Source organism: Lontra canadensis, unplaced genomic scaffold, assembly GCF_010015895.1.
Source record: "Lontra canadensis isolate GAN:19392208 unplaced genomic scaffold, GSC_riverotter_1.0 scaffold98, whole genome shotgun sequence".
NCBI classification, from domain to species: domain Eukaryota; kingdom Metazoa; phylum Chordata; class Mammalia; order Carnivora; family Mustelidae; genus Lontra; species Lontra canadensis.
The window spans coordinates 2,027,976-2,098,182 of record NW_022631092.1 but is presented as its reverse complement, the minus strand read 5'-3'; the positions used below and the strand labels follow the sequence as shown (position 1 = coordinate 2,098,182).

At 47.4% G+C, this 70,207-nt stretch overlaps 4 protein-coding genes across 4 annotated transcripts in view; all 4 read right to left on the bottom strand.

Moving 5' to 3' along the window:
- Nucleotides 1-9,873: 9,873 nt before the first annotated feature.
- On the bottom strand, nt 9,874-26,432 carry LOC116855080 (serpin A11-like). Its single transcript, XM_032837453.1, has 5 exons — nt 26,322-26,432; nt 22,459-23,107; nt 15,959-16,232; nt 12,307-12,454; nt 9,874-10,222 (listed from the first exon to the last, which is right to left on the bottom strand). The coding sequence occupies exons 2-5, from the start codon at nt 23,102-23,104 to the stop codon at nt 10,019-10,021; spliced, it is 1,272 nt and encodes a 423-aa protein (XP_032693344.1). The 5' UTR covers nt 23,105-23,107; nt 26,322-26,432; the 3' UTR covers nt 9,874-10,018.
- A 2,521-nt stretch (nt 26,433-28,953) lies between these two features.
- LOC116855060 (uteroferrin-associated basic protein 2-like) lies at nt 28,954-36,550 on the bottom strand. The gene is made up of 5 exons (XM_032837415.1): nt 36,536-36,550; nt 33,715-34,386; nt 32,590-32,857; nt 30,908-31,055; nt 28,954-29,191 (listed from the first exon to the last, which is right to left on the bottom strand). Exons 2-5 carry the CDS (start codon nt 34,358-34,360, stop codon nt 28,994-28,996), a joined length of 1,260 nt encoding a protein of 419 aa, XP_032693306.1. The 5' UTR covers nt 34,361-34,386; nt 36,536-36,550; the 3' UTR covers nt 28,954-28,993.
- Nucleotides 36,551-43,629: 7,079 nt separating this feature from the next.
- Nucleotides 43,630-56,808, bottom strand: SERPINA9 (serpin family A member 9). Its single transcript, XM_032837365.1, has 5 exons — nt 56,696-56,808; nt 52,789-53,436; nt 47,302-47,575; nt 45,254-45,401; nt 43,630-43,895 (listed from the first exon to the last, which is right to left on the bottom strand). Exons 2-5 carry the CDS (start codon nt 53,417-53,419, stop codon nt 43,692-43,694), a joined length of 1,257 nt encoding a protein of 418 aa, XP_032693256.1. The 5' UTR covers nt 53,420-53,436; nt 56,696-56,808; the 3' UTR covers nt 43,630-43,691.
- A 9,600-nt stretch (nt 56,809-66,408) lies between these two features.
- The window catches only part of SERPINA12 (serpin family A member 12), a 13,276-nt gene continuing 9,477 nt past the window's right edge, over nt 66,409-70,207 (bottom strand). Inside the window, exons 4-5 of the mRNA XM_032837343.1 lie at nt 68,149-68,296; nt 66,409-66,674 (exon numbers count right to left, since the gene is read on the bottom strand). Coding sequence (XP_032693234.1) covers nt 66,483-66,674; nt 68,149-68,296 — 340 coding nt within the window. The 3' untranslated portion in view covers nt 66,409-66,482. The remainder of the gene's footprint in view (nt 66,675-68,148; nt 68,297-70,207) is intronic.

Sequence of the window (70,207 nt, the reverse complement as noted above, 5' to 3'; positions counted from 1 at the left end):
CTCCTTGGGATTTATTAGGTGTCTTAAATTTTACAAGAGATATTTTTCATCATTTCTGGAAAATCCTTAGCCATTATTAGAAAGTGCTTCTGTCAATTCTCTCTTTCCTGGCTTTCTTACTTTAGTTATGTGTATCTTAGGTTTTCTCATGACATGTTTATATCCATTGACTCCTCCTTGTATTTTTAGCCTTATCTCTCCATCCTGTACCTGGGAGACTTTCTTCTGACTTATTTTCCAGTTCACTTAATTTCCTCTCCTCTTTTTTTTTCAGTGCTGTAAATTTATTTTAGTATCATCCGCCCGAGATTGAACACATAGTAAAAAAAGGTATAACATATCATCCCTTAAAATCTCAAGTGAAAAACATCAAAATATACCAATTATACTTTGTTTAAATAACCATCACAAGCAACAGGCTGAAGAACAGAGGATGAACTGCTTTTACAAGAACACTTTTGTGGAAGGACCTAGGATGAATTAGATGAATTTGTGCTTAAGTGCCATGTCATAGAACTTATTCCTCATATTCTAAAACTGGTTCTTCCACAGGAAATTTGTTTGTGAAATATCACACAACCTCCAAATATCCAGAGGAAAATGCCTTCCTCCTGTCATGAGGACAGTGAGTTGCTCTCCAGCAGGTGGCAATGCTTTCTGATTTTACAACATGATTGTCTATGTGATCTGCAAGATGGTCTTTGGTACCCATTTCCTCCTTCATGCGGATTATTCCCGGGAGAATTCCTCAATAAGCTTCCTGCATCTAAATCTCTGAATCGAGTCTCAGAATGTTTGCTAAGACCCCCAACTGCAAGGGTAAGTTATGAACTGCTCTGAGCTTCTATTCTTTCACCAGAGATGATCATTGCAACTATGTCAGAAATTCTTGCAGGGGTTAAATGAGATAATACATGCAAAGTGCCTAGGAAAGTGCTTGACACACTTAGCACTCAAAGGAGCTCATTAGTAAGATTATTAATAAAATGGAGACATCATTATCTCCATTTTATACATGAGGAAACTAAGGCTCAGAAAGTTCAAGTAACTTGCCGAAGTCACATAGTCAAGAGTGGAGGTGAGATTTAAGTTTATGTATGTGTGTGTGCAGTTATATAAATGTAAGTACATATATATATATATAATATTTATATTTATATGTGTATATATGTGTGTGTATGTGTGTGTGTGTATATTTTTTTTCCATGTGGGTTTTTTCCTTTTTTAAAAAAGATATTATGTATTTATTTATTTTGGAGAGAGAGAACATGAGCAGCAGAGGGAGAGAGAGAATCTCAAGCAGATACTGTCCTGACTGTGGAGCCCGACGCAGGGCTCGATCTCATGACCCTGAGATCATGACCTGAGCCGAAATCAAGAGTTGGATGCTTAGCTAACTGAGCCACCTGGACGCCCCTGGGTTTATTTGTTTGTTTGTATTTTTCTCCTGATACTGCCTTATGTTGACTGCCATTCTTTGAAGACAACATAGAAGTTTGGGCAGAAGTTTGATTAGAATAAACAGTTTGTGGAGGAAGTTGACAAGGGCAGAGAGAAGTTTGTCTCTTGAGGTTTATGGAAAACGATGTGACAATCAGCTTCAAAGAGGTGGAAAGAAGAGCCAGGTGTACAATAGATCTGTGATAAAGGGATGGAACTAAAAGGATGATTGAGCAAGGGAGTGAAAGGAAACGATTCTTTGTGACCACCATTTATATTATAGAAATTGAAAAGCTGAAGCAGTGTGCTTCTCAGAAATTTTGGTGGTTTTCAGAGTTATTTTTAACTAATTGCCAGTTCGTGGAACTGGGGGGAAAAGCTATTAGAGTTCGTGTTCTCTAGACAATTTGCACAATCCACATGCAGTTTTTCTTTTTCTTTGTCCACTCCAGAATAATGGAAATAATAACTTCTTTTTGTAAAAGATTCTCTTGAATACCGGCAGTTGAGAACATAGGAACATAAAATGAAAAGAAAAATGATTAAGAAGCCCTTTCTATTAGGGCTGGGAATCAACAGAAAGAAGCAGATGAGGAGACAGTATTTAAAACATCAGTCATGCCGGTTCTCAATATCCACCCCTCCCAGCGTTATTCTCCCAAGACGCCTACTGTGGCCTGAAATCTCGCCATTGGTTTAGGATAGAGCAAAATCCAAGAGAAAATCAGTGAAAGCCTCCTGGTCTTTTAACTCTTCCTGCTCTGTCAGAGACCCCACAGACCTCTTTTAAGGAAAGCAAAGCTCACATTGGCAGAGTACATGCTGGAAACACAATTAACTGTCCTGAGACACGCCCTAGGGACAGGAGAGGCTGGGCAGCACAGTGGAGCACCGATGGGCCGCCTCCACTGGAAGAGAGGGGTGGCTCTCTCAGGCTGAGGCAAGGGGGCTCAGAGGCTATCAGAGTTCATGCAAGGGAGGAGTAAAGAGGAACTTTTGATCAGGAGCTGTTTTGTGCACAAAAATCACACATGTCTACAGGTGCAGATGAATCATTACCTCTACAGCTAAGGAACTGAAGGTTTTGTACCAGGAGAGTAAAAATCCAATTTTAGAGCTTTCCACCCAAGGCCACCTTTTGCTGAGATAATGGCTCAACTCATCCCCTGCCCTGCTTACAAATCCAAATTTCAAGATTCTTCCTTCTGTCTCTGGTCTGAGTGGAACAAATCATCTGAACAAAAAAATAATCATTATATGCAGATGATCTGCATGACAGCAATGGAGAAGGCAAGAAAACCTGAAAAGTTGTTGGGCCCAATCATGATGTTCAAAATGTTCATGGAGGTGGTCAGTTAAGATGTGAGCCCACAGTTTTCCTGTATGTGGTGTAAAAGGCAGCCAGCCAATGGAAGAAAAGATTTTTATGCACAAGAGCAACAAAACACAGGGTATGCCCTGAACGATATTAACAAGAAATGTGCAAGAGCTTTAGAAAAAAAAAGAAACAGCAAAAAAGAAAACCTGGTGAGGGCCACATAAAGATGAGGGTAGGAAGAGATTCCTCTCATCCTTAGTGGGAAGACTCCATGTTATAGGGTCTAAATTTCCTTGCAATTGACTTATGAATTCAGGATAATTCCTATCAACATTCCAGCAGAACTTTTCTTGGGATCTGACAAAAAGATTCTAAACTTCATCTAGAGGGGCGCCTGGGTGGCTCAGTTGGTGAAGCATTTGCCTTCGGCTCAGGTCATCATCCCAGCATCCCGGAGTGGAGTCCCGCACTGGGCTCCTTGTTTAGCAGGGAGTCAGCTTCTCCTTCTGCCTGCTGCTCCCCCTGCTTGTGCTCAAGACCGCTCTTCCCCTCTCTGTAAATAAATAAAATCCTAAAAAAAAATAAAATTCATCTAGAAGGCTCATTTTATTGTTTTAAAAATTCTAGAAAAATCTCTTCAAATATAAGAATCACATGGGACACTTATTCCATGGAGTCAAACCACAGTATTAACATGTAAGGTACCAGAACACAAAGATACAGATACTTCGCTCTAGCCAAGAGAATCGAGACACAGATTGTGTGATATGAGAATTTGACTTCCAAAAGATCACAGTTCAAATGAACTATGGCTTTCCAGTTGATCTGATACAATTTTCTGGGAAGGAAATCAGTAAGAAAATCTTCGATATCCTGTAATCTGCATATCCTTTGAGTGAGCAATTTGACTCCCACCTATAGAGTCAAAGGCTATGCATCTCAGTATTTTATAAAATTTGAAAACAACTGAGAAGCCCATTCAAAGAGAATTTTAAAACTAAAAACTTAGGGCCCATCTCAAATATGGTATATGATACAGTCATAAAACAATACATCGTGTCCAAAAGGTGTTTAAAAAGCAGTGTGTTGAGAAGGATTCTATTTCGGTAAGTGTTTGTGGTTGTGTGTGTGTGTGTGTGTGTGCGCGCGTGCTCGAGCATGCATCTATTTTAGTATGAGTGTATTTACATAAGAAAAATATACAATAAAAGGCTAACAGGACTCACTCTGGGTGGTGGGTTTTTGCATGACATCATTTTATTTTTCGTATGGCTTTTATGGAATGTGTATAATGATCGTGTATGACTCCTGTAACTAAACATTAATAAAGGCAGCTTTCGTAGAGAGGATTGAAAAGCCCTCTACCAAAACCTGGTAGAATAGTTCTGTCTCCTTTGCTAGACCTTATGATCGATGACATCAAGTGTCTTACTCATCTCGCCATGGAGCGCGTTTGTCCAGAGGAAGAGCTCTCTCCGGGAGCAGAAGCGTCTTCGCATTCAAGTGAAAAATCCACATCCTGATTTAGCTTCCTTAATTGTCTCGCTTTCCTGAAACCTGAACTTAAAATTCAAAGCCCGGTTGTTCAGACAGTCTTATCTCGTTCAGCAAAGCCAGACGTCTATGGCGTAGCCTTGACCTTTTTAGAGCCATTGTAGGTGCCACTCATTTGGACAATACTTCAGTGTCTTTTACAATCAGAGCAGAAAGAATTGCGCTAATATAAAGCCCAAGTGGAGCCGGTGTCCACAGACATCCATGCGTCACTAAAAGCTCAGTACATTACAGATTCCGCCTTGCTTCAAAAGCCAAGATCTTATAACTGAATTCTGTGCAGTGTGGACAATAGAAATGATTGGCAACATCGATTTCTGCATTTTTTAATATTCTTTAAAATGGCTTTTCTTGTAATTATTTTTTTAAAACAGTTTTATTGAGATATAATTTACATGCTATATAATTTGGTCAAACCTCTCTTTGCAATTAATAGTAAGCAGTACTGAATGTCAAGATTTATGTCTTAATCCTATTTTGTATTATATAATCAAATGTCTTCCTCATTCACCTTTCATGTGGTTAATAAATATTTTTACATTCCTTTGATTTTAAAATTTTGAAAATATTTTACCTTAAATATATTTATTATATTCTGTATATGACACCTATATATATTCTGTATATAGGTGATTTTAATATGCTTATACTTTGTACTTTTCTATGAAAATTTCTTTTATAGTTATTTTTCAATTTAAACTATAAATATCTCTTCCCAATTCCAAACTCTTCACTTATTTTCCCATCCTTTGAACATAACCAGTAAATTAGCATGTTTTTTTTCCTTTCCAGATAGATTTTTTTAAAAATTTCTTTTCAGCCCAACAGTATTCATTGTTTTTGCACCACACCCAGTGCTCCATGCAACCCGTGCCCTCTCCAATACCCACCAACTGGTTCCCCCAACCTCCCACCCCCCGCCCCTTCAAAACCCTCAGATTGTTTTTCAGAGCCCATAGTCTCTCATGGTTCACCTCCCCTTCCAATTTCCCTCAACTCCCTTCTCCTCTCCATCTCCCCTTGTCTTGTAATTATTTTTAATCTTGAGATACATTCTTTCATATGGCTTCATTTTGTAAATAGCCTCAGGCCTTTTTGGAAGAAGCTTCGATTTGGAATCCCTTCCCAAGGCCAAGATGAGCAGGAAACTGTGACCTTCAGAGACAAGTATAGCCAGTCTGCCTCGTAGGAGGCCCTGTGCCTCAGATCCAGACTCAGCCCCTAGGACTAGTGGGGGCCTGAGGTGGGGGTCCTCCTAGCAGAGATGTCCTGTGCAGCGGTTTCTCTCACTCTCTGGTTTTTCTCACTCATGAGTCTTGGAGGGAGCTTCCTTGAGTGCTCCCAGGCTCTGAGACTCAGGCCCCATCCTGGGGGGGTGGTTTGACCCCAGAGAGGGGACTCTGTTGGGGGGGGGTAGAGGCCTCTGAGCTAAGGACGGTGTCTCCTGAGGCATGTGGAGGGTGGTGGTGGCTGCCCAGATAGGGGAGCTCACTCCATCACTCAGAGACAGCGGACCTGTGACTATGGTCCTGCTCTTTGATCCCAGTCCTCTGCCTCCAGGGGCTCTGATTCTTACTTCTTATTGCAGGACTTTTCCATGCCTTTGTCATGATTATGCATTGAAAATCTCTGAGGGAAGTAGTGCTGTGCCCCCCAAGTTATTTAATTCTAAGCTTTTCATGGAGCCCCCTGAGGGACTTGTGCGTCACACTATCCCTTTCAGGAAGCTGACAACAGTGGCTCTATCTTGTTCTTTCTTCGAGCACCACCTGGCATCAATGAATGAATGAACGTTCAATGAGTGAATGAACGTTCAATGAATGAATGTACATTTAACCACACTAGGAACTCAAAACATATTTTTAAGTTGAGTTTAATTGATTTCACTGACATCCTTCTAAATATTTGATTCTGCTATTAAGGGTTTGGCATGGCCTCTCTTCAACTATATTCAATCCATAAACCTGAATTCTTTATGAAGCAGGATTTTGGAGTTGGGGACCTAGTCTTGGTCAGGCAGGTGTCCCCATGCTAATGAGGTTACTGCAGAGGAAGTAAGTCAATCAATGCAGCGAAAACAACCAGAAGGATTTCTGGCATTGAGACATCCCACGAAGGAGAGAAGGTTCTGAGGTGAGCGCCTGCAGCTCTCTAGATCCAGAGATCACCAGCAAATTCCTGGTGCCAGTGCCAAGTACGAGAAGGGACCTTCTCTCTTGGGCCACTCCGAGTCTTTGTGCATGTGTCCTTCTAAATGTTCTCTGCTTCTCCATTTCTCAGTGACAGGCCCATGACCTTTCAGCTCTAACCCCCAGTGCTCTGACAAATTGCCAGAAAGGCCTTGACTGGTCCAGGCCACACAACTCATGGGCGGTCAGCCAATGGAGCATTGTCTGAGCTCGGTTGGCCCTTGAGGGCTGGCAGGTCCCAGAGATGGGGACATGAACAGGTACTTGCTGCATCAGTCCTTAAGGAAAAGGTTGGGAAGGACTCAGAAGCCTTGGGTGTTCTATCATATTGTCCTCTCTGGAATTCCCACCCACACCCTCCCCTTTTCATTGGTCACCTACGTGGTATTACAAGCCCTCCAGGAGTTAGCTCATGAACCTGCAGGTCAGCTGAGCAGTTCTGGCCTGGGTCAAGCTGGGCTGACCTTGACATGGCTCAGCACCTGTGGTCAGCTGGGCTACTGGTCTAGGATGGCCTCCCTCATGGTTTTGCCATCAGCTAGATGTCAGCGAAGGTGTTGGCAGCACTGAGCCAGGAGTGTCTCATCCATCAGCAGACTAGTCCAGATTTGCTTACACAGCAGACACAGCATGCTCAGCTGGCTTCATCTCATAGCAGTCTCTCCTCTGAATCCTCTTTTAATGAAACTCACTGCTCCTTCCACCCTGATGCCCAAGCTAACTTGCCTTCAGCTTGATGAACTTTCTTTCCTTCTGACCCTGTCACAAGTGTTGAATCTAGACACCCTTCTCCGGCTGGCCAGATTTCACAAGCAAAAATATAGGACTACTTGGTCAAGTAATTTGAATACTACATACACAACAACAACACATCTTTTTTAGTGTAAGTATATCCCAAATATTGCCTGGGATATACTTATACTAAAAGGTTATTAAGGTTTGTTAAAATTCAAGTTTAGCTAGACATCCTGTATTTTATCTGGCAACTCTCCCCTCCCATAACTCTTGAGCCCAGCCTCAAGAGAGAAGAGGGGGCATGGACCTGTTTCTAGAGTGCATCGAGGACCCTCTGTAACCAGTAGGGCATGGGGCCAGCCTTTGGTGTTGGGGCAGTGGGTGGGGGATCAACATCTTTTTCTCTCACTGCCTCTTTCCACGTGACTAGTGGGTGATAAAATGGAGGCTGAGGGTAACCATTATTTGAGGGATCCCAATTAATTTGAGAAACATTGGGGCATCCCTTTCAAACATGGAACTGATGGAAGGTATTAGCAGGAATGCATGACAACGTCCATGTTGCCCTGCTCATCTTACTCTGTTTGGGACTGAGGTGGACTCACTGGACTTCTCAGCCCAGGCTACCCTGGTATTATTTAAACAGTTAGTAGCTTAAATGTTTTCTAATATTTCAAACTGGTGGCCTACAAGCTGAATTTGGGACTTGGACTGGGAGCTTTGCCCAAGCGTACAGATGTCATGGGTTAAAATGTCAGTCAAGGGACGTGTTCTCATCTTTGGCTCTCTGCCCACACAGGAGAAGGCTGGGCTATCACACCTACTTTCTAATATTTCTGTGTAGGTCCAGTAGTGAGGAGGTCCAGGGTGGAGCCCTTCAAGCAGGCTTTGGGCATCCCTTCCTCTAACTTGGGGGGAGGGCTTTCTTTCTTACGTGGACAGCCAGAGCAAGATGGCTCCCTGGTCACACATTCAGCATGAGGCATTGGGGCAAACATTTGGCTGTTTTCCCCCACTAGAATGTAAGCCCTATGACCTGGGCATGCTGTTTGCTTAGTTCGCTGCTCCATTTCCACTGCCTAGACAACAGTGCCCAGCACATAGTAGGTGTTCAGCAAATCTGGGTTGAAGCAGTGAAGGCACGTGTCCCAAGAGCAATGGCTCTCCACACTTCAATATAAGTTATTGTTCCATGTCCATCTCCTCTACAAGTCTACAAGTCTGTGAACCCCATGGCATGGGACCCAGGTTGTCAGGTTCCTACCTCTCTCAGAATCTTCCAGAATGCCTGACCCAATTTTTTTAAAAAGTGCTTGATTCAGGAACCTCTTCCTTTAATATCTCTGACGTGCGTGCCCCCAGGAAAATCCATCACTTGCTTCTGCAGGAGCCAGTTCCACGACTGGAGAGAGTGTTGGCAGCTCTTCAAGTGTTTGAACATACTTATTACTCAATCTCTAGTCCAAAGCAACAGAAAAATATTGCGTGTGTCAAGTTGGCCAGGGCATGGGGTGGGCTTTCTGGGGTTCCTTTCATTCAAATAAGAGAAGTGATGTCCATAGGACCAATAGGCAGGGCAGGTAGGATGAGGGTTGCTAGGGCCACAGGGGGCGGGCTGGGACAAGGGGTTGTGGGGTGGTCTGACAGAGGAGGGATGTGGGATGGGCCAGGACAGGGCATGGTGGCACCTTCCTAGCTCCCCCTCACCCTGGCCTCACCACACTGTCTTATCTATGCTTGGCTGTCAGTTAATTTTCCCATCACACTTTGTCCACATCCACATGTGCTTGTGGGCATACAGCTACTAACCCCGGTCTCCAGGGCAATGTTCACACTGCTTATCTGGCCTCCAAAGCCTTTGACCTCCAAATGCCTCTTGAGCATTATCTTCCACTGTGATCCTACATAAACTTTCTATTACTGCAAAACTGGGTTTCTCTATCTCTCTCTCTCTCTCTCTCTTTTTTTTTTTTTTATCAGAACATAACTTTTCCTTTCTTTCCTCACTGCCCTCGCCCACAGAGGGTCTCCTCCACCCTCCCCCAAACTGTCTTACCCTCTTATCTTTTGTATAAAACATACTGGTTTTGAGGATCCAACTCAGGTCTGACCTCCTTAGGGTGTGTGTAAGTGTTTCTTCCAGAGGCACCTTTCAGGATGACTCCTTCCTAGACGCATACCACCCACAGCCACCCTCTAGTCTTGGCACTGACGTCATTGTAGGGGTGTGGGGATGGGTATTTCCACAAGCATGACACACACATGCAGCAAAGTTGGCATCCCACTGTGTTTCCCCATTAGATTTGGACAGATGCCTCCTTGAGACCAGAGGGGCACATTTGTGGTTCACAGACTCCAATAGCTAAAGATGCCCCATTGCAACCGAACACTGTCTCCAAATTCATTGTCCAAATACTGTCCCCAAATCCACTGACCAAGTTTGTGCCCACCTGGCCATGTGGACCCTCTCATGTTCTTTGATCTTGGGGTTACCCTTGGCCAGTTGACCTCCCATGCTACATCAGTCCGTTATCACACCCCCTTCTTAGAGCATGATTTGGAGCCCTGACCCTGGTCCCAGTCTCCTCTGAAGGTGATCTATTCTCGACCTTCCCTTGTAAACACTGCACCTCAATGTTCACACAACCCAAGGTCAAATTTATTAGGATCTTGGCACATGTATTAGCTGGTCCTCACTGCAGCCCATGGTACAGGCTGGTGCTGGCCTTTCTGATTGTTCAGGGGAGGGGGAGACAAGCCTCCACCTGGCCTCCCACTGTGGTCACCCTGCAGCAGGGTTGACGACTTTGCCCAGGAAGAGTAAGCTCTGCGTGGTCACCTCCCACAGGAGCACCAGGAAAGGCCGGTTGAAACGGGTCTGGGGGGCCGACGTTGCATTCAGAGCCTGGGGCTGGGAGAGGAGGCCGGAGGCAGCCCCTGCCCGGGTTCCCCACACATTCAGGTCCATAGTCGCCTTGTGTGACACCTGGAGGATGAGATGGGGACAGAGCCAGTGTCAGCTCAGGGTGCTCTCAGGGGACAGATCCCACATGTGTGGTTCTAGAGAGCTGCAGGGAGTCTCCCCCTCAGGCCCCAGGGCCCTGTCTTCCCAGGAGGCAATGCCAGCCTTCACTGCTTCTGCCTCTTCCTGGCATTTTCTCCCCGCCACCACTGCATCCTTGGGGATGGCCTTAACAGTGCTTTTTGCTCTCTGGCAAAACACAGATGAGCCTGAGCAGGGCATGCAGAAATCAGGTTGTAAACTCCCAACAGCAAGTTTTAGGAGTGTGCCGGAAACACCTGGGCACTGGGATCCTGCTCTGAGCCTCACCAGGCTGAGCACCAGGCCCTGCTCTGAGCTGCATGCACATCTCTAACCCTTGCTGGCCTCTTCTTTAAGATGACCTGCTTAGCCTAAATCAGTCGATTTTAACATGAATTCAGGGAACAGGGTTGTCTGATATGCCAAACCCTCCACCAGCTTCTGTAAGAATTCCTTTTTTAATTTTAACTTTAAAATTTAAATTCAATTAATTAACATAAAGTGTATTATTAGTTCCAGCTGTAAAGTTCAGGGACTCATCAGTTGCATACAGCACTCAGGGCTCACTGCATCACGTGCCCTCCAAAATACCTGTTACCCAGTTACCCAAACCCCCTCAACCCCCCTCCAGAATTCCTTTTTTTAAACTCTCACCTTCAAATACCTTTTTAGGAAGAAAGGATTCTGAAGCTTTAAAAAAGAAGTTGAAACATTTTGGCTTGAGAAGCCTTTTCATTTCTAAAAAGTTCTATGAAGAGACACACCTAGCATTTAAGGTCACTGTGAAAGGAATTCTTTAAAAGGTGACGTTATTTCTTCTCCTTCTTGTTCACCCTGTCCACCACGGGTGTGCACGCACACGCACACACACACACATGCATTCATGTGCATACACAAGACCCCATCCCTATTGCCTTGGTTCATGTTCCTAATCTCAGCTGGCCTTTCACAAGCAAAAGACAGAAAACCTTCCTTATGAAATTCTTAACAAAGGGGAACCTGGGTGGTGCAGTTGTTTTACCAACCAGCTCTTGGTTTTGGGTCAGGTCGTGATCTCAGGGTCATGAGATGGAGCCCCACAGAGCCTGATGCGGGGTTCAATCCCAAATCTGCTTGGGATTCTCTCTCCCTCTCCCTCTGTGCTCTCTCTCTCAAATAAATAAATAACTACGTTTTTTTAAAGAAATTCCTGGCAAAGCCTCAAACAACAATTAATGACTCTATCCTAAAACAGAAAAGATAGAGCAGGGAAGGAAAATTACATTGTTATACCCAGCTATTAGCTCTCCTTTCCTAGTAGAGTTATAGATTCCCAGCCATGCCCTATAACTGGCAATGCCTCCTACAGGAGGAGACCAGAAACTGCCCCTCTCCCAAAATGATGGCCGTCTTGACTATGGGACTTGCTTTAGCCAGGGACATGTGACTGGCCTTGGCATAACCCAGAGTGAAAAGAAATGTGAAAAGCCATCCTACAGTTTCTCTTGCTTTTTACCCATTGCCTTGCGAATGACATGTCCCAGACAGGGACTCCTCCTTTCACCTGCATCCTGGAAGAGAGAAGCAATGTGAAGTAGGTCTATAGCCCCATGGTCATGACACACTTCTGACATGTAACAAATAAGAAGTAAGCCTGTTCGGGCTCTGAGATTTGGGGGATGTTTGTCTCTGTAGCAAGGCTGATGGATACATCTTATCTTCATGCCCCACTACTCTCTATAACTATGACAAAGAAAGAGTTTCACTACCTGCCCTGGAGGACGTATAAGGAAGGAAGACAAAGCTAATCCCCACTGCAAAAATTTTGGGTCCATGGATGACCTCAAATGCATGTCTACTTTATACAGGACTCAGTGTCCCTGCTCTGAAGAATCCAGAGGAGAGACAGAAAAGGAACTTCTTATGAAAAGAAGCCTCATAGATTGGAATCAAGACCCAGAATGGGAAAAAGAAAGAGAAACTTGACTTTCAAATGCACACTTCAGAGGAGAAAAGACCCTCTCCTCCGTCCATGTTCACCACCTTACCCGAGAGACGGTTTGGTTGAGCTGTTCAGTGATTCCTGATAAGTCAGCTTCTAAGTTGAAGATGTTGGTGAGACCGATGTGGGGAAGTATTTCTTCAAGGTTATATGTCCCAGAAATGGAAAACCTTGGCAGATGTAAATCCAGGAGGCTGCAGAGAGAACCAGCCAGAGAGCCCATGCTTTCAGGTTACATGGGCTGCTCCCACCCTGTCTGTGGGCAGCCTGAGCTTTGGGAAGAAGTGTTTCCCAGAAGGAGGGAGATCCAGTCCTACCACAACACTCCCCACTGTACCAGAACATTCCAAACCCGGACCCCCCCTTCTCTTCACACCTTGCAGGCCTCTTGTGTCTGGATCTGAGAAGACTCCTGGCATGGCCATGTGTCTTCATCTCTGGTACGTTTATGGAGGACTTCTTCCATGCCAGACATCGGGCAACGGATTTTACAAGGTGTAACCAATCAGATCCAAAGAATAACCATGCATGAGAAATACTGCCCATGTTTTCCCACCTCCATTCTGATTCATCAGTAGGTTCTACTGGCTCCCCTTCTCAACTGTATCCTAAATCCAGCTGCTGGCAACACCCCCGGAAACTGTCCGCTCTTACTGTCTGGGTTTTGGGCCGTTGTGAGGATCTGAAGGGAGATGGTGTGTGTAGACTGTGGGCCACTCTCTGTCCTGAGACTGCCCTTGCCATCGGATCACCGCACTGCCTGCAGTAAATTCACAAGTTTTATTTGACACTGAGCAAATCTGTCCTTTTCTTCTTGGGATTGTTCTTCTTGATTATTGTTTCACAGTTGTCAGGACAGTGGGCCCTGCGAGTCTGGCCAGGTAATAATCTGCTTGGAAACTTCTGCCTCTGATGAGTTCAGATTAGATAGCCTAAATCAGCTTAGAGATTCATTGCCAGCTAACTTCTGGGATAATGTGAGTGTCCAGATGTCTAATCAAAGGGATCAAGGGGAGGTCAGGGGTCAATCACTGAAGAGGAGGGAAAGGATATGGAGAACAGAAAACAAAGCTACCTTGGCCCACTTGGCAAATTTTTCACAGGCAGCCCTTGTGGGCAGGCCCAAGCCATGGAGGGGTCAGGGCGGAGTCTAGCATAGGAGGCTGCTAGAGAGCCCTGCACATAGCAGGTATTCAACCCACGTAAATGAAAAATGAACAGTTAGTTGGGATAGTGATTCCACTGGACAAGTGAACCTTCCTCACAGCTCAACAGAGGGAAGCCTGGCAGTCTGAAGTTTTCATGTTGGAAATCCCATTAACATGCTGCTGTGATATTACAACTCTCTGGCATGAGACACAGTAACAGCGTGCCCTGTTAAATCATCTGAGATTTCGAAAAATAACTTGGGTTGGTTTTGTTTTTTGAAGGTCAAAGTGAGAGGCCAAAACAGACCTTCCTGGGTTTCCTGGGTGGTTCAGCCCATTAAATGTCTGTCTGACTCTTGATCTCAGCTCTGATCTTGATCTCAGGGTCATGAGTTCAAGTGCTGCATTGGCTCCATGCTGAACATGAAGCCTACTTAAAAACAAAAACAAAAACAAAATAAAAACAAAAAACAAAAACAAAAAACAAAAAACCCCAGACCTTTCTGAGGGAAAAATCTAGAAGATTCTGTGGTAGTTCCTCCTCTACTGGGGGAAGGGACAGGCTCCCCCCAAAGGACCTTGAGAATATGGAGCTGGAATCAGAAACTGATCATTGCCATATAAGTTCATAGACAACAGGAATAGTCTCTTATCCTGATCTCTGTCCTTGACTTGTATCTCTTTTATTTGGTATTTGAATCTCTGCCCAAACACGAGCACCTTTTCCTATCCCTCAGTGTGGTTGGGGAGCTGAGGGAAGGCTTCTGTGGGCACTTAGGGTGATTGGTGTCTACCAACTGCTGGTGGGTTCAAGATGAAAGTGGTCAAGAGGTTTGGTCTGTACACCCTCCCTCTGAACTGGGGGTCGGGGGAGAGGTCCTGTGACTACTCTGACCCAAAGCATATAGCAGAAAAGACACTTTGGAGCCCAGAACTTAAGAGAGCAGGAGCTTTCACTTCCTATCTTTTGGAACACTCCTTCCTGGAGCCCTGAGCTGCTATATAACAATGATGTGCAGGAGCCCAAGCTAGCCTCATGGAGATGCTACAGTGAGAGAGAGAGAGAGAGAGAGAGAGAGAGACCTACTCAGCCCTTATCTGAGCAGCCAGCTAAATCAGGCACGAGACAGCCCATAGAAAAGCCTTCAATGCTCCAGCCCTAGCCAGTATCCAACTCCAGTGCAGGAAAGCCTCACATGAGAACCACAAGGCTGAGCCCAGTCCACCCACTGCACGGAGAGAGATAATAGATATTTTTTTCATGCCATTCCATTTTGGGGTGGCTTATTATGCAGCAAGAGGCAATTAGAACTCAAGGCCAAATGTTGTATCAGAGCTCTCATGAAACAAGATAGATCCCCTGAAAGGGTTATCTAGAAAATGGGGTCTCATACCAGAAAAGGTTGAAACCATTGTAAGGAAAACCACAAACTGAAAAGTGAGATAAAAGGTGGTAGGGGGTTGAGATCCCATAAAACTAGCACTTTAATTCTTACAGTACTCTTCTTGGTATTTAATTTCATTAAGAAATATTTTAATAAAAATAAGGGTATTTTTTTTCAAAGAGGACCTATCAAAAAGACTGCTAGCCATCAATAATTGAGCAATGTTAGCCAAACATTGGGCAGGGTGGGGGGTGCTCTCTGACAGCAAGTCAGAGATAAAGTAATTGGCCTAGCTTTATCTCTCCTCCATACTTCAAGAAATGCCAAATTGAAGATTTACCTAACCGGGTCTCTAAGTCCTTCTTCATGACCAAGTTAATAAATGACCAAGAAACTCCTGATTAAATTGGATATGGACTATTTTGTCAACAAGGCTACACATTTTGGTGCTGTTCTATTTCTGCCTTCCTGGCCAACATCTTGGAGCTGAAACAGTCCCCACTCCCTAGCACTGTGGGGACCAACTCAAGTTTACAGTTCTACAAACCTGCTTCCAGCTTATCCAAATCCTTTACCTCTCGCTCTTATTTATTAAGCATCATACAACCCTGGAGGTACACTAGCAAATTGTGCAATTGAATAAAACCTACACTTTTCATTTAGATTCTTCCAACTGTAATACATGTAATAGTATCACCTTTTCTACATTTTGGTCAAACAATTTTTTACATAAAGTAAAAAAAGGAGGGGCTCTTTTAAGAAATAAATACTGTTGCGTGGGAGTCATAATTATTCTTAATAATTGTCCTTAATCTGATTTTTTTGGTTATACTTCTCTACCTCCTGGTAGTAAATTATTCTGGAAAAAGGGAGAAACAAGAGGAAAGAAGGTCGGCCAGAAAAACACTCAGGAAGGGATAAGAATTATTAACACCTGGTGAGCACTTATCATGACCAATCTCAAAGGTTTATATGTGAGAACTTGGTCAATCCTTTGACCAACCCAATGTAGCAGGGATTATGGCCTCATCTTACCCACATACTTAGTTAAAGGGCAAGATGATGAGCCAGACCTACGGGTTAGGCTTTTACAGTTGGTGTTGATCAAGGCCTTGTCTGGATTCTTGAACCAAGTCTGCTGGAGTCCTTCTACTCTGACACTTACCTGGGCAGAAGCCACTGATCCCATTTCCTCAGGGTCTCTGGCTGCAAAGCTGCCTCCACCTGCTCCATTTTCCCTGGGTCAGGTAGGATGAGCAGAACCAGGGCGTTTCCACTGTATTCTATCTGGAGGACAGTGCAAGCCATTTCTTGATCATAGAAGAACCTGTGCATTTCCTTTTGGTGCATCATGGGAATGCGGAGGGAGGTCCTCTCATCCACAAAGAAGCTCTCTTGCTTCTGGGTCTGGTAGCGATTGAAAGGATGCTTCCACTTGGCTTAGGACACAAAATCCATAAAACTATGAGAACATACCACAGGAGAGCAACTCTGGGTAGACATACACTAAGCCACACTGGCTCCATGACTTCCTCTTTGATATACATAAATATGAGGTGGATACAGAATCAGGGGCCAGAACTTAGGGCTGGCTCAGCCACTAGAGTGAGTCCCCAGAGTTAGGCTCTAATGGTCTATGATTTTGTTCCATTCTAGTGCAACTTAGCTTTCAAGAAGCTAAAAGGTATTTCCACTTACTATCTTCCATGTGCAAGGCATTATCTCTTTACTTTTTCATGAACATTAATATTAAACAAGTATTATGACCTCCATGTCAACAATGAGAAACTTATTCCCTGTGAATTTATAGAAACATACCCAATATGCAGAGCCATTAGATGGTAGAGCAGGGACTGGGGCTTGACTGGCTCCACACGTCATGTTCTCTGCAAACATTGACTTGACCCCTCTCTGCCCTGCCTTGAAACAGCAACCCTCTACAGAGAAGGTCAAGAGCCACCCCCTCCCTCTGAACTTCCCAATATTCAAACTGAAAAAGGAGAAAGAATTCAGTTAATAAAATGTTAAATATAACACAAAAGGTCTTTATGACACAGAACTGTAGAATCTGTTGGTCACAGCCTTGTTCATGTGTGTAATAGTTTCTCTCTTTCTACTTAAGAATCTCCACGCACAACAGCCTCCAGTCTTGACCTCCTGAAAGCACTGGTCTTGCTGATGGAAAGCTGGCTCATCTTGTCCCTCTTGCCCACATCCTCTCACTGACCAAGCATTGCTGTTTCTACCTCCAAAGCAGCACCTTCATCCACAGCCACCATCTTACTTACTTTGAAATGCTTCAAGAACCTCCTGACTTTTCTCTGCTCTCCCACCCTTTCTCCCCTCCAAACCATTTTCCAAATTGTAGCCAGACTGATTTTTTTCAAACAAATGTAATCATGTCACTCTACTGCTTCCAACTTCTTGGTCATCCTGGGGTCCTACAGATAAAGTCTTGGATTCTCAACACAGTTCCTCCTTAGCTTTTTATTGCAACTCTTGGCACTGTCCCGTAGGCATTATGCTATTGTGTTCTATGTTCTAGTCCAACTAAATTCATTTCAGTTCCTTGAAAATGCAAAGGTTTCTCTTTTCCTTGGACGTTGGCACATGCTGGTTTTCAACCTGAACCCTCTTCTCTGCAACCTCTTTGCCTGAGTAAATCCAGCTCATTCTTCATGTCTCAGCTTAGATGTCTCCTCTTTCAGGAAACCTTTTCTCACTCCCCAAATCTGGAAAGGTGTACCTTTTGAGAGCTCCATGGCACCCATATCTACTCAAGCAAGCATCACTTTCCCATTGAATTACAATTGCCTTTTTACTTATTTGCCTATTTTGCTTTTACTGTGAACTACACAACTGTAAGAAAATTATCTTATTCATAAATTTTTCTAAGATGCTAGCTAAGGCCCTGAAATGTAGTCAGTCTTGTTGTATGTTTTTGACCATTAATGAATGCCATTCCTAGACACCTCAAACACAAGATCTAAGTTTAACTTGAAATCATTCAAGCAGCAAACATTCAAAACATACTCGACCCCTCTTCTTCTTCAACAAGGTGTCTAAGTGGTTTGGTGGTGGTGGCCCGGTGGCAGATATAGAGAAGCAGATCTTTGCAAAGACCCTGATGGGGAAGACCATCACCCTCGAGGTCAAGCCCAGTGATACCATTGAGAATGTGAAAGCCAAAATCTAAGGAGGACATCTCGCCTCACCTGCACTGTCTAATTTTTGTTGGAGGACGGCCTCACTCTCGCAGACTCCAATATCTAGGAAGAGGCTGCCCTGTACTTGGCGCTTTGCCTGTGGGGTGGTATCATGGAGCCTCCCTTCTGTCAACTGGCCCAGAAATACAATTGCAGCTATGATCTGCCACAAGGATTTTGCTCACCTGCACCTCCACATCATCAACTGACCCAAGAAGAATTATGGCCATACCAACAAACTATGCCCCCAAAAGAAAGTCAGATAAGGCCACTCTACTGGCTTTTCCTTTGTCCAAAGGGAAGTCTTCAGCCTGAGCCCCAAGGCCCCAGAGCCTTACTATAAGTTTCCTATTCATTGATTAGAAAAAAATTAAAAAAAAATAAAACATACTTGACCCTGTGTCAGACTCTGGAGAATCAAAAATGATTAAGCTTAAGACCTTGACGTGAGGCAGGAATCTATCAAAATCCTAGAGGAGAACATAGGCAGTAACCTCTTTGACATCGGACACAGCAATTTCTTTCAAGATATGTCTCCAAAGGCAAAGGAAACAAAAGCAAAAATGAACTTTTGGGACTTCATCAAGATCAAAAGCTTCTGCACAACAAAGGAAACAGTCAACAAAACAAAAAGGCAACCCATGGAATGGAAGAAGATATTAGCCAAGGACACTACAGACAAAGGGCTGATATCCAAGATCTATAAAGAACTCCTCAAACGCAACACACACAAAACAGATAATCACATTAAAAAATGGGCAGAAGACATGAACAGACACTTCTCCAAAGAAGACATACAATGCCTAACAGACATGAAAAAATGTTCATCATCATTAGCCATCAGGGAGATTCAAATCAAAACCACATTGAGATACCACCTTACACCAGTTAGAATGGCTAAAACTAACAAGACAGTAAACAGCATGTGTTGGAGAGGATGTGGAGAAAGGGGAACCCTCTTACACTGTTGGTAGGAATGCAAGTTGGTGCAGCCACTTTAGAAAACAGTGTGGAGATTCCTTAAGAAATTAAAAATAGAGCTTCCCTATGACCTGCAATTGCACTACTGGGTATTTACCCCAAATATACAAATGTAATGAAAAGAAGGGCCATCTGTACCCCAATGTTCATAGCAGCAAGTTGCTATGTTCATAGCAGCCACAGTTGCCAAACTGGGAAAGAACCAAGATACCCTTCAATGGACAAATGAATAAGGAAGATATGATCCATATATACAATGGAGTATTATGCCTCCATCAGAAAGGATGAATACCCAACTTTTGCATCAACATGGACGGGACTGGAGGAGATTGTGCTGATGGAAATAAGTCAAGCAGAGAGAGTCAATTATCATATGGTTTCACTTACTCATAGAGTGTGAGGAATAACACAGAGGACATTGGGAGATGGAGAGGAGGAGTGAGTTGGGGAAAATCAGAGGGGAAAACAAACCATGAGAGATTGGGGACTCTGAGAAACAAACAGGGTTTTGGAGGGGAGGGGGGTGGGGGTTGGGTGAGTCTGGTAGTGGGTATTATGGAGGGCATGTATTACATGGAGCAGTGAGTGTGGTGCATAAACAATGAATTCTGGAACACTAAAAAGAAATAAAATAAAATAAAATGAAAAAATAAGAATAAAAAAAAAAGCTTAAGACCTTGAGACTTCTGATCAGTGTCATAGACTAAGTTAAAGCAGAAAACCTGTTTTTTCCTGCATAAACACCCAGAGAAGCTGGACAAAATAATGACTAAACAAACAAACAAATAAACAAATAATAGCTGAGATAAAAAATAAGAATCAAAGCTTCCAGGTGCAAAGCAGGAGTATGTAACTCTGATTTAGAAACAAAGTCATCTGGCTCTCAGGTTATCAGAATCAGATACAGCACCAGGGGTGGTATTTAATGTCTTCTCAGGGGACATAAATAAAACCCAGGCCCACACTTAGAACTGATCTCTCTGCAGAGTCAAAAGCTATGAAAAGCAATCCCTTCCCCATCTGGGAAGCCTGGATTAAAAAACTTTGCCCAGCAGCCCAGGTTGAGTTAGGACAGGTCACTCCATTTCCAGGTAGGGGTAGAGGGGAAGAGTCACTTGCTCTGGGTGTTTTGTTTTTACTACTCATGCAGTGTAGGAACTCTCCAATCTAAGACTGGTCTATGTTCTCATTAATTCTTCAGTGCAGGGACTCCCCAACTTAGAAATTAAAATAGAACCAGGAAACAATAGGACTATACCAGAGGCAAATGCGAAATTTTCTCCTAGAGGCCCTTCCACAACAGGTCATCAGAAACTCATGAAAAGATGATTTCCCATGAAAATCATCCCAAAGGTAAACATTTCAATCTCCCACCGAAAGGGAATAATTTGGGGCAACAAAACCAAGAATTCAAAGTTGAAGTTCTCCAGGTAGTAGAATACTCCAAAAGATGTTTTTTCTTTAACGTGTTAAAAAAAAAGGAAGGCATAAATTTAATAACAGTGGGTCATTATGACAAAAATGATAGGTAGATTTGAGAAAAATAGGATGTCAAAGTGAAAATATAGTCAGCGAAGTTGAAAATTCAGTGGATGGGTGAAACAGTAGATACTAATTCTGTTGAGAGAATTAGTAAAAGGGAAGTGGAGCTGAAGAAATCAGCCAGATGTCAGCACAGAGAGACAAAGAGATGTTTTCCAGGGGGCAGGAGATATAAAAGATGAACCTGGAGTGTCTTGTAGTTCCAGAAATAAGGAAGTGCTCTAAAAAGAAAAAAAGAAAAGATGTCGGCAATGATGGGGGCATGTCACGGGATGCAGGAACCAGTGGAAGGATCTTATCATGGTCAATGTTAGAAAATTTTAAGCCACAAAGCTAAGTAGCAGTGGATTACTACCTCAAAAATAAAATAAATATCCTTGAGTCCATAATGATGTAAGTCAGTGATTGAATAAATAAATGCAAGCGAAAAGAAAAATCTCCCATACAGAAGAATTCCAAATAATTTAGGTAGATACCCCCTTCTCATGGATATGGAGCATAACACCCCAGTCTCTGAGTATGGGATATACATAGTGACCTCCATCAACGGGGAAAGGGTAACTTTGCAACAGAGATATCTGACAAGCATGACCTCAGCCAGATGGTCAAAGTCAACATCAACGGTGATAAGTCATGCTGATAGTATGCCTCCTTGGCTTGATGTGATAAAAATGGCACTTCCTCTCTGTGGCCCTCCTCCCCATGTCCCCTCACCCCAGTCATCCTCATGAGGAAAAAACAGGCAAACAATCCCAACTGAGAGACATGCTACGGAGTGTCTAGCCGGTATTCTTCAAAATCGGTTAGGTCATTGAGAGCAAGGAAAGTCTGAGAAACTGTCCGAGTGCAGAGGAGTGTACTCTGACATGATGACTAAATGTAATGTGGATCCTGGAGCAGACAAAAACACCAGGTGAAAACGAAGGACATCGGAACAGACCTGTGTTTAAAAAGTGGAAGAATTCATTTTCCTAGGATCATCACAGAGATACATGCTACTAAATCAAGAAATAAAATGAGTAGAAGAAAGGAGCCCCACAAGTATGACATGCTCAGTGCCACAGTCAAAATAAGCTAACAAGCTACTTATATGAATTAAGATACGGGGAGCCTGGGTGGCTCCACTGGTTAATGGTCCGACTTTGGTTTCAGCTCAGGTCATGGTCCTAGGGTTGTGGGACGGAGCCCCGTGTCAGGCTTCACACTCAGCAGAAAGTCTGCTTGAGAGTCTCTCCCTCCCCCTCTGCCCCTCTCCTTCCCACCCCCAACTCTCTCTTTCTAAAATAAATAAGTAAATCTAAAAAAAAAAAAAAAGATGTGGTGAGGACAGTAACACCTAAGTGCGAGATCATTTGTACAGATGATACCATTCTCATAAAATTTAGAACACATGCAGTGCATTAAACAGGGTCATGGATACTTAATGTGTTCATGGTGGGAGCACATGGAGGAGAGGGTTGCATGTCACCCCTAGGATACTGGTTGCCTCTGGGGAGGGATGGAAGGAGGCAAATGGGACCAGGGAAAGGTTAAAAAGGAACTAAAATCCCTGCAATATTATAGTCCTGAAAAAAATAAAAATCTGAAGCAAATTTTAAAATGTTAATATTTCTCCCTTCTTGGTGGGGATTTTGTATTATCCTCTGTATATTTTTCTGTGTTCAGGATAGATAATATAAAATGTAAAATTTTTCTTAAAAAAGGGGTTATTTCTAAAAGTGTATGATGGAATGTCTAACAAAAGAAAATCAGGATAAAAACTGAACAGAAGAAACATGGCAAGAGAAAACAAGTATTGATAAATCAGGAAGTAGTCTGATAGGAAGGTTGTGTCAGCACGTAGAGAGGAGCAGCTACAAGCCTTGAGGACTGGTGGCTTCCAGGGGCATGACTGGAGGTGGTGGAGGTGACTGCTGCCGCCCAAGCCAGCCCTCACCTTTGAAGAAGATGTAATTCAAGAGAATCATGAGCGTGTCTTGCGTGAACTCCTGGAGGCTGTCCGCCACCTGCCCGTACGTCTGCTTTCTCACGTACTCATTGATCTGCCTCCTGGTCGTGGCCGAGTCTGTGAAGTTGGCAGAAAACGCAAATGCTCCGTACAGCTCCCTGATCGTGTCCAAAAAGGACTGCCGAGGTTTCCATTGCTTGTCCAGGAACAAGGAGTTGCCTACTTTCAGCTCCAGTTTGGGGCTAGGCAGGTCAAGGGTGTGGATGAGGCTTTGGAAGCCCCGGTGGATGTCAGCTTCTGGGATCTCTGTGAGGTTGAAGCCGAGGCCCTCCAGGATCTGAGCTGGGGTGTCAGCCTGGGCCCCAAGAGAGAGCAGGGCCAAGGAAGTAGAGATGCTCACGGGGGAAAAGAAGATGTTTCCTGAGGTTTTTGCGGCCAGCTGCTTATACAAACGCAAGGCAAAGTTGGTGATGGTGGGTGTGATCTTGTGGTAGGCGGGGGTCCCTGGCATGGAGAGCTGGTCACTGGGGGCCTGAGGCACCCCCAGACTCTTATCTCCATGGGCAGGAAAGGGCTGACAGTGGACAGAGGGCAGGATCCCTGCTCCCAGCAGCCACAGCCAAGCTGGACCCATCCTCTGAAAAGAAGATGTTGAACAAGTTATTTCTGCTTCATAAATAACTTTGGTGCCCCCCATTGCTCGCACAGTGAACCTCACATCCAAACTGTACCCCACACAGCTGTCATGAGGGGCCCTGCAGGGGATGAGGCTACAGTCTGAGCAGCAGCCCTCAATCTGCTTGATGTATTCATTGTCTGTCTACAAGATTTTGTTGAGAAAAGCACTCTGGGCTCTAAAAACAAAATTCCACTGTTAATTCCCCTTTCCTCCCTCCCTCCCTCCTACTTTCCTTCCCCCCTCTCTCCTTCCTTCCTTTCTTTTTCCTTTTTTTCTTCTTTCTAGGCATTCTTGGAATTACTCATGAACTTTCAGGGACTGGGAGTGGCTACAGAACAGAGGCTCAGGGCACCGTGACAGAGAGTGAAGCTGGGCCTTGCTAGAACCCAGGTGTGGCCCTTCCCATCACTCTCACCAGCTGGAGGGGAGAGGAGGGTGTGTACAGCTCCTGGGTCAGATCCTCCAAGAAGGGGGAGTGCCCTCTCCTCTTCTGGTTTTTCATTAGCTGGAGTGTTGAGGTGATGGTGAGACACAGGGGTCTGGTGGATGGGGGCCGCCCACGAGGGGTGCCTGGAGTCTGGGAGGATGGATCAGCTCTGTCCCCAACAAACTTGGCATCTCGAGCTCCCCTTGTCACATGCAGCAGTGGAAAACTATATCTTAATTGACTCAGAGTTTCAGGGAAGAGGTCTGGCATGGGTTGAATTGCATAACCCCAAATTTGTATGTGGAAGCTCAAACCCCCGTATCTCAGAGTGTTTGTCTGGAAATGGGGCTGTTGAGCTGTACTTGCTTAAGCCGAGGTCATTAGATGGGCACTAATCTAATAGGACCGGTGTCCTTCTAAGGGGGCATTTGGGCACAGACATGCACACAGGAAGAACGTGCTGGGAAGACAAAGGCAGAGATCAGGGTGATGCTTCCAGAACCAAGGATGCCAGAGATCGCCAGCAAACCCAGCAGCTCAGGGAGAGCTCTGCGGCAGGTTCTCCTGCCCAGTCTCAGAAGGAACCAGCCCCACCCCCCGGCACCTAGATCTCTGACTTCCGGACTCCATGGTGACGTGACGATCTATTTCTGTCATTGAAACTACCCAGGTTGTGGCGCTTTGTTGGGGGCAGCGTTAGGAAATGAACCCCATCTCTCCAGTACTTTAGGTCACAGAGCGGGCCAGAGAAGCCTTCTAGCTCTAGAGAGTGAAAGCGGTGCAGGAGTGGGAGAATCCTTCCTCAGGGCAGGGAAGGCAGCTCCAGCTCTAGAAGGAACTGCCGTGTAGACGCAGCTTATTTCTGCTCACTCTGGCCCGAGTCTGGCGCCCCTGTCCCTTTCAGGATCTCCACACACACCCCTCCACACACCATCACAGAGCACGCGCTGTCACATGGCCGCGGGGACTCCCCCACACCTTGATATCCCCAGTAAGGACAGCACCGTCCCCTTGCTCCCTTCAGAACTGACTCTTCCATAGCTGACCACCCTCTCGTTGCCGTTCGTCGGTCTTGATAACGTTTGTGTTTTAATGGGCACCTTTTGCCCAAACCAATGACCTCTGGCTCTATTACAGATGCCACGGTGGTGTGGGAGAGATCATATTCGTAGATGGTTTATAGCACCCTAGGCCCTAAAAACCCCACAGGCCAGTTGCCAGGAGGGACGAATACAGCCTGCTTATCAGTTATGTGGAAATGAGTTTGCTGAGCAAAGTACTGCAGGCCATTTCCCAAGGCCACGTCCTTCCTCCCTCTCCCAGAGCTCTGCTGGGCTCCCCTAACGACAGGTTCCATCCACGCTGGGAAGCAGAACGATTTAAAAATCCGTCTGCTCCTGGGGAAAATCAGAAATACCGCTTCTGTACTGTAGTAAAACCGGTTCTGGTTTACTCTTTTTCTCCCACTGAACTCACCATGTTTACCCTTCCGAAACCCCAGTGATTCCCAGATTTGCAGAAGGCTTATTTCCCAAAGAGGATGGAAAGTCACAGGGCTTGGGTTTGAATTAGACATCGCGGTATCTCCCTGTGGGATCTGCACAAAGGAAACTCTCTGACCCGCAGTGTCCCCATTTACAAAAGGAAAAGGATAATGCCGACCTTCTGGGGGCCGGAGCACTTAAGGATTACAAGGCATATGGCGTGGAAGGCCCCTGATCTGTAGAAGGCAGGTGATGTGTATTTCTACCCCTGTCTACAGTTGTCTGGTGTAATTACACCCAATGTCTGTCTTTATTTCTTTTCTAGAAAGATCCCAGAGGAAAACTAAGAACTCCATCAGTTAATGATAATATTCCCACATATTGTTTATTTTATGCAAGGATATTAGATCCATCATCTCACAGGCTCTCAGCCGAATGTGTTCTCAAATACAGGGGGATGGTATTTGAGATCAGCTCAGAGTCTGGGGCAGGGGGTGTTCTTGGAATTTGGTGGGAGAGAGAAAGCTCTCGAAATAACAGAGCGGTGACATGCAATGCAGAACAGTCTTGTGCAAATGCCAGGGCCTTTGTCGAGAGATCACTGATTAATGTCATTCAGTTGAATCCCTGTGAGAACCTGAAGACACAGGGATTTATTTGTACCCTTGCTGTGCCTATGGGGAAATTGGACTCACGATCAAGATCAACACCTGTTAAGTGGCAGGAGCGTGATTCAGACTCTAGACGAGGGCTCCTGAAGTGCGAGCCTTTTGCTACAACCGTGTCGCAGGTAAATTTGTTACTGCAACGTTGTCATTTGCTTTGGGTTGTATTGTTCCGGTTTTTTTTTTTTTTTTTTTTTTTTTTTGGTCTAACCACCAGGAGCCCTGGGAGTTCCTCTCTCAACATGTTTGTTGGCAAAGTTTTCCATAAAAGGTTATTTAAAACCTGAAGTTCCCACTTAGAGCCTTAGAAGCAGTGTATACCAGCACTTGTCCTTTCCGGGACTCAGTTCAGCCATCCTTGCTGCTAAAGCCGGGGGGGGGGGGAAGAGAGAAAGAAAGAGAGAGACAGGGAGGGAGAAACAAAGAGAAAGAGAAAGGAGAGAGAGAAGGAGATACAGAAAGACAGAAAGAGGGAGAGAAGGGAGGAGAGAGAGAGAGGGAAGGAGAGACACAGAGAGACAGAGAGGGAGAGAGAGAGAGAGAGAGAGAAGCACCCCCACCCTCACCTCCATTTCAGGCATAAGCATGATACTCACAGGAAGCTCCCTGGGCTGGGGACCCCAGGTCTTCAGCACCGCGTGGCCTCCTACCTACAGGAAATGGTGTTGGAAGATCGGGGCAGCCCAGTCAATATTTGCCAGGTCAGTTCCTGGAACTGGAGGCAATGTGCAGCCATCAGGAAGGGACCTTTTTTATTTGGAAAGATCTGTCCTACCTGCCCATCCTACAAGCTGAGTGGATGGTGATTCTGGACCCCACTCCACTGGAGGGTATTGCAGTCCCGGTGACAACGACAGACGTCGCGATGTGGTTGCTGCGGACCCGTCACTGATCTGATCTGGGCGGTGATCTGCACAGTGTTCTTTCCATATCACCCTAGCGGTAAGACTGGGAGATGCTGACCCAACCTTGTCGTGATCACCCTTTCACAACACATGCGAACCGAGCTGCCTTGCTGCTCACCCTGGATGCGTACAGTGATGTGTGTCCATCATTTCTCAGTAAAACTGGACGGAGAAAGAATGTGAGCGAGGCACAGTCAGCCCCACCTCACAGATGGGATGCTGAGGCCCCCGGAGGTTAAGTTACCTGCTCGCGAAGTGGGTGGCGAGGCTCCAGTGTTTTACCAATTCTCTACCATTCCCATATTTGTATGATATTTTAAATAAATATCACCCAGGTACAGAAAAAGAAAAAGACTGAAGGAAATTAGAACATAGAGCAAAGCTTTCTTGCCTGCTGTTTTGAATCCCCATAAAAAGGACCATTGTCTCTTGTTCACCATGAATCAGCCAAGATCTAGAACAAAACCTGGAACGAATTGAATTATTTCTTATGAGTGAAATTTTGGTGAAAAGTCACCTTGGGGTGACTTTATTTTCTTCTTTGTAGATTCTGTATTCTTCTAATTTCTCACAAACAATGTGTATCTTACTTACATGAGAAAACAATCAAACATTGTTAGAGGGTGGAGTTATTTCATCATATACATAAAGCCAAATAAAATATGTCCAGGTTGGCACAGTGGCTCAAATCAGGAGGTGTTTTTCAGACATGAAGGCCCCCCAAGGAGGCTGAGTCTGCTTCTCCAGGTGCCCTTGGCCTGTCCGGTGTGTGAAGCAGGAGAAAGCCCCAGGTGGAGAGCTCCAGGTGGGACTCAATGAATGTGGGCTGGAAAGGTGAAGGCCAAGGACATTTGGACCAGGCACTGATGGGGTCTGCTACCCCCACCAACACTTGAGACCCTACCCCTGGATCTAGAACAGTGTTGAGAACCTTCTGCGTGTTTTGTAAGGACACATTTGTGCTACAAATGAACAAGACCATTGAAATATATGGTCAGAGTTTTTGTTTTTTGTTTTCCCTCATCTAATAGGAACTCCGTTCGCTCTTGCTTGCACATAAATCACTTGGCTCTTTGCAGTCACTTATCACATGCTAGGGGAAGAAGAACCAACTCTAGGACCCCCCATTTTGGATTCTATGCTAGACCCTGGCACAAGACACTCCCCTGAAGGAAGAGCAATAAGGTAGATTGTTCTAGAAAATGTGGAGGAAGTGGTGTCCACAGCATAATCAGATGGAGGAAGGCCTGGAGATCCCCACCTGTGTGTGTTTCAGGTCCTAGCAGATCCATGGCAAAAGCAGAGAGGGTGCCCTGAGGGCCTCATGTCCCATGGAGTAGATGGCATCCAACGGAGGACAGTGAGAGCATAGTGTCCCTTGTGCTGAAGGGTGCTCATGGACACTATTCAGTCCTAATATCCCATATGCTGAAGGGTGAGCATGGAGGATGGTGGGGGCTGGTGTCCTGCATGCTAAAGGACAGCGGGCAGTGATCCACAGAAGTGCTGTAGGCTGAGCAAAGCCGGCTGCCCAAGTGTCCGGGGGAGCTGAGCCACCTCACAGACCTCAGTGCCCCAATGTGTGGTGCCTGCGAGCGGGAGGCCAGGATAGACTTTATCCTGATAGGCTCATCCTGGTGATGAGCTGGTGTAATTCCAAGGCGTAGTCCCAGCTTCTACACGCACACGTGCACACACACACACACTCACTCACACACGCTCACTCACACCCCATTCTGTGTATGACCATCCTCCTGGCTCTTCCCATCTCATCCATGTTCATTCTTATCCCACAGGGTCAATAGCAACTTTCTCATAAGGGGTCTGCCCAGAGCAGATGCATCCAAAATATTTGGGGGTCTCTGCCTTCCTAGGTAGCCTATCTCCCCTTGGAGCCGGGGGAACACACAGAGGCCCACTGAGGTGTTCGTGGGTGCCCCTCTCTGTGGTAGGACCCTGCCTCTGCCCACCCAGCTTCCTGCCCGGGGCTGCTGGTGGAGTTATAGGGCTCCTGTTGCGTAGACAAGCGAACAGGCTCTGACTGCCTCGCAGGAAGAGAGGCCAGTTAGACAGCTCCGCGCTAAAAAGACTCTCACACCTTGCTCGCGCCCCTCAGAATTGCTTCCCTGCATATATCTATCCTTTTTCAGGACAGAAGGTGCATCTGCCAAGTGTCCCCAGCAGGCCCCCCACCTCTCCTTATCCTGCCCTGTTCCCAGGACAGAAGACCATCAACAACCCGCCCCACCTCCATTCTCAGCCCACATGTCTCCGACTCAGTTTCTTTTGACTCAATAGTGTGAATTTTATTCCCTTTATTCAGGAGCAGTTGAATTCCAGCTCTGCAGAGCCCAGCCCCATCTCTACTCAGCTATGGGGTTGAAGACCTTGCCCATGAGGATTGCTCGTTGAGTCATCCAATCCTCCACAAACAGGAAGAAGGGTCTGTTGAACTTCACGACAAAGGGAGCTGCAGTATGTGTGTGATAGGGGATGGTGTTGCTGGAGGCCATGTCCATCTTGCCTTCCTCACTCACCTCCATTGTGGCTGCATGTATCGCCTGGGGGGAAACAGATCTTGGCTCAGCTCTGGGCACAGTGGGGGGAACGCTGGCTCCCATTCCTGGAGAACCACCCAAGGCTCTCAGCAGTTGGATCCAGACGCCTTGGGGAGGGGCTCACACTAACTACTGAGCTCCGTCTCCCCCAGTGCAGGCAGAAATTTCAAGGAGTTTAGGAGTTCAAATCAGAGGAAGGGGGAAGAGAGCTCAGAGGGAAGCTTGGTGGTCTGAAGGCTTAGGAAAAGGTCCCATAGAATCCCTGAGTGTGGACCTCTCAAACGCTTTCAAGAAGGATGTGGTAGAGAGAAAACAAGGGAGGGAAGGGGCTGGTGTTTCCTGTCTCCTTCCCAGCATGGACCATTTTCTATTTGTGTGGAAGTGCTTGTGCCAGAACACCAGTGTCTGCCCCTCTGATCTGCAGGAGGCCCTGTCCAGCATTGGTGACCTTGCTCCTGTACTCCTGTACCATCGTGAGGGGTGTGGCATCCCTTAGCCCCAGACCCCCCACCCCCCACTGCGCTCAATGTGAGCTTGCCCCAGGGATTTTGTGAGGAGGGAGATCTGTGAATCCAGAAAAGCTGCATCCCAGCGGGGACCCGGCCCTGGAAACTGTATCGGGTGTCCTCTGTGAGTGACAGCTCGCTCCTCCCTCAGTTAGAGAGCAGACACTGTCCCCTCCCCAAGGTCATTGGGAGACTCAGGTGAAAGAACTCTGAAAAACTGCTTTGTAATCTATCAAGTGTTGTACCGTGATGAGGAATTCTGATCCCTAGGCATGTCCTGGGCATGTGTGTTACAGGGCGGCCACCAAGCAATCAGCCGGTCTATGACCTTGGTGGAGTAATCAGAGGCAGCCCCCTGTGCCCACAAATACTCCATGGCATCTGGATTTCTTGAAGGCATCTCTATTTGGCAGAGCCAGTCCTGACTTGCTCATCCACACCCCCCACCCCTGCCCCGTCCCACTGCTCCTCCATCTTTCCTACCTCGGGCAGTCTCCATTGTGGACCAGGCTCCAGCAATAGAACTGGCCTCTCTCACGCTTCCTTCCCTGCTCCCCAGTTCTGTCTTCAAAAGTCACGCTGGGTCTCCTCACCACTGCTAACAGTCCCACCAATGCCCCCTCAAACTGTGTTTACCCCTCACCTGGGTTATGGGCCACACTTCCTCCACACCGCAGAACATGGATTTATAAAACACATGTCAGTGTATGTCAGCCTTGGGGGTCTCCCATGTCAGTCAGAAAACAGGTCTGCGCAGGTCAGAAAACAGGACCTCGCTGGCCCCCTCTCTCAGTCTCAAACACGATGCTAGCTGTGTGGGCCTCCTTGGGGCTCCTCAAAGATTTCAAGCCCATGTCCCCCTCAGGAGGCCCTTGAACATGGGTCTCCTCGACGTGCTCCCTCGCTCTCTTCTTTCCTTCTTCAGGCCTCTGCATGAAGGCCAACCCAGCCCGACAACTTTCCTCGCCAGCCCACCCCAAGCCAGCCCACTGTACCCCAGCATGCTGTTCATCCACGAGGCTAAGACTGTGGCTTGTTCATGACTACCCCGAGAGCCTCCAGAAGGGCTTGATGCCATTGCTTATGAATGTCTGAATGACCAAAGAACCTCAAAAGCCAAGGGACCTAAGATTTATAACTACTTTTTTAAAATTGGTTTTTCATTCAGAACTTTTGTGGATAAAACAGAAACTCTATAAGTTGCTTTACTCACCTCAGAAATAGCTGGGAAATTCTCCTCTGTGATACCCGAGAAGTTTGCTGCTGTAGTAAACACATTGCTGATGCCCATCTTGGGAAGCATTTTTTTCAAGTTTATCTTGGAGGAGATCTTGAACTTGGGCATAATTATGTGCACCAATCTGTTAGGATTGAAAACCACAAGGAAGCTGAGCATGTCTCTCTCTCCTAGGCCCAGGGGGAGGCACCTTGCTTTTGCTTTCAGGGATCTTCCAAGGGAGAGTTAAGAAAAGGTGGGGCATGGGTGCTTTCGTGGGGAGAGGTTAATGGTGCTGGAGCATGAGATGCAGCCATACATTTCCAGACCAAGCACTTGCCTAAAATACACATTACTATTCAAGCTATGCCCTTCACAGTCTCCCTAACCAAGAGAAGATGAGGGTCTGGCCAGGGGATCCAGCCCTGAGTCCTTCCAACCCTCCAGCTGTAAGCAGGGATTTAATTGGGCAGTGGCCCCAAATATAGTGCAGATCTAGTGCCTAGTGCCCACCTCTTCCCAGCACTTCATGTTGTTTATAAACCAATACATGTGATGCTGAGCTTCTGAATGGATTGTAACCCACTCAGCTGGGTTCCTCTCTTGAGGTGCCCCCTGTCCCAAACATGACATTGTGTGAAGTACGGTTGTGGCAAATGATGGAAGACACACTCCGCTGTGGCCCTCAACCACAGCAGACACTGCCCAGACAGTAGCTTGTGCTCCTACGTGGCACAGTGAGAACACTATTTGGAGATTTTTTTTTTTCCCGGTCTACACACTTACTGCCTGAAGACTGGAGTCTTTGCCAAGATCAGTGGGCCATTGGGGATCATGCTTTCATTACATAATTTGTCCACATTTGATTGGACCATGGTGGATACCATACCTAAACTGGATCAATCCAATTCTCCCTTCCAGGAATCTGTCAGTGGAACAGAAATATGTTGGTTTCACTCTGGAGTGGAGCATTTGCTTGAGTGGAAGAGAGCCAAGTCATGTCCACTCAGCTTGAAATATACCTCTTAGGATCATTCCCTGATCATCATACCTATTTAGGATCCTCAATTAATACTCTACTTCTGAATCCTCTATTCTATCACCTACTCAATTTTCCCGTAGTTCTACTGCAATTTGAATTTATTAGTTGACTTACTGCCTCTCCCACTAGACTGGAAATCCCACAATGGCAAAGACTTGTGTGGTTAGCTACTGTATTCCCAGTCCTGAGCAGTGTCTGTCATGGAATCAACAGTGAGGATATATGTGTTGGGTGAGTAAACCAGCTGGTTTGCTGAGTCAGAGAGGACAAATGACATCAGAGAGATGGAGTTCCCAATGATGTTGCTGTCCCCCGTCCAATCCCTAGTGATTCCTGGTTGTGTTTATCCCCTTAGGTGCATCTTTCCAATATATTCTTTTCTTTACCTCCTCGAGTTTGTATGGGGTGGGTTTTTGATACATGAAAGAAGAAGAACCATAATTTAGACAGTTGAAGGGGCATCCAGCTGATGATGGAAGCCAGGTCACAATTTTTCCTGCTTGGCTTATTCCATGTTCCACAAATATGCCAGGAAATAAGCAAATACTTAATTCCCTGAAATAAGACTGGCACAGAGGAAGCAAGATCCGAGCAAAATTTCAATGTGAATCTAGACTGTCCCTCCAGAGTAGCATACCTCATGCCACTGGATTTCAGAAGTGTAGCTCTTTGAACATCCATCTCTTCTACAGAAGGGTTGGGCTGTCCTACATCTGGGAGCATAAGGACTATGGACATGTTTCCAATGAAAGGCATTTTAACCATTGTAGTAAACAGCTTCTCCGATCTGCTATAAATCATGCGTTCCTTCTTCCACATCATGTCCACCCGCACTGTGGTGCACTCATCCACAAAGAAGTCCTCCTTGTGCATGAAATTGGTATGAAAAGCCATTTTCCAAATGCCTAGGAGAATCAGGAAGGAAAAAGTCAGAGTGACCTGTTGGAGAAGGCATTGGCACCTCCATGTCCGGGGACCCCAGAGGTGAGGGGTTTGAGAAGGGAGAAGCCCCCTCCCAGTGATACCTGGACCTCAGTGAACAGAATATTTAAAATTCTAGGTGGATGCAAGGGAAAGAAAGGCAAACGCATGAATATTCATCATAGGATTTCTTTAAATCTGTATTCCTCAAAAGATATTTCCCAAAATACTGCCTGCTTCTGGAGCTATAACATCAAGAAAGGATTTCATTGTGAAATAATTTAGGAAACAATGACCACAACATCCCTTCTTTGAAAATTCCCACCACATTTTAATGGACTAAGAGTTCTGACAGGCAACCGATGAATAAACTGAACTCTGTAACAGCAACTAATCATCCACTGTATGTCAATTAATTGGATTTAAGTAAGATAATTGAAAAAAAGAGTTCTGAGAAGTCTGATGACAAAGAAATCTGCCTTAAATTGTTTAACTTATTCAAGGAGGGAGACTTTTCATCGGAAGAACATATGCCTGCGTGCACACAGGCGTACACACACTCCTGCTCGGAATCCTCTTCAGCCATCAAGAGTTACTCCATTTTACTCCAAAATATCTTAAGTTTGGCCAATGATATGACCAAAATTGTTGGGAACAGAAACACTTATAAATGCTAGATAGATAGCACAAGGAGATAAAAGCAAAAGAAAAATTTTGAATCTATTGGTCTATGGGACATGGGATAGAATCACAGAAAATACTTTTTTCTGACTGAAATCTTCCAGGAAACCCAAGGGCTAAGGTTACCCAAACAGGAATTCATGGACTTGATAAACCTTACCTTTGAAGAAAACGTAGTTTATAAGAAACAGGAAGGTATGAGGGTTCAGAGAGGTGATGAATCCATTGGTTTCCTTGTGCATTTTTGCAGCCACAAAGTGGTTGATTTGCTTCTTGGTCTTTCTTATGTCTCTAAAGTCAATCATCTGGGCCTTCACGTCATATATCCGCTCTGTGTCCCACAGAAACGGGGTATTGATCTTCCTGTTGCTATCGATAAAGAGCATGTCCTTGTACTTCAGGTGTCCCTCTCTGTTCAGCTGCTTCAGCATCTGGACGATACCCTGGAAACCATGGTGCATGTCCCACACCCTCATGACCTTGAGGTCAAATCCAAGGCCCTTGAGGAGGTTGGTGAGTGTTGTGGATCTGGTCCCCAGGGAAAGCATGGCCAAGGAGGTGGAGATACTCAGAGGGGAGAAGATGATATTCTTTCTGGGATGCTCCATTAGCAGAGTTTCAAACAGTTTGTGGGCGAAAGCCTTATTGCCTGCTTCTATGTTGTGGTGGACAGGTGACATTTTCCATGATGAGACTGGGTAAATATTCCATTTAGATCTTCGTTCAGTTTCACAGCAAGTGCTATTAAGGAGGCCACAGAGGATGAGGACCAGAGAGAGAGCCAGGGGCATTTTCCTGTGGGACATTGCTGCAGAAATCCAAGGAGCTCTAACTGGAAGGAAGAGGTGGGAGGATGAACATGCCATGGAATGTGTTCTTGATGTTAACAGGCTTGAGAAAGGGCCCATTATTACCTGGGTGCTGGGGTTACTTTTAGTCCTCGATTGGGGGATGCTAACTAAGGCTAATGAGGAAAGGCTAAAGCATTCTGGAACTTTAGAGAAATTAAAGATAAATGACCTGATGACAAGGGATCTAATTCTACTCTCACCTGTGCTGCAGGTTGGTCCTAATGCAAGTAGTTTCCCCAGCCTGGTCCTGGGAAGTCTTGTCACTATGATATTCTATGATTTTGAGCAGCACTCTACACTCCTTCTGTCTCTCTCTTTTTTTTTTTTTTAATACAAAGCTCATGACAAAGTCCTGAAAAGTGTGGAAAGGGAAGGACCAGGGAGAAAGAGAAAGCAGGGAGTTCAGATTCAGTTGCTACAGAGATTTGGCCAGAAATACACCCAGACAAGGCCAGCAAGTGTCATGCAGTAAGGAGTGCTGGGGACTGTGGCAAAGGGAGAGGCAGGTCCAAGCCAGAGGCAGGCAGGTGCCACTCAGTTCCAGCAGTGTTCCCCATGTGGAAGTGCTGGTGTTGGTGTCAGATTTTTTTTTAATGTTTCTGAAGAAGCTGGAAACCTAGATTTTTGTCTGAAAAATTCAGTCCTGTCAAAAGCACTTGCTAACACCGTGTAACCCAGATGGAGGAGAGATCTGGCTTCAGGGCTGTCAGGTGTGAATTCTGAAAGAAAGCCTGGGTGGTGCTCAGGTGACTGGGTCATGAGCTGAACAGAGGGCCTGACAAGGTCATCTCGGGCGATCCTGGCCATCTCCCGTGGGCCCTCTCAGTCCTTACAGCTACTGTCCCGTCCCACCGTTGGGGGAAAAACCTCTCTGTGTCCCCAGATGTGCCCCCCATGACTGACTAGGACCAGAAATCAGTCCTGGAATCTGAAGGGTGTTCTAATGGTGAGATTTCTGGCATCCCAAAGGGAAGGGTAAAGATGTGAACCACGCTCTGAGTTTGTGTTCATTTCAACCTCTTTAGAGCAGGGCCCTGTCTTCCTCCCTGGTTTTCCTACAGTTCCTGACACAGCTCTGGGCACAGGGTCCATTCCTTTGCATGTGTCTGGTGATCCATCACCACGGTGTCTCTTGTTATGGCTACAGAAATAGCATTTGCTGTGGTTGAAGATTTGTGTTCCTCAAAATTCCTATGTTGATGTCCTACTCCCAAATGTAATGATATCTAGAGGGAGGGCCTGTGGGAAAGAATTAGGGTCAGACAAGGTCATGAGGGTCCCTTTTATATGGTCATAGGTTAGTGCCCACGTAAGAAGAGGCACCAGAGCACTGGCTCTTCCCTGCCCCTGACCCTGTGCATGTACCTGCAAAGATGAAGTCACAAGAGGATATTGCCAGAAAACAGTCATCTGCAAACCAGAGAGAGGGCTCTTACCAGAACCCAACCCTGCTGGCACCCCAGCCTCAGTCTTCCAGCTTCCAGAGCTGTGAGAAAATAATGTCTGTTGTCTAAGCCCCCCAGTCTGTGGTATTTTGTTTTGGCAGACCAAGCTGACTAACATAGCATCTCTCAGTTCTCAGTCTTGCCCCCCACCGACCCTTCCAGCTACTTTGCAGTCAAGGTGGGTTCCCCAAAGTATAATTCATCGTTTCCTCTTCCTAGCTCCCCATGAGCTTCGAGGGGATCGAGTACAATTTCTTCAGGTGACAGAGAACCTCCATAAGCCCTGATTCCTTTCAACCAGATTCTTGGCCCTGAGCAGCCTGCCCATGCCCTTATTGTCTCCTCCAGCCCCCCAGCAATAGCTCCTGCCCCCAACTGCCCCACCCCTATCATTCCCTCAGTAGCTCCCCTCCTTCCCGGCCCCTTCCATCCACTTGGTCTGCGTGGGGGAAGGGGCAGTAAGGGGTGGAGGACACTGTGGTTGAGAGGGGCCATGGGGGGGAGGGGGTCATGGGGTGGGGAAAAGAGCATATGGACGAGGTTCTAGAAAATACACACACACTTATCACACTGGATTTTTCATCATCTTCCCTAAGGCAAGTACCTCCTGAAACATGGCAAAAAGGAGCAATGAAACACACACTCAGGTGGAACCATCTCTGTCTCTCGGAGAAAGGTGACTTACCGTCCAGAGGAGCTGCTGTTGCTGAGAGCTCTTTGTATCTGCCTGTGCCTTATTTATACTGCTGCAGGGGTAGTGATATGGATAAACCTGAGTTAATATTAACGACCAACAGATCATGTTCAAATACTGTCCAAAGCAAACAACTGAATCATTTATGTTATTTTTCTTTGTACATCAGTCCCCAATGAGACACTGAGCAAAGTAATGGTTATGGAACCATTTGTGTTACTGGTCATAAATTTGCTCAGGCAAGGTTTTGGCACACATCCACTTAACCCCTCCCAAGAGCCATGCTTTGGCCTAGGTACTGAGCTAACAAAATGTTCAAAGCCTGCCTCCACCTTGAAGAGAAATCCTTACCCCAAGGAACTCTTGGTTTAGAGAGAGAAACATACATGTAAAAAGATGGTGGGACCCATGTGATTGGTCAGGAAGTGTATACATTCCCAGGAAGGAGCTGTGCTAGGGAAGAGAAGGACCCAGTGAATGACCTGGGACCATCAGGAGATGGTGGATACCTTTCATCTAGGTCTTAAAAAGATAGGCAGGAATCTACACATCTTCCTGAATGTCTGAAATATGAAGAGGGAATTATAGATTGTGGGGTGGGATGGAGTTGCCTGGGAATTGCAGGGAGGGTCAAGGCTCTATGTATAGGGTTATTCCAAATCTAGAAGGAATTGACTTCTGGCATGATGGAGAGAACCCACTGACAAATTTCTCCTTAGCAGCAACTAAAAAGCTAGACACAATTGTCAAAAACAACCATTTCTGTGCTCTAATACTCTAGTAATATACCATAGACCTATGACAAACATAGAAGCATTCATTCATGAAAAGTACTAAACTTTGAGGAGGTGCAGAGTGAGTCTGTAACATTTTTGTCTGGGGCTGCTTCCTCCTGACCCAGCTCTGCTGGTGGGTGGTCAAACCAGAGCAGAGCCAACTCCCCTGATTTGGAGTCTTGCCTATTAAAGTGATGATCTCAGTGGTAAGCAGTGTGTGTGTATGCAGGGGCTGGGTTTTTTTGGGGAGGGGACAGTGGTTTTGATGGTTTGTGGTTGGGTTTGGGGCAATAAATAGGCCAGCAAAGTAACAGGAGGTTAAACTGGGAGGCCCAAGAGGTGTGGTAGGCCTAGGTGTCTGATGAGTCCTCTGCATATCCCAGGCAGAGGGGAGACTCTGCATGTGTACAACAGAGACTGGAGTGGGTACGAGATACACACATCTCTCTGGTCCATGGAGAAGCAAGAAAGAAGAGTGGAGAGACAAATCTGGGTGGTACTTGAGAACTACCTGAGGTTTGAATGGGCTCATCAGCCCACATACAGATCCATTAGTGGCAAGTGGAAGCTTTATTGGCTCAAGGTGTTTGAACACAGTTTCTGATCAATATGGGGTTGAACAATAAGAAATATAATCACAAGGGTGACCTCTAGGAGGCAGGTTAGACATAAAATAGTAAAAACAAGAAACTCCAGTGGCCAGAAGTTGCAGGGAAACATGTTTTATAGATTTAGTCTAGGCAAATTACTACATAAACACAGAAAACCAAAAACGCCCAGGAGGGAAAATTCAGAATCCAGCGTTACTACAACGTGTTTTCTAAAATGTCCAGCACTCAAGAAAAAATCACAAGACATGCAAAGAAACCAGAAAGTGTGACCCCTACTCAGGAGAAAAGAAGTCAATAGAAATAGCCTTTGAGTATCCCCAGATACTGAATTTAGCCACCAAAGACTTCACAGCAGATCAATAATAATAAGAAGACAAAAAAATCAATTTAAAAATGAGTGAAAGACTCTAACTGGCATTTCACTAAAGAGGACATATATGAATGGCCAACAAACACATGGAAATGCAAATTAAACCCACAGTGACATAACATTACACACCTGTTAGAAAGGTTGTAATAAACAAGACAGAAAATACTAAGTGTTGGCAAGGACATGGAGAAACCGGAATCCTCTTTCTTTGTGGGTTGAAGTGCAGAACACTGAAACCTTTAAAGCATGGATGGACTCTGACAGCATTCTAGTGAGAGAGAGGAGCCACTCACAAGACTGCACTGTTGGATTCTATTTCTAGGAAAGGTCCAGAAAAGGTAAATTTTTAGAGAGAAGGCAGATCAGCAGTTGCCAAGGGCTGAGAGAAGTTTCTGGGACAGACTGAAAATGGGCTTGAGGACAAGTTTTGGTATTGGAAGTGTTCTAAAACTGGGTTGGAGTGAGGCTGAATTTACTAAAAAATGGAATTATATGCTGAAAATGGGTGGATTTTATGGCATGCAAATTATTCGCTTGATAAAGCTGTTAAAAAAAAACGAAGATGAGCAGTGGCAGCAAGCTTTGTTGGAAAGATGGTGGGCCTGGGGTCATGTGGACCAGTAATGGTGCCATGTTTTGGGCTCTGTGTGGCACCCCTGATTGGCAGGGTCTCACTTAACCTTCTCATGACAATCCCGCTGGGATGGTACTATTATTGCTGACTCCATTTTAGAGGTGTGGATCCAGGCTCAGAAAGGTTCAGTAACATAGCCACAGTCACACAGCTAGCAGGGAGCAGAGCTGGGACTCACATCCACATCCATGACACCACAGCTGTGCTCCTAACCCAGAGCTCCCTGACCAGAGATCTCTCTTTGGTAATAGACTCTAAAATAGATGGGCAGTGGACAAACTTTTACAGGTAAGATCTGTTAAAACTTCTTTAAATGCTGTCTCTTGACTTTATAAGTGTGGTATGCTGTATGGTAATTATATTAGTTATCAAGAGTCACAATGTCTGCATCCTATTTTAAGTGCCCTGGTGCAGGGAGAATTTACTTTTTGACAGTTAAGAATAAACAGGCACTGTGGCATGTCATTTTATTTTATTTTATTTTTTAAAGATTTTATTTATTTATTTGACAGAGAGAGATCACAAGTGGGCAGAGAGGCAGGCAGAGAGAGAGTGAGGGAAGGAGACGCCCCTCTGAGCAGAGAGCACGAGGCGGGGCTCGATCCCAGGACCCTGAGATCATGACCTGAGCTGAAGGCAGAGGCTTAACCCGTTGAGCCACCCAGGCGCTCCATGGTATATCATTGAAAGCTGTTTTGCGTGGGATCGGTGGGCTGATGGGCAGGGAGCATGTTGGTACCAGAGATCAGATACACCCCAGGGAACAAAATGGGGGCCTCCATTCGCAGATGGTTCTGAGATGCGTGGGACAGAGGATGCTGGCCACACCATGTGAGAGATGCTTCAGGGGGCAGGGTGGGTGGCAGGGAACCTTCTGCCCCAAATGCCTGCATTTTCTTCCCAGCTAAGAGCGGAGACATGGGCTAGAAAGGAACACCTCTTTTTGGAAAGGTTTCCAACCTGAAGAACAAGAAACATAATGACATTAGGGTTAGCATTTCCTGAGCACAAACAATGCACAGGGCATTGTCCTAAACACCTTCCTGTGTTTACTCCCAGGACAACCCATGACGCAGGAGCTGTGAGGTTTTTCCGAGGAGGAGAGAGCAGCACAAAGGGTTTCCCTGAGACCCTGAAGGTCACGTGGTTACGCGATGGTGGAGCTGGGCTTCTGGACCGGGAAGCTTTGTGAAATCCTCTTTCCTGAGCTCTGTCCCTCGTACCCTCTGATCCGAGCCCTGTGACTATCCTGCGAGTGGTGTCCCCAATGCCGCATCCTCTTCCCCCCGAACAGCTTCTGCCTGCCTTGGCATGGGAGTGGCCACCATTCCCCCGGTGACAATGACACCAGTTGGGGTGACTTCCCTACCCTCGGGGGACTTTCTCGGTGCTGGAGACCAAGTGAGTACTTTTGACCATGTCAAGAGTTTCATTTGGTGGTCCTGACATTTGGTGAAGGGCCCTGTTGAAGGGTCACGCTGGCGATATCTTCCTCTCTTCTTCTCTGGACTGTAAACACCACGAATAGTCCCTGAAGCCTCAGACTCAGCTCGGTTCACCTGAATGGCCGCGCATGGGTTCACCGGCAGGTGACTGGGCAGGTGAAGAGATGCCTACTTGGAAAACTGAGGTGCCTGGTGGGGGGCGGGGTGGGTGGGGTAGGTGGGGGCTGGGAGGGCTGCCAACGTTCTGACTCTGAAGCACTTTCAAATTCTCCAGCACAGACGTGAAGGAAGGGGTGATTACTTCCTTTGACAAGGAAGGGACAGTGAGTTAAGAAGCTGATGGATCAGGAATTCACATGGGGTCGGGGTGGGGTTACTTAGTATTTGAAAGACTCTACTCAGAAACCCATATTGCAGAGGGGCCACCACAAGCTCTGGCTAACTAGAGTCAACACAAGTTGATCTAGAATACAAGATTAGGAGTCAACACTCATAAGCCTAACAGAAGATTCTTTAAAAAGCGATTTTCCAGCAATGAAATGACGTGTGTGTTAGGTGTATGGGTTGGCTGGGAACCTTGTATGGGTGCCCCGTCCTTGTGTGAATGGTCCCTAGACTCAGGATTTGCTTGTTTCATTAGATGCTTTTAGGGGGTTTTGTCACCTGGCTCTGAAGAAGAAGTTCTTCAAATCTGGAGATAGAAGTTCTCTATCTGCCTATAGAACACGGTCACTTCTGCCCTGAGGGAAACCTTGCTGCAATTCTGTAAAAATCATTCCTGAGTATTCTGAAGCTCCTGATTCAGAGTCTTTAAATCACAGATCAGATGAAAGCCTGAAGATTTTGGCATCTACAGGATGGCTGTGTTTCCCCCCTCATGCAAAAAAAAAAAAAAAAAAATCCTATCACTAATCTCCCAACAGTGACCTCAACATGTGCGTCCCCCCTCCAGCTCAAGGGGTTGTTGTCCCCACCTAACCCACCCACCCACAGTAAAAAAGGCTCTCGTTCACGCTTTCCTTTTGCTCCTGCCTCCTGGTGCAGCCCCATGAGGCCCTGCACAGCGGGCATGCCTTCTCTTCTTAGGAATCGGAAGTCACACCATTCTTTTAAAAGTGGTTGTCTCTGTGTCTTCCTCTGACCGTCTCTGACTAAAACAATTCCTACACGTGTCTCAAAACAAAGACCAGGGTTAGGGATCTGGAAAAAAACAGAGAGCTGCAGGCTCACCAAGTTGGCAAAATCTGCTTCAGGACTGTTCTCATGTCTTCTCCCTAATGTAAGTCTGAACGGGCTCTGCCAAGCCTGGGAGCCTGACTTTCACTGCCGTGGGCCCCTTCGGGGCAAGGCTGGGGAGGGGGGAGGAGCTGGTGGCCTTCAGCCACCCCTGACTGGTGGAGGGTCCCGATGGCCACAGAGCTAGTAGTCCTGCCCAGCAGAAGTGTCTCTTCCCAGTCCCTCACACCTGTGCCCTGGTAGGGCACCCATGCTGTGCATGCCTGGAGCCAAGCCCTACCCAGGGCTGGCTCTGCACAGTGCTTTCCTGGCATGCCCACTGGGCAGAGCATGGTGCATATGGCAAGCATGGTGAAAGTCAGCATTGGCGACCCCAGTACCTGGGCTCCAGTCCTGGTTCTGATTCTGCCCAGGGAGCCCCTGTGGCCTGGGCTAGTTGCTTCTGCTCTCTGTTCTCCTGGGAGCATGGGTGGGGAGGATCGGGGGTCCCATGAAGCTCCTCTCCAGCTATCCAGTGTAACCCCCTTCTATTTACTTTATTCCTGGGTAGAAGGGCTCAGGAAAGCCAACACAAGGGCCCTGGCATGATAAGGTGATGTAGGGCACCAGTGCCCTCCCCCGCCAAAAGAATCTTGGATCTGATGGCCTGGGGGCCTCCAGCAGAGGCTGCAGGAGAGGCCTTTGGTAATGAAAGGGGAAGCAGAAAGAGCCAGGACAGCTTGTGTGGCAGAGAGCAGGGAGGGATCGTGGGGTTGTCTTTGCCCGGTCGCACTGTTTTCTGCTGCACCACATGGGGTCTTTTGGGATTCAGAGTCAGGGAGCCGGGCTGTGGTCCCCAGGAGTCAGCAGGAAGGAAGCTGGGCACCCAGAGGGCTGTGTGTGTGTGCGTGACAGCATCAGAGCCAGGAAGGCAGCCAGCTCTGATGAAGCTTGGCGGGAGAGCTATGGCACCCCCTGCTCCAGAGAGGTCGTCACGACCCAGACGCTAGCCCTTCCGTCTTCCAGTCTGAGACACTCACCCGGTTTTGTGGAGCCCCTACCAAACCCACCAACGATGCCAACCTCCTTGGACTTCTCTGGCCTTGGTTATACCATGCCAGCCCCAGGGACCTCTTTCTTTCCCTGCCTGACTGCTCGTTGCTAACTCAGGCTTTGTGCTCTCAGGGCCCCTCTTCTGTCTCACGCCCTACTCGCAAGCACCCTCCTCTATATCTTCACAGCTTTCGTCATTGATTTACTTATAAGTTTGTGTGGTTGTCATGGGGGTCCATCATCCCCGTTTAGGCCCGAGGTGGGGCAGGGACCTTGTCTGTCTGACTCACTCACACTAGGCACAAAGGAGGTGCTCAGTGAGTTTTTGTTGAAATGGATGAATGAGGAGTGCCTGGGTGGCTCAGTCGGCTAAGCACCTGCCTTCGGCTCAGGTCATGATCCTAGGGTCCTGGGATGGAACCCAGCATTGGGTTCCCTGCTCAGTGCTTCTTCCTTTCCCTCTACTGACCCCCTGTTATCTCTCTCTCTCGTCAAATAAATGAATAAAATCTTCAGAAGAGAAAAGGAAAGGAATGGATGAATGAATTCAGTCAGCTCCTAAGATGTCACATCATGACAACCTGGCCACTGGGAGTTAGCCCATAACCACAATCAGATTTGGGCCTTGAAGGCAAGTGGAAACATCGTTCTTGGCCAAATCCTCATTTTAGGTCTATTGACTTCTTTCCTATAACTCTGCCATACTGTGATTGCCCTGCAGATTACTGTTCCTGGGGCTTCGAGGAACAGGAATATGCTCACCAGAAACGTCCATGAGGCTAGTTACTTGGGAGGATTTGTAGAGAAGAGAAGCGACGGAGGGATGAACGGGCTTTGTGACTGGGGGTTGTGACCCATATCTCTGCTGACTTTCACTGAGTGAGCCCTCAGAGGGGCGTCCCAGGAGCAGATGCAGCTCTGCTGGGGTCAGGCAGACCCTCAGAGCAGAAGGAGACACATCTTCAAGTCATACTGAGATCATCACAACACAATTTATTTCCTGGGAGTTTTCAATGTGGACTCCGTCAGCAGGAGGTTTCCACCTAGAATTTCGTGGGATTTTCAACTTTCCCAAGGAAGAGAATGGCCTCTGTGGCTCTGTTGATCAGCAGCAGCAGGAAGGGCCGATCGAAGCGGACGACGGTGTGAGAGGGGCCGTCCTTCGAGCGGACTATGAGCTTGGTGGCCGTGGCCGCTGCGGCTTCGGTGCCCTCCTCGCTGACATCCAGCACAGCCTTGTGGGCGGCCTGCCAAGGGAAAAACACACGTCAGCAGCCCCCACGGAGGCAGCGCTACTTCACTGAGCCTCGGGGTTCTGCCTCGGGGACGGTGATGCCCCCTCCAGGGACCTTCAGCTCACTGCTCCCGATGCCGGGCATGGGGTGTGCACCTGCCGCTGAGATGGTGAACTGGATCTCTACGAGCCCAGTGGTTGCAAATGCACACCAGAAAGCTTAGGGTTGTGTCCCAGTACTGCCACTTTATTGGCCTGGAAGTTACTTAGGGGCTGCTGATGTCACTTTCCAAATCTCTGAAAGGGTCATCGTCCTGGTGTATTTCCCACAAGGTCATGGGTGAATTAAAGGAGATCAGGCAAAGTACGGGTGCCACTGTATTGCTAAAAGGTTGCCCAGGAGATGCAGGGTGGTGTCATTACATAGTGGGTCCCTTCTGGGTCTTCTAGAGAAGAGACTTCACCAGGGGCTCATGCCCTCCCAAGCCTCAGGGGGCCTGAGAACTCCAGGCAGTTACAGCTGCTTCTGTTCGTATGTGCACATAAGTACATGATGGGAAAATGACCGTTACACTCAGCATACGCCATTGGGACCTCTGTAGTCTTTCCCCGGACACCAATGACAAAGCCCCCTTCAATGACCCAGGACCACCTCTGACCATTCTAGTCTATCATCAAGATACATTTTTCGGTCAGGGATCAGAAACTCCTAAGCAGACAAGAACCAGACCTTTTGGAAGAGCAGGGGGGCAGGCACACAGGGCCCCTGGAGGGTTCCCTCTCCCTAAGAGGGGTGCTCACGGCTCGGGTCTGGCTGATGGATTCTACATAGAGGTTTGGGTTCACTGTTGCCATGTGGGAATCGGACTCAGTGATTTCTTTCAAGACAATCAGAAATCTCTCCTTTGAGGTACAGTAGCCTACATGGTAGAAATAGGCTCTTTTTCTTTTTAACATTGCAAGCCAAACACAGCACTTCTACAGGGTACAAATGGCCCTTGGGCAGCCGATGTGACTTCAGTGTGAGGCCCCAGGATTCAGGGAGGTGAGGCCGAATGCCAGGTGGGCATTCACTTATCTGTAGCAGGTCTCGAGGTGGAAGTGTTGTCTTCCTAGGACAGGCCTAGTTTTCAAGGAACGGTAGCTGGATCTTGGAATTGGAAGAAGGATAAAAGTTGCCTGTGTATCAGAAGGATGATGGCCATAAAGCCACAGGCCTGGAAACCTTGAAATTCAGCCCTACTTCTGCCATAGAGAGGTCATTTTGCCTCTCAGGGTCAATGTTTCCTTATCAATGAGATGTGAGGGCTCGATTAGCCAGTCGCCATAGTCCCTTCCAGCTCAGGCAAATGTTCTCATGGATCAACTCACTTTGGAAAGCTGCAGGAAGTCTCTCTTTGTAATTCCGGAAAAATCAGCATTTTTATCAAAGGCATCCCAGATGCCCATCTTTGGGAGGATGGTTTCTAGGTCATAGGAGGCAGAAATGGAGAATTTTGGAATGAACACCTCTATCCACCTGTGGAGATGGGGAAAAGGACAATGTGAGGTCACAAGCCCTTTGGTCTCTAGCTCTGCTTCTCGGAGGCATTTTGGGAGACTTTGTTCTTCTTCTAGCTTTTGCTGGTTGCTGTTAAAGTAGTCAACGCATCCCAGACATCCAACCCAGGTTGCTCTGGAGGTAAGCCCCCTGGATGAGCAAGTCTGGCTTCATAGAGAAGTAAGAAGGGTGCGGGGGGGGGGGTTGTGTAATAAAGTAAAGGACAGACCATAGACAGGGGCCCAGTAAGAGGTCCTGTGGCAACGATCAGTGGGGGACACCAGTCAGTGATGCACATTGTGTCCACCGTCTCCCCTAGCCCTTCCTGAGACAAACCCTGCCAAACACTGAGAGCAGCAGAGTCCAGTAGAACTTTCTGCAAGGTTGGAAAGATTCTGTCTGTGCTGACCAGGATGTCGGCAACTGGCCACACGGGGTTATCGAGCCCTTTAAATATGGCTAGTGCCAATGGTGGGGAAAAACCTGTAGTTTTACCAATTTTTATCCATTTAAATTTAAATAACTGCATGGGGCTAGTAGTTGGACAGCATAATTTTTTTCCTTCCTCTGCAATGGTTTCCCTGAACCAAGAATGAAAAGCCCACATTTTCTGAGCATTTACTGTGTGTCAGGCACTGTCCCAGGCACTTTCATGAGCTTCATTTCCATTTTAAAGACGTTAAGATTGTTTTATTGCTTTGCCCAAGGTCATGTACTTGGTAAGTCACAGAAATGAAAGCACAGAAGTGCTGGGTGGACACTTACATCCTCATCGATAGGCATCTAGCACAATGGACAGCTCTCTCTTCCTGGTTAGGGTCCCCTGTGCTGGCCCGGCCATCTCCTCCCTGGTCCATCTGTTGCTCTTCACACACTGCCCCCTGCCCCAGCCTCCATGCTGCCTCCTCTGTCCAGCTGTGGTGACAGTCAGAGGACAAACCTCTGAAGCATCCTATAGTGTTCCTTGGTTCCCAGCTATGTCTCTTTGCCAGCACTATTTCCTTTACTGGGAGTGCCCTTCTCAATCCTATCTATACCTTCACGTCCTACCTATGCTCCTGACTCACGTCACGACCTCCTTGAAGCCCGCCATGGATCCCAGCTAAAAGCTATCTCTTTTTGCTCAGAAGCTCCTCAGCACACTGCCTGGGCTTCCTCTGGGGCACTGAACTTTGTCTTCTTGAGTTAGTTAACCCTGATCCTGTCTTGTCTCCCCTGGATCTTGGGCACCCGGGAATGGTGCCAACGAGGCCAAGAAAATATTGCTCAGAGATTGTACATAAGACTTTGACTTTCCTTTTTATCTTATGGTTAATCGTCTTTTGATGGTCTCCATAATAGATACAGAACTAATAATAATCTTACTATTAGCTAACATTATCGATCACATATGATCTTTCTGGCACTGTTCTAAGCACTTTATAAATAGTAACTTGTTTTATCTTTTCAACATCTTCTGGGTTGAGTAGCAGTATTACCCTCATTTTCTAGGTGAACGTTGGTGCTTTTTTTTGCTGGTTTGTTTTTATGGAATCATTCCATGGAATTTAATATCAGATTGGCTGGTAGAGTGAGTTCTCCTGGGATGGAATCACTACAAGGACATAATAGTGTTGTGGGGACATATTAGCTACATGGCCTTGGGCAATTCACCTCCCCTCCTGGAGACTCTAGTTCCTTATCTATGGGTGGGGATGATAGCACTCTTCATCTGTCAGGTGATTGTGAAGTTCAAGTGAGACCACAGCCCCAAGTTCCCTATCCAGCAGGCAGCTGGGGCTTAGTTGGCATTCAAGAGCTGCTATCATGGTCTTTCCCCTGTCCTTGGAGGTACCCCACCAGCGGCCTCAGGCCCCAGGAGACTGACACAGATTCCCACCTTTTCTGGAGTAAGTGGCTCCAATTCCTCAGTGTCTTGGCTGACAAAGTCTGTTCCAGCTGCCTCATCTTGCCCTGGCCAGGGAGGACAAAGAAGGCTGCGGTATGTCTGCCGTAGTCCATCCGCAGCACTGAGCAGTTCAGTTTTGGATCCACTCCAAAGACAAACTCTTCCACCTGGTGCATCATTGGGACCTTCACAGTGGTCTTCTTGCCCACCAGGAATGGGGAGTTCTTCCTCGTAGAGCCAGGGTTAAAGGGCTTTTCCCATTTGGCTAGCATGGAGAGAGAAGAGAGGTCTTTACGTCTAAGTACAGATGGTAAGTGGAGGACAACGAAAATGATGAAGTAAGGATCTCTGAAAACTCTCTCCTCCATAAAAGCCATGAAAAAACTGCCCACAATGGTCAGAATAAACTTCTTTAGAATTCTGGAAATTAAACAAACTCTGTAAGCAGATTATGGGACAGTTTATTAAATGGAAGCGGCTAAATCTTGGTAAGAAATTGAGCTTTGTGGTGTTTTAACTTGCCCTAGTTCCATTCCTTTTGTACTAACTCTTCAATAATAGCCTTGAAAAATAATAGCCTGTATTTGCAGTGAAATCCAGCAGGCTGGCAGCCACTGAAGGGGAAAAAATAGGGCTGGAACCCATTCAAAGACTCATTCCCAGAGAACTGTTATTTGACCCATCTTGTGCTTCCCTGGAAGGCATCACTTGCAAAATTGCCTGTGTTTGATCTGATTTGGAGTTCAACCAAGGCAAAAAAGATTATTCCTTGGAGGAAATTAGTCAAAAACAGTCACACGTGATGATAAATTTTGCAGCTTCTGGAGGCAGTAGGTAAGAGTTGGGACAAACAACAGATTAATCAAAAAGGTTAACAGGATGGGTTGGGATCAAGGGTGGCATCTGCAAATATGACAAAGTAAGGACATCTGTATATTTCCCCTTCCATTAGGACAATAAGAAAAACTGGCAAAGATATTCAGAATCAACTTTTTTGGAACTCTGGAAATTAACCAAAGGCTTACAGCTACCTGGGGAGAGTTAATTCAAGAAAAATGGCTGAATCTCAAGAACAGTCAACTTCATGGTTATTTTAACCTGTGCCAGTTCCACCCTCTGCTCTCCAGCTTAGCAGTAGCCTTGAAAAATAGCAGCCTATATTCCCAAAATCATTGAGAGAATAACTTTCAAAGACTCATTTTTATCGCTTGACCTCTGTAGTTATCTGGAAGACCCCCATTTCCAAGGTTGACTGGTGCTCACTCAGTGCTAAAGCCTTCTTCCCAGGGGGTTGGAAATTTTTGTTAGAAACAATTACAGGCAAGTGTTTTAGTTTCATTGTTGTCCGGGTGAGGATAACAGATGGGACGAACCACAGAGTGATCAAAATTTCTGAAAGGAGAAGCTGAAGAATAAGATGTCCTTAGGACATTTGAGATAGTTCCACTATATCCTGGGCATTTTGAGGCTGCATGCATGTATATAGCTGTATGTATATTTGAGAAAAAATGTGAGAAGGCTGTAAGTTCCTACTTATGGCTGACTTTGAGAATTTGCATAAACAGAAAGTGAAGACTGAGTCAGATTTATAAACTGGCTGGGTGAGTGTTGATGGCACACTCTGCTATGTACACAAAAGCCCTCAGCAAAGACTAAGAGATTTATTTGTTTTGGACACATATGGAATCTCTACCCAGTCATAGCTAACCACTTAACTAAACAAGAACACCCTTTGGTGGTCACACAGCACAAAGTATAGACTTTAATTATTTCAGAAAAATCACTAAACAAACAACAACTACTGCAACAAGAAAAAAACAATCAGCCCTTGAAAGGGAGAGAATCTGATTCTCAGAGTTGTTGCACTACATAATTTTAAAAATCTAGCTCTTACAAAAAAAAAAGTGAGACATAAAAAGAAAGTATAGACCAAACAATCCACTAATATCAAAAATTAGAGAAGAAACAATGCCATAGATCTTGTGGACATTAAAAGGAAAAGAAAGGAATACTACAAACAACTCTATGTCCACCAATTTGATAACCTAGATGAGATATTCCAATTTGTTGATACATAAGAAGAAATAGACAATATGAATAGGCCTATATCTATTAAAGAAATTGACAATAATTAATAACTTTCCAAAACAGGAAATACCAGGTCCAGATAGATTCACTGGTGAAGTCTACCAAACATTTAAGGAAGAAATTATACCAATTCTTACAATGTCTTTCAGAGGATAGAAACAGAGAAAATACTTCCTAACTTGTTCTATGAAGCCAGCATTATTTTAATACCCAAATCAGACAAAGACATAGCAAGAAAGGAAAACTACAGACCAATATCTGTCATGAACATAGATGCAAAAATGCTCCACAAAAATATTAGCCATCAAATTTGATAATGTATAAAAATAATTATACACCACAATCAAATGGGGTTTATCCCAGGTTTGTAAGGCTGGTTCGACATTTGAAAATAAATTAATGTAATCCATTATCAAGAAGCTAAGCAAGAAAAAGTAATCATTTCGATAAATGAAGCAAAAGCATCTGACAAAATCTAGCACCCATTCATAGTAAAAATTCTCAGTAAACTAGAAGTAAAAGAGAACCTCCTCAATTTGTTTTTAAAATATCTACAAAAAGCCTATAGCTAACGCCAGACTTAATGGTGAGAAATGCAAAGCTTTTCCACTAAGTTCAGGTATAATACAAGGATGTTCCCTCTTGCCACTCCTTTTTGGTATTTTACTGGAAGTTCTAGATAATGCAATAAGATAAAAAAAAAGAAACAAAAAGTATACAGATTGGGAAGGCAGACATAAAACTGTCTTTGTTCACAGATGACATGATCGTCTATGTAGAAAATCCAAGAGCTGACAAACAAAAGAACTCCTGGAACTCGTAAGTGATTAAAGCAAGGTTGCAAGATACAAGGTTAATATGCAAAAGTTGATGCTTTTCCATACATCATCAATGAAAGAATGGAATTTGACATTAAAAACACAATACCATTTACATTTGCATCCAAAAACAACTTATACATTTAGCAAAATATGTATAAGATCTATTGAAGAAAATTATAAAACTCTGATGAATGAAATCAAAGAACTAAATGAATGGAAAGATATTCCTTGTTCATGAACAGCAAGACTCAATATTGTTATAATGTCAGTTCTTCCCAATTTGATCTATAGATTCAATGCAATCTCAATCAAAACCTTAGCAGATTGTATTATAGATATTAACAAACTAATACTAAAGTTTATATAAAAAAACAAAAGACCCAGAATAGGCAACACAGTATTGAAGGAGAAGAACAAAGTTGGAGGACTGACAATAACCAACTTCAAGATTTACTCTAAAGCTATGGTGCTCGAGACAGTCTGGTATTAGTGAAGAACAGATGGACAGATCAATGGAACAAAGAGAGAGCTTACAAATAGGCCCATGTAAATATAGTCAACTGATCTTTGACAAAAGAGTAAAGACTCAAAGGAGTGCAGTGAAAATAGTCTTTTTGACAAATGGTGTTGAGACAACGGCATTCATATGCAAAGGAAAAAAAAAGAATCTAGACATATACTTTCTATCTTTCACTAAAACTAACTCAAAATGGATCACAGACCTAAAGTTAAAACACAGAATTGTAAAACACCTAGAAGATAATATAGGAGCAAAACTAGATGACTTTGGGTATGGCAATAATTTTTAGAACACCAAAGGCATGATCCCTGAGAGAAATCAGTGATAAGCTGAACTTCATTGAAATTTAAAACTTCTGCTCCGTGAAAGACAATGTCAACAGAATGAAAAGCCAAGTGACCTACTAGGAGAAAATATGCACCTGATAAGACTGTTATCCAAAATGTACAAAGAACTCCTAAAACTTAGATAAGAAAACAAGTAACAGGATTTTAAAAAGTGGGCCAAAACCCTGAACAGATAGATCACCAAAGAAGATGGGCAGGTGGCAGATAAACATGAAGAGAGGCTCCATATCCTATGTCATCAGGGAAATGCAAATTGAAACAACCACAACGCACCCGTTCACACGGCCCGCGTCTGGAACACTGACAACACCAAATGCTGGAGAGGATGGGAAGCCACGGGGACTCCCCCACTGCTGGTGGGAATGCAAGATAGTAGAGGCACTTTGAAGGACAGTCTGGTGGTTTCTTTCCAAACCAGCACTCTTGCCGTACAATCCTGCAAGCAAGCTCCTTGGTAGAAGGAATTGAAAACTACGTCCACACAAAACCCTCCATGTATTATATGATTCTATTTATAGAACATGTCCAGAATAGGCAAATCTATGAAGACAGAAAGTAGATTGCTTGTTTCTGGTGAAGGAAGAGCAGAAATGGAGCGAGTCTCATGGATAGAGTCTCTTTTGGAGGTGATGAGAATGTTCTGGAATTATGTAGTGGAGGTATTTGTACAACCTTGTGGATGTACCAAAACCCAAACCCACTGAATTGTGCAATTTAACTTGGCAGATTTTGTGGTATATGAATTATATTTCATTAAAAAAATACGATTAAATTAAATGGAATAGCATATATAAAGCACAGGAAAATTAGAAGGGGCTCACGGCATGTTAATTCCTTTTCCTTCCCCTCCCTCCTTACACCATGGATGGATACGTGGGTGGGAAGGTGAAGAGGCAGATAGAGGGAAAGATAAGTGGGGGAGGGATGAATGGCAGGAGGGAGAAAGGAAGTGAAGGAGAGAGAAAGGGAGGAAGGAGGGATGATACAGTAGTGTCCATGACAATTCTGCTAAAGTTGGCTCTGTCATCATCCATCCTGTTAGCACAGAGGCTCGCACACATCAGGCTGTCAATACAGGAGAGATCTTTTAAAGCAATGTGGCCAGAATCATGAAGCAAGTAAGGGGAAGATGGAGAATTCAGACCCAGGGCTGTCTGACTTCAAAGCCCATGTCCATTCTGCTGCAGCAGTGTGTTTGTAAACTGTAAAGTTCTAGACTGATGCGCTGAGGGGGGGTGTCAATGGCAATCATCCAGGCCTGTCTGCACTTGCACACCTATAAAAGTGCTCTGGCCTGTGGATTTCCCTCTGAGGTGGGGTTGTCAGAGAACTCTGCACCCCTCCTCGAAACCTTCTGGAGGCACCAAGGATGCTGGTGGTAGCAAGAGATGAGGTCCTTACAAGTTCATTTCCAGAAGACTTTCCCCGTGGGCTGCCCACTGAGCCCAATGTCAGCCCCTCATGACACATAACTAGACTATCCAAGGTCAGAGCTGAACGAGCCCCTGTCATCGATCAACTGAAGCTGAGAAAGGGACTAGGATGTGGCCACAGTCATGCAGCCAGCTTGTTACAAGGCTGGTCCGAATCCAGACTTCCCACTCCCTGACTGTGCTGTCTAGGGTTTGTTTAGCTTGCTTATTCAACTGGAGAGTGAAGGGGAAACAAGATTAAAATAAAAATCAAGCCCTCAGAGCCTTACCTTTAAAGAAAATGTGGTTCACTAGGACCATGACTGTTAGAGGTTCAAGGCCTTGGATTAAGTCTACCACCTTCCCTTTGGTCTCCTTCTCCACGTAGCTGTTGATCTTCTCCCGGGCAGTGGAGGTGCTTGAGAAATCTATAGAAAAGATTTTGGACTCATACAGCCTCCTGATGTTGTCCAAGAAATTTGCCTGCAGCTGCAGCTCCTTTTTGAGGAAGACGACACTCCCTATCCTCAGGTCCAGGTCTTCACTGGGGGCTCTGAGCGACTGGAGCAGGTGCTGGAAGGCCTGGTGGATGGCAGGCTCTGGCACGTGCGTGAGGTTGAACCCCAGGCTCTGGAGGATCTGGGTCTTGGTGGCTGAGCGGGCCCCAAGGGATAGCATGGCCAGGGAAGCGGAGACACTCAGTGGGGAGAAGAAGACGTTCTGGTCCGGAGTCTTCAAAACCAGCCTCCGGTACAGGCGGAAGGCAAAGTTGGTGTTGCTGGAGGACAGCCGGGAGGCGGCGGTGCTCCTTGAGGAGGACGGGCAGAGGGATCCCTTGCTGGAGTTCCCGGGTGGGGGCACACAGCGGATTACAGCGCAGATGCTGACAATGAGGAAAACTCCATAAAAGGTCGATGCCATTTTGGAACGAGGTAAGTCTGCAAGAGAGGAAAGAACCATCAAGGGAAGGTGAGCGGAGCGTATGGCCACCGAATCCGAGACCTTGCAACACCCCTCCCCATTCAAGACAGAATGGGGACAGGCGGGACGGTGAACCGGGCAGTTCACTCTGTAATCTCTTTGGCTCTCATGAACGAGAGGCAGGTAGTATCGTTGTCTTTAGCTTACAAACAAGCAAACAGGACTCCGAGATGTTGTGTCATTGACCTCAGGCCACCCAGCTAGTTCGTGTTCTGTCTGGGATTCAAAGTCAGGTCTTAAATCCCGAATCTCAGCTCCCACGGTCTTGGCTGTTTTTGCTTGGTAGGCTTCCTGTTCAGAAAGGAAGACAGTGGAACCAGGCTGCAAAGTGCCAATCTTAGCAGCCACCATAAGGCATCCTCTTATCCCTCAGAGATCCCTCGAGATATTCTTGGTCCCTTTTGTGTTGAACTGATCATTTCCTCGCCGTGGCTGCCCACTCCTAGCCACAGGCATTTGCTGGCAGTGTCGCTGTCCTTCAACAGGCTGGCCTGGGACCATAGTCCTCAGGGGCCTTGAGGACAGGTGTCTCATTGCTCTAGCCGTGAGCGCCTGGCCCCTGCACACCCCGTCCAGCTAGACTGATGCACCAGGAGCATTTTGAACTAGGCGAGCTGGAGGCAGGTGGAAATGCAGGTCATTCTGGAGCGGGGCAGGGCTGGGCTACATCTCACTCTGAGGCTCACAATGGGCAAGTTTTAGCTTCTCTGGACTTCGGTTTTCTTTTTTGGCTCTGAGGGGATGGTCTGTACCATATCTCGGTATTCAGAGGATCGAGCGTGATGAGGTCACTGGTCCCTGCAGGGATAGTCCTAAGGACCTAGCAACAACCTTTTGGTTGAAACGCAATTTATGTAAATCGAGTAATACTTGATCACACCAGATGTGATGAAAAGCAGAAGGAACTATACAAAGAATCTTTTTGCCAAGTGAGTAATTCTTTGGCGAAACTGCAAAACCATCCCCATTGCCGTTTATCTAATTGGGCGATTTTTGTCTTATAGGCAGGGGCACGTGAGGCGGGCTGCAGAGACGGGGCCACCTCTGCCCACAAGACCCACAGAGGGAATGCTGAGGAGTGCTTCTGTCCAAAAGGAATGTCCAAGGACTGTTCTGGGAGCCACATGTGTCCTTCCCTGCTCCACCCGCCTCGGGCACAAGGCCCCATGTAGGGGTGGCAGGAGACGCTTTGTGCCCTGGCCTGTGTGGAAGGGTGTTCAAGCAGGGTGGAAGCGACTGAAAGAAGGAGGCACTTGAGACGAAAACCCCGAGTTCCTCCTATTTGATGAATTCTGTGACAGGCTGCGGGTGCTCGGGACGCCGTGTGAGAATGCGGGGTCCGTAGGACAGCTCTGGTGTTAGCGTGGGTCTTGTGAAAGAGGAAACCACGGGCCCACCCTGCTGCCACTCACGCCGAGTTCCCAACCAGGCTGAAAACCTCATCCAACCGCAGGTTCTGCCTCCCCCAGAAATGTGGTCTTAACCAGTCAGTCAGGAATCTTTCCATCAGGCCCGGGAGTCAGCCACATGGGGCCTGTCCCCATAAGGGAGATGAGGTCATCCTCGTGGGAAGACCCCTTGCCTTTCCCTCTAGGGCAAAACCCCTGGCCTGGAAAAGTCTCTTTAGTTGGCCAATAATGGCCTTGCTCAACCCTCCTTCTGTGAAAACTCGCCACTACGTACACCTCCTTGGAGTGCCCTCTGTTTGCTGCCCAAGTCACGGATTGCTCAGTAAAGCCAATCAGACCTTTAAATTTTCCTCGGTGGGACTGTCATTAGCAGGAGGCCTGAGCTCAACAGGCAGTTAGGAATCAGATTCTCAGCAACACCCCTGCTCTCCTACACAACCGGGATCCAGGTAAAGAATGGCAGCCTCGTGTGACCACCTCTGCGTTGTGTCCTCCCAGGCCCCCACACCCCGCTCCATCTGTGAAAGGGGGTGGCCCTGAGGAAGAAGGGACACAGTCTGTGTGACACCCAGCACAGTGCCAGGCCCGCAGATGGCATGAAGTCAAAGCTGCTTCTTCTCCCTCATGGCTGTTGTGATTTCGCGTTCCTCCCTTGGAAGCAGAGGGAAGGGACAGGCTTGTTCCATGGTATTCCTGACTGCGGGAAGGGATGGAGTTGGGGAAGAGAACACCAGCCATTCTGGAGGGGAAGGGAGTCACCACCGGGCCCCGCGATGAGATACCATGGAGAGGCGGGGGCCTGTATCCCTCTCGGGGCAGGTGGGGGTGGGAGTGGGGCTGTCAGGGCACCTGCTAACACCAGCTGTACCTCCCAGAGGAGCCACACCCCATCCGCAGACATGGCCTTGCCAGAGGACATCTGACTCCATGCGCCACATCCTGGGCTGAGCAAGGGAGACCAGCCTGGACCAGTAGCCACTCAGTACGTTAGTGAGTATCCTGGCCCCTCGTGGCCGTGGCCTTCATGTGACCTTAGGCGAGCTGCAGCTTCTCTCTGGGCCTTGGGGACGTGGCCTCGGAGGGCTCTACGGCCATGGGCCTCAAGGGGCAGATCCTTATGCTCTTCAGGAAAAGCTCTGATGAAAGCTTACTTGCTCGGCTCTTAAAATCCAACCTCCTTCTGCACTTGGCCTCTTCCCACCCCCAGCTCCTTTCCTCTCATGGCCACCCTTTCTCTCTCCCACAGAGGCCCCCCACTGCCTCTGTGCTGTGACAAGACTGCGCTGGGGAAGGGGGTGAGTCCTGCCAGTGGGCTTTGCCCTTCTTGATAAGAGGGACACTCTATCCTCTCTGCACCTGCCCCTGTCTGGGCCCCTCTCGACCGGGGGGGTCACTGTCTTCCCCCCACCTTTTATCCTCTCTCCCCTGCTCTGTCCCACACTGGGCTCCTGGCTGGGACACTCAACCGTACCACAGACAGGGGGAACTTTCTAGATGCAAAGCTCACTGTCACTCACCTACTCAGCTTCCTCAGTGGCTCCTGACTGACCTCCGGAGGAACGGCCAAGCACCTGTCATTCGAGGTCCTTCCCGGCTGGGCTCTGACTTACCTCCCCGGCTTCATCCTTAGGCACGCAGCTGTTTCGGGTTCCTGGAAAGGTTGCATGGCCCTCCTCCCACCCACCCTGCCCTGTCTTCATTTGCATCCTTGTCTAGCTTGAGCGCCAAAGGGCCACATTCCATTCAAAAACCCTACGCTCCTGGTGACGCACACTTCTGGCAAAGCCCCAAACCTATTATAACCCACCTGTCTGCTCCTTCTCTGCCAAGTGCTGGAGGGAGGGTGGCTCAGCAAGGCAGTCTGGTCCGCGGTGACTTCCCAGTCACCGGTCTTGATGTGCCCGGCAACAGAGCACCGATGACCTCACTCTCTTATTCACTGCAGGGAGTAGCTCAGTCTTCTATTTCCCGAAGTTGGACTCCTCAGCCTGCTACCAGGTCATCTGTGTGTGCACACACACATCAGACCACCTTGCCTCCCACCTCCCACGAAAGACCGTCAGAAAAGGAACATATCCCCCTCTCCCCAGCACTCCTCCCAGAACTTTGGAGAGCATCTCTTATGCCCATCCCAGGACTCTCACGCCTGTCTCTTCTGTATTACCAGCTTCATCTTTTGTTTTTTTTAAAGATTTTTATTTATTTATTTGACAGACAGAGATCACAAATAGGCAGAGAGAGAGAGAGAGAAGCAGGCTCCCTGCTGAGCAGAGAGCCCAATGCGGGGCTCGATCCCAGGACCCTGAGATCATGACCTGAGCCGAAGGCAGCGGCTTTAACCCACTGACCCACCCAGGTCCCCACCAGCTTCATCTTTGCCGTTGGTTTTTAAACATGGTCAAGGCTTGCCCACTAGGACAAACCACTCCCAACAACACGATGGAAAGCCCCCTTGGCCACCTGTCTCCATCCTCTGCCTCCTGGCTCACATCTTTACCAGCTCTGTATTCACGGTCCTCACGGTCTCACTTCTGCTCACCCCTGACCCACTCCAGTCTGGCTTCCAGGTCCACAGAGGCGGCCAGCCTGTGACTGTGGCCAGGTTCATCTTAGCTGCCTCCCCAGAAGCAGCTGACCCTGGACACCACACTGGGCTTCTCCAGTCCCTCCCTGTGGCTCTGTGACACCACCATCTCCTGCCTTTCTCCTCTCCCCCCACCCCATCTCCCTTCATCCCTCCTCCTTAGTACCTCTGTGCGTACCCTCCTGTGCCCGGTCCTGGTGTGTCCTCTCCACCCTGAGCCTTGGTGCCCTCTCCTTGGTGCTCTCCTCCGCCTCCAGCAGATCTTATCATGCCCTGGGCTTCATTATCGAGATACCCATCACTTATTATTTCTAATTCCCAGGCCAGGTCTTTCCTCTGAACTCCATATTTCTAACCACATCCTTGATATTTCCTCCCAATGTCACAAATGAGCCGAAGCTCAGTAACATCCAGACTGAACTCAGACTCTTTCCCAAGCACCGTCTTCCCATCAAAGTCATGGCTGAGACCTATTTTCAACATCTCCATCCGCGGCACAGCCCTCATTTAGGTATTTGAGCCCAGGACTCACTCTTGTACCTCCTTCTTCCTCATTCCCCACACCAACACATCACTTACCTATTTTCAACTGTTCCAGTAGCCTCCCATTTCCCAGAGAGGGTACCGGCATCTCAACCAACCAGCACTGGCGGGGCTCTGCCAGCCCTTCTAACTTCATTACAGACCTCAAAGCAATGTTCTGGACTGCTCTATCCAGCTGTTTTGCCCATTTTTACGATGCTCCTGGGTGATCTTTGTTGTGCCCCACTCCCTTCCCCCACCAGACTTTCCCCCTGAATTAGTTCCTTTCCACTGCTTAGGTCCTCTGTCATGTCATGCCCTTAAGGAAGCTCTCTTTGAGTGCTCAGATCAGGAAAATCCCCCCCCCCTTTAAATGTTTTTATAGTACCATTAACCTCTTAGCGAAATACTTATCAAGGTCATAATTTCACAGTTATTTGCTTGACGGAAAATGAAATGAATCAGGGAACTCGCTTCTCTGTTCTCCCCGTGCACCTCTGTTTGGCCAGTACAAAGGGCTCCCTTGAAGTGTTTGATGAAGGAGTGAATTGAAATCAATTAAATGGGCAATTTACCTCTGAGGGGTGATACTGGCAGGAAATGAGCAAGAAAGACCTTTCTGGGTCTTCATTCAGGCGCTAGTTACACAGACGTGTGTATACACATAACATGTGAGTTGATTTATACTTTTGGCCGTTGAACTTATGAACAGTTGTAAACAGAAAACTGGACAAAATCCATGAAACAATTGAGACCCTGAAAAAAAATATGTGAAATAATTCAGGCATTGGACGGTAGGCAGAGAAGGCAGACAGAGAAGGGAACCCTGTGATTGTCCTGCTGTTCAGTCCAAAGACACTTTCTGGCTCCAGGCTGGGAAACCCAAGCCAGGGCTGGAGTGCCGGCTGAGCCCAGGGGACAGGGATCAGAATTTGGGAAAGCTTAGGCAGGAAAGTGAGGGTTCGCTTTGGTGCAAAAGCTATGTGCTCGGCTCTGCCTGCATAATGAGACATTCCACAAGGATGGTCCTGATGCAACAGGAAAACCTCGAACTGCCATAAAGATGTAGGCGGAACGCCCGGAGTTCACGTAGCTGGGGAGGGAGGGAGGCTCGGACTGGGCTGAGCTAGGGGACTTCCAGGAACATCTCAGGTATTCAGGAGAGACCCTACAAGAGGCACATCTTGACATTAAGGCTACACTGTCCTAGACACCTTAACAACATTGTATCTGAAATAGGACACTTTATCAGGAAGAGGTGATAAAATCCTTGACAGGATTCAAACAAAAGTTCTGTGAATACGTTAGGTGGCTTTTAAAACCAGTGTCACCACAGTAGAATCCAGACCAAAACAATTGTAAGGGAAAATCTAAGTGGTAGAAGGAAAGATCGGGAAGCTTGAAAAGACAGCAACAGGAGCTGTGCCCAAACGTAAGAGAACAGACGGGAGGAATGACAGAAGCCCAGGGATCTGCGAACTGAAAGCAGGTGGTCTCACAGATGGGTAGCTGGAGTCCTGGGCACGGAGTGGGTGGGAGAGACAAAGTCCCGAAGAAGTAATGGCCAGAAATACTTGCGTCACTTACTCTATGTAAACTACGATACAATAAAGTGATTCAGCCCTGACGTTTCTTCCCCCCGGGCTGTACCCTGAGACCTTAATTCTTAGTCTGTCTAGACGGCTCTCCATCCCTCCCCTCCTGACCAGCAGCTGCTTTCCACCCTGCCCACACCAGCTCTAGACCTCCCACGCCGCAGAGTTTTCCAGATCCCACGGAAGGTCGGGCCCTCCCTTCGCAAACACTGGAGCAAACCACAACAATCTACCTCGTCACGTGTCCGTCTCCCCCAGTGCCCAGGCTGCACCTTGTGTGGTTTCCTCCGGGGCAGGGACTCTCCTCCGTGAGAGATGGGGACCGAGGAACAATAAAGGGAAGACAAAGATGGGGGAGGAGGTGGGAGGGCAGTGGGAGGCAGGCAGGGAACCCCAAGGGCCCAGCTCCGCTCACCTGGCCCACACCCAGGCATTTTTGTAAAAAGGCCTCCGGTCGGTGAAACAGGTTGGCCTCCTGAAGTGCGGAGTTTCCCAAGCGTGGCTAATTGTCAGGAGAACCTGTGTTCTCATTAAAATGCACATTCCCAGGCCCCACCTAGAGCCACTGAGTCAGACTTTCCGGAGAACGGCAAGCCGACTTAACAATGAGGGGAGCTGGGGGTTTCTTCTTTGCGCAACTTCTGCCTGGGGCCCCAGAAAGCAGCTCCCCGAGATGATGCCCCAGCTCTGAGTGCCTCAGGCCATGGCGAAAGCAAAGACCTGTTTCTCCCCAATTCCTAAGACTAACCCTGCCACCGCAGCGATCAGGACTGGGTCCTCTGGGTCCATGCAAGGTCCCATCGAGATGGAGCCCAAGCCCAAGTCTCCATCCTCCTCCACAGACCTTCTTCCGTGGTGCCTGGGCTCCTCTGGACTCTTCTCTTCCTGGCTACAAGCTCTGCCTGCCTAACTCATCTCTATGCTTCTGCCCATTTCTGGTTTATACAGATCTTCACGCCACTCTTTAAATCTGGCTTTATACTTTTCTCTTTTAATATATATATAAGTATTATTACGTATTAATATATTAATGTATAATCAACATAATTATATATTAATATAATATACTAATATAATTAATTAATATAGAATATTGATTGTTGTTAATATTAATTAAATATATTAATATAATCAACCAATATTATATACTAGCTAATATAATCAATATATAACATTAATTATAATATATAACACATAATTATATATCATATATAATTAATTAATATTAATAAATATGCTATAAAATAATTATATGGTCAATATACTATATTACTATGATTGATTAATAAATAATAATGTAATTGATATATAATATATGTATTATATAATATATTTAATATTTAATTAATATATTTAATATACATTTTTTCAATTTCACCTATTCTTGCTCTAATTGTGGAGCACATTGGATACGTCCCGGCTGGACTTGCCATGTCGTCTTAACCAGAAGCTGTCGTCCAGAAGATCCCCAAGGGAGACCCAACAATGCCCAGTGTGGACGTGAGCACCTGTCTCGGAGGGGAGGGCTCCCTGCATTATTTTGCTGCAACAGTGCTCATTCCTTAGCCTGCCCACAGGGGCCGTGTGACTTCTAGGATCTGAGCCAAGCTGAGGGTGGAGATGGGGAAGGGGCTAGATCCAGACAGACCCTGCGGCCCTGAGGAATTTTGTCTGGGTGATCCTTTGTTTTCTGTTGGTTTGGGCAAAGAGGTCACTATTTCAACATTATGGGGCATGAGGGCTTCCTGCTCCAAAACGGATCTTCATCCTGGAGGGACCCTTTCCCAGCCCAGTCTTGGAATCTGAGATTCCTTTGTTCACGTCGCGCCGAGAGAAACAGCAGAGCAAAGGTTACCTGTGCTGGGAGGGCACGTAGTTTTCAGAGAAGCCCCCTCGGGTGCCTTCCTCCCCGCTCTGGATGCCTTTACACCCGGCATCACTGATGGGCTCTGGTGCCCCGCAAGTGCTTAGCAGGTTCACATGCATCATGTCACGTAATCCCCTGTGAGTAGTTGATGAGATGAACGGGATGGTCTCCGATTCACAGAGAAGACAACTCAGGATTGGGCACAACGAAGAGGATTGCCTCATGTCGCAAACCCAACACATGGCAGAGCTCAGATTTGAACTGGAACCTGTCTGGACTCCAGGGCCTCCTGCCATCCTCCCACCACTTGAGGCCCCCAACAAAGTCCCTGGAATGAAAGACGACCACCCCAGACCTCATGGCATCCTGAGTTTGAGCCTTGAGCCAACAAAGGTCTTGGTGGCCATTGTCTTGCCTGCTTTCTTTCCTCTTTAACCAAACGGAACAGGCTTCAGGCTCAGGTCTGGGTGGACCTGAATCACCAGGTCGTTTGTGTTGTGTGTATTTTTAGTTATTTCCTACCCGTGGCCTGTTTTCTGGTTTTCTATTGACGGTTGTGATATTAAATTTTCTGTTTGAACAAATTTTTTTCAATATAAATTGATTTAAAGATCCCTCTTGAGTGCCTAAGGGCACAAAAGCCACAATATCAACAGTGGTTTGGGAATGAAAGAAATTTGGGGAATTGCGGACATAGAGAGCGTGTTTCCCACCGAGAAGGGAGCCCTGGCCTCACACTCCTACTGTCATGCCTGAGCACTGCCCTGACCCACCTGGGCCTGAACGGGAGGAAGCTGGCCATGGGTCCCTAAACTCTCACCGGGCCCCCTGCTGGGTGCACAGGAGATGCTTAATAAGTCTTTGTTGGACAAATGAATGCATGGAAAAGGAACAGGTAGATGAAACTTTGCAGCAGATACTATCATTTTCAAGACAAACATCAAAGTGTGGTCTAAGATCAAAGGGCTTTTGGAGATCAGCCAGGGCAATCCCATCACTGCACATGTGGGCAGCGAAGGCCCTGGAAGAAGGTGTTTGCCCAAATCACATAGTCAGCATCTGGGCAAAGCAGGGTCAGGAACTAGGGCTTCCTGTCACTATCCTCATCCGCGCACCAGCTTGTCGCCTCCAGCATGTGCTCACACGAATGACCTCAGCCTGGGCCGACGGGAAACCAGCTTCCTGACATCCCGCGTGCGTTTGGAAAGCCGCCTGCTTGGGAGCTGCACCAAGGCTTCCTGCATTATGTGGAAGGTCAAGCTGGATCATATCCAAGGGGTTCTGCCCTGGGGTTCTGACGTTGGCTGCGGCTAATCCTCCTATCATTAAGTACACTCGTGGTGGGCATCTCCGGGGCCAGAAGGCTCCAGAAGCTGATCACACAACAGAGGTGGTGGAGAGCAGAATCACAAAATCTACTGTCTCAGCAGTGAGTGTCACCTTCTCAGCGAGGCCGATCTGACCGCCACCAACACCTCCAGCCACCCTTACCTGCATTGCTTAATGTCCTTTCGCATTTGTTAACCCTGTGCTGTATTGGATGCCTCTGTCTACTAGCTGGGAACTTCTGCAAAGGGCAAGGAGCTTTGTTGGTTTATTCACCGACGTGCTTCAACCCCACAGCGACCCAGAGTGGACACTCAGCCAGTATTTGCTAGATGGGTGGATGGACAAATGAAAGCTGAAATGCTCAGAAAACTTGCATTTAGTCTCAGATCTGTGGCTCTCCAGCCGTGGGAACTTGGGCAAATTATGTGGTCTTTCCTGAGCCTCAGTTTTCTCATCAGTAGAGGGGAATGGTCCCACCAACCTGGCAGGTGGGAAAACCTATGTGGTGCGAGTCCTGTGGGAGGTCGATAGGAAGGGTTGCTTATTTCAAAGGCAAAATCCATGTACTCATTTATTCTTTCGTGAGGTCAGTCAGTCCACAACGGGGGGCCTGTGAAGGCTTCTTAGAAGAGGTAGGAGTCGATCTTTCTGGAAGCGGGAGTACCACTCCGAAAGAAGCCGGCAAGCGTGGCAGAGAATGGGGAGCAGGGAGAACAGCTGGGCAGGGTAGGGTGGAAGTGATGTGAGCAGGTGCAGGGAGGTGGCGATGCAGGGCCTGTGCTTGGCAGAACCCTGGGAGGGGGTTGGCCACGTCTGGAGCCAGGGTGACCTCTGTGGTAGTTTTTCTTTTCAGCAAACACACACTGAGCATGCTCTCTGCGGCCCGGCCTGGGAAGTGGGGCTGGGGGACCCCCTGTCTTCAGCAAGAGGGACACTTACAATGCACAAGTGTGTCTGAGTCATCCTCCAATGAAATACCAGTGGCAGCTCACCATAGTTCTTTGGTTAAAGACCAGCATTCTCCCCGTGGCCCCCAACACCCCAGCCCACCTCTCCAGCCTCCCTGCCCACCTCCTCCTGAACTTTTTTGTTCTGCTGTTCACATTAATCTCATTTTAGTTTCTCGTCCCTGCCAACTTCCCACCCCAGGACCTTTGCACATGTTGGTAGTCTCTCTCTGCTACTACTCCAAGTTCTTCCCCCTCTTTTTCTTTTTTCCCTCCCCCAGGATAGAATTTATTTCTGAAGTTTAGAATGAATATATGGCTGTAAAGGTAGGAAATCACATACAAAATATTTAAAATTGTGCAGTGATCGTTTTTAGAATAAAGTCGGTTAAAGGGAAGTTCAGTTAAGCACTAGAGCTGGCGAAAGACCAGCCAGGATTTTTTAAATTGAGAACTATGCTGGGACAAACATACCTGCGTGCAGGTTTAATTCATAGTGCCAGTTCAAGAACAGATAAGCTCCCAGCAGTCAGAGCTCTCTCAGCCTTATTGAAGCCCCCAACATGGGTCAGACCCCCATTCTGTACCCTCGAAGGCCCCCAGGGCTATCTCTCATCATGCTCCCTGGAGCTTGTGAACAGAAATGCCAGGATGTGCCGACGTGACTCACAGCTATTTCTCCCACTAGATATTAAAGATTTTAATGTCATGAAGGCAGAAGCAAGGTCTGTTTGGATCAGCAACCAGTGCACGGATTGCCGCCCCATAAATTATTGTTTAACACAGGATCGATCGCAGCCGACATAGGGGTGGAGGGGAAATTCAGACCCAGGAGCCATGGAGGTGAGTGCTTTATTAAAGGCTGCTTGGAAGATGCCAGAAAGGTAGGGGAGATCTCATAAAGATGCCATAGTTGATGGGGCATTAAAGGATGAGCAGGAGCTCATTGGGCAGGATGAGGGCATCCTCAGTCGGGGGGACAGCACAGACAAGTGCCTGGATCACTGTTTTTTAGAAAAGAGCTGGTCGTCTCCGAGATGTGAGTTGAGGATGGCAGAAGACCGTAGCAGCAGCTCTCCATGGAACGGCTGCTACGTGCCCGGCGTGGCATCTATGCAACACTGTGGAGCCCTCAGTGTTCCTCAGCCCCACGACGTAGGTATGACTACCCCCTTTCAATAAATGTGGTTCAGAGGAGTCGAATGACATGTCCAAGTCCCCAGCTACTCGGTGGCTGACTGGACTGTCCCATGCCCCGCTGGATAATGCTGCACACCTGAGCTGACCACATAGCATTTCCGTGTGTGTCAGGTGTCTGCCCACCCCCATCCCAGCTCCCCAAGGCTGGTGCAGTGTCCCAATCTTCTCTGTCCCTCTCCCTCTCAAAGAGGGGTGCTTACTCTTGTGCTCCCCCTTCTGAGAGCTTACCGCACTGTAACTAGCCTTCTCTGCCAGCCTCTGTGGGGGGCTGGGTCTCCAGGACCCAACCGTATGCCCAATACACACATGCCAAAAGGGCCTGGGGGGCGTCTCCTATCTGGGAGAGGAGCTCAGGAAGGACCAGCTGGGCCTCCAAGTCCATGTGGAACCTTCCCTGCCTGAACCCAATAGAGGAGTGTTTACAGCGTGTGTCTAACCATGAGGCCCTAGGACAGTCACCTCATTGCCCTGCATGTAGATCTGTCACATGGATGTCCATTCTGGCCACACACCGGGGAGCTGTGACCAGAGCACAAAAGGCACAGTGAACTGTGAGTTGCTAGGCACCCCCAGGGTGACAGCTGATGCCGGCTCAGGCTTCGTAGTGCCATGCCAGTCAGGACCCCTCCTCTCAAACACTTGGACAGCAGGAATTCACAGCGGGAAGGAAAGGAATCCACCGCTGGAAAGGAAGGCTCCCGCTGTCATTATCTAGGTGCCCCCTAGTGGTCATGGGCGGACACTGCAGGGACACGATTTCCAGGGCAGGGGCAGGGACCCCGTTTACTCTTCAGCTGCGCTTGCTAAGAGGTCCGAACCCCAGACTCATCCTGGGGGGCTCTGGAATCAGGCAATGAATCCTAGCTGCTGCTACTCCAGGCTCCATCCCTCTAATGCCAGACCAGCCCCACCACTGCTTGCCCTCCAACTGGATGCCTGGCTGAACCCTGAACTCCCAGGGGACCCTGTGGGGATATGACTTTGTAGCTCACATACTAAAGACCCAAGGCTAAGGGCTCACCAAGCAGAACTAGCAGTGCTAGTTTCTGCAGAGCCCCAGAGGGGAGTATCCCTGTCCTCATTTCAGGAACACAGAAACAGAGGCTCGGAGGAGCTCCGTGTCTTTCCCAAAGACACTTTGTTACTAAGATTTGAACGCAGGTCTCTCTCACTCTAAAGCCCATTACTTGCCTTGTCTCACAGCTTCCCCAAATTATCCACCAACAGCCAGCAGAACTGAGGGAGTGTTTATTAAATCACAAAACCCCCTTTCCTCCTCTCTGGGGAGAGAAGATCACAGCCAGCCAAGTGGGTGGGGCTGGGACATCTAAGCCCAGAGAAACTGGACCCTGCAGGGAGGAGGCTGAGGGAGGACAGGGTGGGGGTTGGGGCGCACAGGACCCCCAGAACCAGGAGCACTGCCTGTTCGGATGGTGGTCTTGGGAGTTTATGAACGTGTGGGGTAAGATTAGGAGGTCCCGATTTCAGGCAGATGAAACATTTTCAGCCCCAGGCTGCCTCTGGGGCCTGCAGCGAGCTGAAACACCCCCTTATTGCCCAGTAGGGTTAACAATCTTTCCCAAGAAGATTATGGTGGACACGACGCTATCCCTAATACACACCAGAAAGGGTCTGTTCAGCTTGACGGAGACCGGCGTCTCCATGGGCAGCGTCTGTGCTCCGGAGCCGGCCGCCCCCTCTGTGCCCTTCTCGTCCATCTTCAGCACCGCCTTGTGCACCGCCTGTGGAAATCAGGATCGAGGTCAGGGTCGCCGAGCCACTCTGGGCCACGCACAGTGAGAGACCCTGAGAAGGAGAGGCCTCAGCCAGGGTGGCCCAGCAGAGTGGTAACCCGCCTGGTGCTGGCCGCCCCAGGCTCCTGGATCTTCTGCTGCATTGCCGGAAGGATGCAGGACAAGCAGAGGCAGTGTGAGGGGAGCCATGAGGTTGGGGGAGCATCGGCTGCAGCAGGGGGCGTGGAGTGGGGGTCGCTATCCTTCTGTGAACGACAGGGAAGTGCTGAGAGGTATAATGGCAGAAAGGGTCTGCAGAAAGTTAGTTAGATGGAAGGGACAGGGTGATGTCCCCACCAGGAAGCCCCCAGTCCTATACACACTCCTCTTAGCTTCCTGGGGGATGACAAGGAAGGGACCAAATCTGGGGTGGGGGGCGGTGGGCATCAGAGATGACTGAGACCCCAGATCCACCCCAGGTCACCCACATCTGGGACGTGGAGATCCACCCTGCTTTTCTGCTCATCCTGACACATTTCATTCCATTCTACAGAATCCTAGCAATTTTACTAGTGGGCAGCCAGCAGCCGTCGACACACGGAATCACAGCCATGCGCACACCTAACTGCAGAAAAGAGATGAGCCATGGAACTGAGTAAAGGCCCCAGGAAAGGGGGAGTTGGCTCTGACGATCTATGGAAGGTCTAAGTGAAAAGAAAGAAAATTCTGTCTTTCTTCCTCTTGCCTCTTCCCTCCGGCTGTGCTGCTCCCCCTGCTGGAAGATACTCCCCACACCTGTCTCTGCTCCTTGCAATCCCCTCACCTGCAATGTCCTTTTAACCTAAAAGTAGGGCTACCAGGTGAAATGCAGGATGGACCGTTAAATTTCAATTTCAGATAAACGATGAGTATCTTCAGTGTAAGTCTCTTCTAGGCAATATTTTGGACTAAAGAAATTGGTCACTTACCTGAAATGTGAATTTAACGGGGTGTCCTGTATTATATCTGCTCAGCCTGGGGACCCTACCCCCCACGGTCCTCTCAGCCCGTATCAGGCAGGTGCTCTGCCTTGCTGGGAACCACAGGGCCCATGACTTGTTCGTCTCTTGGTCAAGCACATGTTTTCAGCTTACTCCCAACCAGCCCGTGAGGCCCTGGGTCAGATCTACACCGGCTCTCGGCCTGGTAAATGTGCCAGGCCTTGATCACTGACTGGTTTGTTGCCCAGAACTGACCTCTAAAATAGAACTGGGAACTTGATATTTCCAACTTTAAAGACTGGAAACATGAGGCTTGGGGAAGCAACATGATTGTCCCAGGATGACAAGGTTGATTAGGGACAGAGCTGGATCAGTGCCTGGCCTGACCGGCGGTACAAGACCCGGCTGGTTCAGCTGCTGGGACAGTGGCTCTGGCCCAGGCTTGTGCAAAGGCTCCATGGCGGGGGCAGGGGGGGGGGCGCATCCAGGCCAGGCAGGCTTACCTCACCCACTTTCAGGCTCCGATGAGGGGCGATCCGGGTGAGGTCACCATGCTCCTCAAAGATTTTGGTGATACCCAGGTGGGAGAGCGTCCTCTTCAGGTCATAGTTACCAGTGATGGAGAACCTGGGCAGGGACACGTCTACGACCCTGGGGAGATGGGAGGGACAGGTAAGAAGCAGGGTCTCCTTGGTTTCCCGGTCAGGCTGCAGGGGAAGTGATGAATGGGACATTGGTATTCCCAGCCCTGGAGGTCTCAGACCCTCTCTTTGTCCCCACAACAAGGAGGGACTCGGTCCCTGGAACCCTGGCTTCAGAACACTTATGCTCTCTGAACTGTGTCCCTTCTTCCTAGCATCCCCGCCCCAAAGACATCACCCACAGAAACGCCCTCAAGTCCCCACTGTTTCAGGGCCCCTGTGGCTGCAGACATGGAGATGTCATCCCCTTGACAGTCCTGGCCTTGGCCAAGCCCTGAGCCTGTCCTGACCCAGCAGGCTGGATGCTGGAGACACCTAGAGCCTGGGAGCTGAAGCCAGGGAAACTGAGCTCAAACTCATTCTGACTCTCACGAACTCTGTGACCTGGAGCAAAAGATCTCATCTCCCCCAAACCACTTGGGGAGATGATGGCACAAATCCCAGCAGGCGGGGCCATGAGAGTGTGAAGCAAATGCACACAGGCACTCAGGAGTCCCTGACCAGCAGGTGTTTCTCCTTCCATCCTTGAATTAGCGGCTCCATATCTTCTGTGGGTGAGACCCGATGGGCCTCCCCGCTTGGGGGCTGGGATCAGCAGTCCTGGGACACCTGTGGGCCCTACGTTCCTGTCCCCCAGCCCTGAGCCCTGTTTCTTCTTGCCTACCCAGGACCTCGCCCCTGCCTGCATTCCTTTCTGTTCTGCACCATCCATCACAAACGGTGTCTGCCTGATCACCTTCAGGACAGACCATGTTCTCTGTTAACTGATACCCTACAAAACAGGAGCAAACACATCTCCGCTGGCCCCGAGCCAACTCTCCAGCTTCCAGCCCATTCCTTTTCTTCCTTTCATAGCAGAAAGGAGTTGTCTCTGCCAGCGATCTCCACTTCCTCCCACTACTGCCGAAGCCAACTCCACTTGGGTCTTTGCCCTCAACCTTCCACTTTCCAGGGTCACAGCTGAGCTCTGCTCACTTGACTCAAGAGACAGCTCTCAGAGAAAGGATCCCTTTTTTCCACCTTGAAGCATTCCAACCCAAGTCCGCCTTCCCCTCCTTCACCGGCCACTCCTTTGCTCACCCTTTCTAGAACCATCTCCTCGTGTACCTGTACTGTCTGTGATGGTCCAAGCCTCACCCTTCTGTCCTCTTCTCTTCTGTCTTTCCTCCCACCAGAGGAAACTCATACAGTGTCATGGCTTTAAATACCGGCCCTGGGCCCAATGACTCCCAGACTTACTTTTCCACTCATTCATTTGTTCAACAAATTAAGTGCCTCCTCTGTACAAATCAGATGCTTAGATGCATGTGTGAACAGAAGAGGCAAAACCTGTGCCCTTGGGTGCGTGCTCTAGCAAGGAAGACAGACAAGAAGGTCCGTACGATGAAAAACATCCCAAAATCATCAGTGCATAAACTGGGAGTCTGTGTATAAGCAGACAGGGCATGCAGTGGAGAAAAATACAGATCAGCTTTGGGGAATCAGCAACGCTGGGGCACAGGGAAGATTTGAGAAGCTCTGAAGAAGGCAAAGGCATTAGGCAAGCTGGGTCATTTCTTCTCAGTGAAACGAGCTGCCAAGGAGACAGGCAGTTTCCGGGCTTTGCCCTACAGTTTCCGAGTTCACAGAAGTATCTTGGGGAATGAGGGTTGTGGGAGGTGAAGGAAGAGTGGGATCCATGCCCTCCACCCCCAGTTTACCCAGAAGTCCTGGCTTCATGTCATGTGGGCTCCATAAGGTCACATTTCCTTTAGTATTCAAATTATGATGAACTGAGACCCTACAGTTGGATTGGGGGACTCAGCATCCTCATCTCCAAGTTATTCCTGCCAATTTCCTATGGGGTGCAGCTCTGGGGCTA

Coding starts and splice junctions, on each gene's coding strand:
- LOC116855060 (XM_032837415.1), bottom strand. CDS start 34,360: ATGTCCCACAGGAAAATGCCCCTGGCTCTCTCTCTGGTCCTCATCCTC. Junction 32,858..33,714: donor AAACTACGTTTTCTTCAAAG/GTAAGGTTTATC, acceptor TGATTCTCCTAG/GCATTTGGAAAATGGCTTTT. Junction 29,192..30,907: donor ATTTCCCAGCTATTTCTGAG/GTGAGTAAAGCA, acceptor GTTTCCCCCCAG/GCGATACATGCAGCCACAAT.
- LOC116855080 (XM_032837453.1), bottom strand. CDS start 23,104: ATGGGTCCAGCTTGGCTGTGGCTGCTGGGAGCAGGGATCCTGCCCTCT. Junction 16,233..22,458: donor GAATTACATCTTCTTCAAAG/GTGAGGGCTGGC, acceptor TTGTGTCCTAAG/CCAAGTGGAAGCATCCTTTC. Junction 12,455..15,958: donor GATCAGTGGCTTCTGCCCAG/GTAAGTGTCAGA, acceptor TTCTCTCTGCAG/CCTCCTGGATTTACATCTGC.
- SERPINA9 (XM_032837365.1), bottom strand. CDS start 53,419: ATGGCATCGACCTTTTATGGAGTTTTCCTCATTGTCAGCATCTGCGCT. Junction 45,402..47,301: donor AGCCACTTACTCCAGAAAAG/GTGGGAATCTGT, acceptor CCATCTCCACAG/GTGGATAGAGGTGTTCATTC. Junction 43,896..45,253: donor ACTTCCTGCAGCTTTCCAAA/GTGAGTTGATCC, acceptor TTCCCTTGGCAG/GCCGCCCACAAGGCTGTGCT.